This window comes from Polyodon spathula, chromosome 14 (genome assembly GCF_017654505.1).
Source record: "Polyodon spathula isolate WHYD16114869_AA chromosome 14, ASM1765450v1, whole genome shotgun sequence".
Lineage (NCBI taxonomy): Eukaryota > Metazoa > Chordata > Actinopteri > Acipenseriformes > Polyodontidae > Polyodon > Polyodon spathula.
Genome location: NC_054547.1, coordinates 35,150,729 through 35,222,817, shown reverse-complemented (window position 1 = coordinate 35,222,817; position 72,089 = coordinate 35,150,729). Strand labels below are relative to the sequence as shown.

At 34.9% G+C, this 72,089-nt stretch overlaps 1 protein-coding gene across 1 annotated transcript; it reads left to right on the top strand.

The window, feature by feature from the left end:
* Nucleotides 1-44,435: 44,435 nt before the first annotated feature.
* Nucleotides 44,436-50,748, top strand: LOC121326369 (cholinesterase-like). The gene is made up of 4 exons (XM_041269625.1): nucleotides 44,436-44,591; nucleotides 47,510-49,032; nucleotides 49,283-49,440; nucleotides 50,080-50,748. The coding sequence occupies exons 2-4, from the start codon at nucleotides 47,528-47,530 to the stop codon at nucleotides 50,193-50,195; spliced, it is 1,779 nt and encodes a 592-aa protein (XP_041125559.1). The 5' UTR covers nucleotides 44,436-44,591; nucleotides 47,510-47,527; the 3' UTR covers nucleotides 50,196-50,748.
* The last annotated feature ends 21,341 nt before the right edge of the window (nucleotides 50,749-72,089 follow it).

Below are 72,089 nucleotides of genomic sequence, written 5' to 3'. Positions count from 1 at the left end.
GTGTGATACCTTTAATAAGGGTAATATTCCACAACCTTGTTAGTGATGGTGCTGTTCCAATCCTCACAGGAGCATCCCATCCCAGTTTCATCAGTGGTGCCTGTGACAATTCCAAAAAGTCCAGCATAGTACTGACTGGTCATGTGTGACCTTTTCACACACTGAGTGTTTGTTCAATGACGTTTGTGAATACAAATATATATGGAACAAGAGCCTATGGGACCATCTGATAACCTTTGTGTGAGGAATAATCTTCTCATTGAGCATAGTGGAGAATTAGCTTTTAAGGAAACAGTTAATACAATGTTTGTTACCCAACTACCTGTCTTCAGTTTGCACCAAAGCAGATTAAGTTACCAGCGATGCATCAGTTACTAACTTAAAGCACCAAGAGAATTTAGCATGGTTATCCTCAAAAGCATGATAAATACAATATATGCCAGTAAAATTAATATGTACTGTAAGATAAAGCCATGCCTGTTATTACATTTGTATTACTCATACTCACTGTATGTGAACATTTTCTTGAATTCTATAGAAAAATGCGTTTTTTTTTACATATTTTCTCATGATCACTAAAGCAGTAAATGGCAATCTAGAACAGTTTCATGAAAATCAAACTGTATTTTTGTTTCATAAAACTGACTCTGGAAAACAAAACCTAATGAGTGGAAGCTTTGTAAAGACCGTAGACCCCTTATCAGGCCTTAAAATCAGGTTTTCTGTTGAAAAAGCATTTAAACCCCCATTCACACAGACCAAATTATATAATTGATGATAGTCTCTGTGACAAAAATAATGTTATCCCACACTTGGGAAATTAATTTCCTTAGTTGTCCCAAAAAATTTCCCATGACATTTAAATCTTGTTTTAGCAGGTCATAATCTGACATTGATTCTTTATTGCTTCTGAGTAAATGTACATTTATGGTTGAAACTAAATCATTTTACTGGTTGCATATGTTTAGACCAAATTGATACAGGTATAAAGTATACAGATGTAACAGATTGAGTCATAACATGCCATCACATCAGGCAGTTTTAATTCCAAGTTCTGGAAAAAGGATGAAAATAGCTAATAGTCTGCTCAATAACTTGGTCCATCAGTGGCGCTTCTGCTGGCTCATATTTGTCTAGAGGGGAAGATCTGATTTTTAATTTCTGAAGTATTAATTTATAGGCCCAGCAATCCCCCAAGGCCCACTTCACAGCCACTCAGAGAGAGGGAAAGCCCACACACCCTCTTCCCCACCTCTCTGTGTCACTGCCTTGACTGGCAGGGGGATCCCACGGGGCTGCCACCCTCTTCCTGCAGCACCTTGCATATCTCAGACGGTCAGTCCAGCTCTCCCCTGTTACAAATGCATTGAGCACAATTCCCAACACATCAGAAAAAGCGGACTGTTTAAAATATGTTTTTAAACATTCTTAACAAATTGATGCCATTATGTGTATGGCAGTTGCCTGCAGCTCTCGTACATCTCACTATAATATTGGAGAACCCTCATTTGCACTCTCTCTACCCCATTTTTGAGAATTTATGCAGGAACACTCATGATTACATATTCATCTACGCATGAACCACAAACATAAACTGTTGCCACAAAGCCTTCCTTAAAAAGATGCAAATAGCATTGTGCTTATTTAGTACATTCCACACAAGACTTCTGACTCATTTGCAACTGGTTTGCGATTATTGCGACAGGCATCTTTAGTACATCTACCTCACAGTGTATTACATTGTTTTAATTAATTTTTTTGTGTGTGTGTTTCTGTAATGTAGGCCTAAATGTAATTTTATGGTATCAACTTTGTTCTGAATGATATTCTCGAGAATCTCATTTTGGTTGCTTCATTTACTACAATTTACAATTAATTTTTAAATCCCATCTACTCCAGTTTTCATATTTCTTGTGTATCCCTCCGAGATGTGCCCTTTCTTGCATCTTCATTATAGCCATCTAATGATAAAGCATAATATTAACTTTCTGAACCGAGCTGGTAAGTTTTTCAAAAGAAACTAGCACAGTTATTTAAACCACTGTGATTCATTTTGGGAAACCTTGAGGGGGCTCTTCAGAATGTAGCTCAGAGTGAAAGTAATGAAGGAGACTATGACCTCATTTTGGCTTATTTTTTATACATTAAAACATGTGAAAAGCTAATAGAGGGAGTAAGAGAAGAAGTTTTAACGAAAGACAAAGTCAATTAACTGCCCCTGTGAAGGATATAAATGCTGCACTAAGCAGAACCAACAACAATGTGTGTGCTTTTCTACTGCAATTTTGAAAATCTCTTTAAAAATCATCACACACTGCCCAGGACAACTGACCAACACTTAGCAGACTTGTATTGTCACAGGCTTAGAAATTATAAACCAAATAGGTCTCACACCGAGATGCGCAGGATCCTTACAGCTCATGCTGTTGAAAATCCTAGTGTTTACAGCCAGATCACAACCGTTGTCTAATGGATAATGTTGTCACATGTTCTGGGACCTGTGACAAGAGTGTTAAGACATTGGAAGCAAGCAGCTAAAAACAGGTTAGTTGTCCTGATTGGTATTTGAATAGCTGAAAACCTGGATGAGGTGCTTTAATAGTAATTGCCAGTAATGTTCAAGTAAGACGGTTGATCCAAGATTTTGGTGGTCTGTTAGGACCCCACTGATTTTGCTGCTATGGTGCATACAGGTAACACATTCCTCCCTGAAACAGTGAGTTTGTTAAAGATTTGTTATCAGTTACAGGAGGAAATACATTAGTGGTGCACAACCCAGGTGGCCTCACTACAGAAATTTGACTTAGAAACATCAAGCGCTGAATAACTTTTTTATATTAAATAGTGAATCTCATTTTGGAACCAGTGTAACATATTTAAAAGTATAGTGAAGCTTGGTAAATGCAGGGCAAAGGAATTGCATGGCAAATGAGAAAATTATTGGGCAAAGAATTAACTTCAATCCTTTTTTTTTTTTTTTGCCCATGCCTTGCTTGAGAAAATGCCATCTCTGGAAAACTCTAAATCATATGTCTACAGCGCTTCTCTGTTACATTGTCCTGTACTTAGACAGGATAACTTGACTTGGACATTGGTAGTTTGGAAAAAGCTGCATACCTTTGTGGTGAAGTTTGTTGATGTCCTTCATAGATAATATCATTCTTAGTCAGAAATGTAATAAAGAGACTCCAAACCATTGTATTTCCATAGCCTTGGTATAACAAAGACTGGTGCAGTATTTTAAACTGTGCCTGTCTAAATGAACTGAATAGAAATCAGTGATTGATAATTATGCAAAATCTACAGTTACTTTTACTGCAATTAGTTATTGTACTGCATCTATAGAGTCGAATCATAAACATTTAAATAAATAATCATACCTGATTTAATTAGCTATTACATTTTTATAGCATTATATTAATTGCTTTTATGTGTTAAATCAATTTAAAGAATATTTCCCTGTGATGTGTAGTACAGTAGTAGATAACGTAATGTTAACTTGTCAAGAGTAAGTTGCCAAATTCATCATCTGATTAAATCTCACAGTGGTTGACCTTTTGCATGTAATGTTAATAATTCCAGACAAATATTAAACCTTCAACTGATGTTATAACGTGCTTAAAAAAAGGATGATTTATATGCTACAGTTATAATTTCCTAAGGTGAAATTAAAGGGACTGCATTTGCTTTAATTGCTGTCAGAGAGACATTTGGCACAGCAGGGAATATCAAAAACGAATGTGAAAAAAGATAAAAAGACAACCTCAATTTCTTTATCATCATGTGTTTCTTTTTCTGCACCATCTCATTTTACCTTTGGAACTGTCTCTAATCAAGGTGGAATTTGTTTAGTCAGATTATTAATGCATAAACACACATATTATGGGATAATAAATGGATAGCAAAAAAACTTCAGTTTAATTTATCAGTGTCTGATATTGAACAAACACGCCTTGCAAAATCTTTAAAGAATTGAGCTTTTTTTTTCTCCATCAAGGTTGTTTTTAATAATAATAATAATAATAATAATAATAATAATAATAATAATAATAATAATAATAATAATAATAATACAAATAAACTTAAAATACAACAATTTTTTAAAGAAAATAATTTTTTCTTCTAGTGTAATCTAGAGAATGATGGGCCTGAATCACTCTCACTGTCATAAATTCCATTAAAAGAGCAAATGCACCCCTCATGATGAATCACCTACTTCTGTAGCTTAAGGCTGATAGCAATATATGAGGGTTTTGACTTCATTGTACTCCACTAAAAGTTTGTGTTCAGATTAATCGAATTCTCTTGTACAAAAAAACCCTGCAACTTCTACCAGTAGTCTACGTTTCCTGAGAGATTGATGTTGATTCTCTCATTGAGACTCGTCTGTTGTGTGACATTACTATCTCTTTAAATACTCATACATTTCTTACCTGCTGTCATTCTCAGATCACCTAGTCCACCTTGCAGCACGTTCACCTGGGGTGAGGCAGCCACCAGCTTCACATGGTGTCCATCCTACAGGACCAAGTGTACTTATTTCACTTAATTTTGCCCTGTTGTAAACAAGTCAGCTTAAGAGGCAATACTAGGATTAGTGAACCAAAGGTTATGGCTATGGGCCAAGGATCTTGAATATAATAACGCTTCATTCCTACTAACAGCATTTTGCAATGCCCTGTCAATTAAAGCAGGATAAAGCCTTGTTCTGGTGAGAGTCACATGATGACCATGTTAAATTACTCGTAAGGATGAATTAAAAGCATTACAGATATTCTCAATAAGGCAAAACACTGGCAAGCTTGTGTTAACTTAAAAATAGGTACACGCAGTACATAATTCAAAACAATCTAAATTAAAAAAATATATATCTGGCTAGCCTTAAGGACTTGATTTTTGCTTTGATTTGCAATAAGAAAATTAATGGTTGACAGTTAAGAATGCTATGTAAACTGGCCCTGATAGTCCTTTTATAATGAATACATTTACATATTTTATGTCTAAAATACATTCTCTGCACTTTGAGTGCTTTAAGTAACACAATTATTTTGTAAATGCCTTTGTACAATATTAATCATAATAAAACAGTCATCTGAGACCTAAGACAAGATGCTCTTATACATGAGTTAGTTTACCTCTGAGAGGTTTGAGTACCATCTGTTGTTTATTTGAATAGTTGCTTTCATCATATTCACACTGAGCCACACTTTCATTGAGTGGCAACCAAGTTCCCAAGTAGGTCTTCTCAAACTAAAATACTCTAAGCATTATGAATAAGTAAGTGCTAAAAAAAACCAGCTGACACATATTCCTCAATAAGATAAATAGCTTAATATATTATTGCAATTCATGATTTAAAGCAATTTGTTGTTAATTATCTCTGTTTTCTATTTGTAAAGTTTTTTTTTTGTTGTTTTTTTTTCTGAAGTCTCTAGATTTTAGTTGTAGTTTACATGCAGCACCATTTCACAGAAACCAAGATGAGCCTGGCGAGTCTTAGAAGTGAAATATCTAAGGAAACCCAATTGCTTTGTGGAGAATCCTTGACAGGCAATTTGGAGTCAATGCGTCACTTCTACAGGACTTGGAAACTTTGATAATGGTGCTATGTGGACAGGCATTTTTTCATAGATGGCACATATAAGAGGCTTGCGGAGGCTAAGCCTCCCCAAAATAAATTGCCCAAACCAATACAAGAAATTGTTCTGACCAACACAAAACATATTTGTGAGAGAAGAAGATTGATTTGTTTCCCCGCAAATGCGCAAAGCAGGTCTAACAAACATATTTCTCGTTTTCCTACTGCACAACCACCAGGGCATCTGGGATATCAAAATCAACACTGTAGTACAGATAAAGGATTTAGTTGCATTTCAATATTATTGGAGGAGACAATGCTTGGCTGAGCCCCCGATATTGCTGCAGGAGGCAGTTGACAAAAACTCTGAATCCTTTTCGTTCATTCCTTGCCTGGAACATCCTCTTCACAATTTCTACATTTATTTGAATTGCTGTTATCTATACCAACAGCTTGATCTGAATATGAACTTTACAGAACTTGTGGCAAAATATTTTCGTAGCATACTGTCTGTTTTCACTCACCATTGTTTTGTGAGAATTTGATAACTGTGACACTACAGTCAGAATATACTTCATTCAACTGTTAGAACAAATGTCACCTTTCAGAACACTGTTTGTGGTGCCAGATTATGAATGTTTCTGAAGTTTTTTCTTTAGATCTTTCCAGTACTTCACTCAATTTTCAGTGAGAGAGGGGCATTTTGAACTTCTGAAAAAGTTTCAGCACAGAAAGCAGAAAACTGCATCTGCCTGCTTACTGTACTCTAAATATGAAAACGTATTTTAATATTCTGATGAAATGAATGGTTTTGCTTACCAAAGACAGTTTTCGGATATACAGGTAAACAAGGCAGTACAGTCCTGTTGCAGTATCACCAAGGTCCAAAATACAGGATTTAGTTACATTTCAATGTCATTCGAGGAGACTTGACTGCCCTAACCCCCCTTCTTCCTGCCAATATGAGTCCCATATAGATATTTGAAAGTTTACAGTGAGTATTGTTTTTGCAAATATACCTTGTGAAATATGTTGAATACCCCTTGATTATAAGTATGATAGTAAGTGCGTGTTAGAAGCTTAATAGTCAGTATTAATAAATGATTTGAACTGGTGTGAAGTGATGGAAATGGTGTTCGAAATTAGTGTAGGTACAGCAGGACTGCAGAACAGGTTAACGGATTTAAAGATTTTTAAAAAACTGTGCAGCTTGTTATCCTTATTGTTTCTCTTATTTGCTTAAATAGACATAACATGTTTTAAAGAAGCTAGTGCTATATTAAACTAACTTTATTTGGCAGTCCTATTAAAAATATATATATATATATATATATATATATATATATATATATATATATATATATATATATATATATATATATATAATATAGCAACCCTGAGGACTCCGAGGTCTGCTGCAGACATAAAGTACGAAATTAAAAATATGCAGGAGGAATGATTCCGGTTTAAACTTGCGTCCTTGTTACTCCGGCCAAATGTTGAAAATAACACAGGCAGTCAGGGGCGCTAAACATTGAGTGTGTAACTTACTTTGAATTATAAGTCTGAGTGATCACTAGTATCATTTTAAAATAAGTATCTATATATATTATATATATATAATATATATATATCGATATATATATATATATATATATATATATATATAATATAATATGTTATCTTATATATAATGTGTGTGTATCTTATTTGGTTAATAAATACACACAGCGCCTATTCTTTATTTACATTTTTGGAAGAATGAAGCCTGTCTATTTTTTTGTTATGAAGTATGAATGTTCTCTTTGTGTTTTTTTCAGACAAAAAGAATAAAGCTGTATTTTTTTTTTATTTGGTTTAAATTATAAGTTAACTGTGTTCAAATATACGGGGGTGCACCCCTTTCCCACCTTCAGTGTAAGCTCAATTACTTCAGCTGAGAAAGGGTTAACTATTAAAAGCATATGTTCTATATTTGAATTTGCTTCCCCACACCCTGATTTTCTAGTCTTAATTTCCAAAGATAAGTACAAGAGGCTTTTCAATTAATCAGTACTTAACACATACCATATCAATATTCATCATATAATTGTTTATCCAGCTCAGCCAGGTATATGTTGCATAATGGATAAATAGAACGCAGAACAATTATAAAATAAAGCACAATGCAATGGGGAAAAAAAAAAAAAAAAAAAGTTGCACAGAATGAGTCATTTAAACCGAGTCCAAAATGAAAACACATTCAGCACTGTTTAAAACGGCCTGTTCGCTTTTCAGGTTATTTATTTATTTTTTAACGTTTACCTTGTTAATTCAAAATGGATTTGATTATAAATCTTGCTGCAGGGAACCTACATGTTTCATGGTTCTTGATTCAAAAGATCAGGTTGTGCAGAAACATATATGGGACTTACCTATTCTTTTTACAGCTCTTTCACTATATATTATACAGTACTGTATACACATCCTGCTACTTGTTCCAGTAATTCTGTAACATGTATTTGGCAATTTCGTTAGTAACCAATGCACTCTATTGTGGCAGCAGAGGTGCCAGAGAGACAATATTACTTTTTAGCTCTTATGAAATTAGGGTGAAGGATGTGTTACCATAACATACAGTACAATAAATACAGAGACCCAGGGAGCAGTTTAGTTGATCTGCAATATTTATTTGAATTCTTAGTTGCAAGACAAATGTTTATTTAACCAGGCTTTTCTTCACAATTGTTTTCAATAAACTATAGACTCAATTAAGCCTTTTGAGAGTTGCTGGTTGTCTTTGGTAAATATCACAGCAGGCGTATTCAGAATCAATTACCATGCCTAATGACAGAAAATGGGTGTTGATTTCTGCTTGATTGAGAAAAGAATTCCCAATGGAAATTGTAGCCTCCTCAGAGATAATTGGAGCAAAAGGACTATATGTCATTAGTTAATTAAACCTTTAACAAACCACACCCCAATTTAAGGATATCCTTGTATTCTGGCATACTCACACAACTTTAATAATGATATAAGCATTAAATATACACAATTATAAAACTATTTTCATCAGAAAAAGCTGGCTTCTTGTTTTACAAGATGTAGGATGAGGTAGCTTGGCAGTGGCTTTTCCCCAATAATTCCACTCCAGTTTTAGTTATTCTATTGCTATTGTAGCTCAGGGAGGAGGTGCAGAGTAAAATGTATTGGTAATCATATGAGAGTAAAATGTATTGGTAATGTTAAACCAGTTTGCTGGAGGTTGTCACAAGTAACGTTGAATCAGCTAGGCTGGTCAGTAAAACATTGAATTCCTTTGTATGGAGAATCTCAGTAGCTAAGGCTCATGGTTCATCAACTGATTTAGATTCAGTTGTATTGTGTCTGCCAGCTGATGATGTGAGGCAGAACAGTAATTGGATACCAGAAAATATGAATAACAGTGAGTTTTGGCCTTCTTCAGTATTCTGAATGGAAGGCATACCTCGCAAAGTGACCTTGTGTGAGCAGAAAGAAATGTATAGTAACAATGTGTACAGATCTTCCAATGGAGACCAAAACTTATAAAAACTCATATCTTTTACAATGAGGTACCACAATCTTGGCAGAGTGAAGTGGTCCATCATTTGTAGATCTCCACAAGACAATTCTGATTCCTTTGTTCACGCTACTTTTCCTTATAATAGGAGGTAAGCATATTATCTACAATATTATATCTCACATGTATTGGTTGCATTGCTATAAGGTATTGAAACTATGTTTTAGTTTTTGAGAGACTGTTATGTTGAATGAACTGAAATATAGAAGTGGGTGCTTTTTTAGACTGCGTGTATAGCTGGCCCGGTGGCTGCACAAATACATATAAGTGTATTAGGTCATTGGCGTGTGTATAGCTGGCCCGGTGGCTGCACTGATGCACGAAGATGTATCATGCCAATTGAAGTGTTAATGCTGAATTTGCAACTAACTTAGAAATGCTAATTGTTATTGCATGTTTATGGATTTTGGTGGTATGCGCAAATTACCTTTCCAATATTAAAAGCATTTTAATAAAGCGAAGGAGCACTTCTCTGATTCGTAAAACTTCAGATGAATGAGTCTTGAGTGTTTTTCTTGATTAAATAGGGGTTATATGGACATACATACAAGCTCGTCCAGTGCTCGAACATAAACCACTAGGAGTTTATGACATCTCTGTCCTCCTAACGTCTCCCCTGAGTTAAGAGTGTATGCAGAGTGAATAAAAAAGAATACGTAAAAATCTGTGAACGCAGCAGACGTGACAAGGTGCTTTGGCATAAATACAGTTGCTAAGGCAACATAGGTTTAAAATGGTTGGATAGATAAATCACTGGACTGTGAATTACAAATTCTTGTGATATTAGACACCATGGGAGCAAAACAAGCCAAAAGGTAATTGAATCAAGGTCAAATCAGCAGGATGTGTTTCTTGAGTAATCGATCAGTTTCTTTCCTGAAATGGGTCCTTACCAGAAATATTGAATTACATGGGATTTTCTCCTGTTTTTCCCACATTATGCTTGGAACATATAGTCACCTACTTTACCTATACAAAAAACCTAAAAAAACATTAACGTCATCACAGTTTTTAAACCTATTAATTTCAAACAGACAAGCTTTTTGACATGAAGGAATATTCTGAGCAAAACTACATTCCATCTGTACGGAGGTCTCCCAGGGAAAAGGAATGATCTTTGGTTTTTCAATTATTCCCCAAAGATTCATTAACTCATTTATATAGCATTTAAAAAACAAAGATCCATCTTGTTAATAATAGAACCGCCGCGGTAAAGCCTTTCATGAATCTGGGCCTTTGTATCTGCAAGATCTGATTGTACCTTATACTCCCAGTCACACTCTACGGTCAGCAAGTGCTGATCTTTGGTCATCTCTCGTAGTCACTTAAAATCAGGAGGAGGACGAGCTTTTAGTTGTTGAGCGCCTCATCTCTGGACCGCTATTCCAAGTGATATTAGAGGTGCAGCTACAACTGAATCTTTTAAGTCAGGTTTAAAGACGTATCTGTTTTCACCTGCTTACTGTTAGGCTGGGCTGTTAGCCATTTGTTTTTGGGTCTTTTTGTAAAAGGCCCTGGGATGCTTTGCATGAAGAGCGGTATATAAAAGCAAATGGTATTGTATTGTACTGTTATACTCATACCTAAAGCTACTGTCGGCAGTCATTATGACGGTTACATTTTAAACAACATCAATATTAAAATGAAAGGCAAACTATCGGACACAACTCAAAAGTTTTTTTCAATTAATGAACAATTACACATAAAAGGGTTTATTTTCTAACTTACCGCATATAAAGCACTACTTAAAAAAATGAAAAACTATAATAAAATAAACATTTCAAAATAAACTAGCATGTAAACAGGTATATGTACATACAAAACTGTAAAAACTAAAGTACTTTTTAATTTAAAACTAAAGCAACATGTGTTAGCTCTTGAGTGTGTCACTCAGTGCAGCACAGAATCGAGGTTGAGCTGCTTTGCAGTTTTGTGATCGAAATGTTTCTGCCGAAGCGTTGTGGCTAACTTCAAGATTAAATCTCTCCGACTGATATTTTCTCTGGTGCATTCCTTGTACAAAACGAAGGATGATGGCTGCCAGGTCCGTTATAGATGACAACAGGCTTGTATATAAAAATAAAATAGAATACTGGAATATTGTAGGTTATATTCAGAATAAAAACACGTATTGTAAAAGACAAAATTACTGCTTTGGCAGTTCTAGGTGGTGGGATTATAACTTCCTTATTTTCGTGATACTGCCTTTCAAATGCTTTCAGGTATTTAATACATTTATTAGGAAAAGTCATATACGGACAACTGCATAACTTTCAGACATGCAGAGTAATTTAAATTGAGAACCTCAAACCGTCAAAATGACTGCCGTGGTGGGTCTACATCCCCTCATCTACTGACTTCCTGTGTTCAGGATCTGTGTCATCCTCTCTATACTCATAGATTCTCCATCAACCTTAATTAATTGAGCACATGTTTTGTAGGTCTTATGTTTCACAGAATAAATGCTATCCTTACTATCCATATCCCCCTTTGTTTAATGGGTTCCTAGTACCAAAACCAAGCCATGAGATGCCTTTATTAAATCTGCAAATACATATTATGTTTTCTTATAGACAGACTAAAGAACTCCCTTTTCTTTGGTGCATGTAATCATCTGCCCTAGGGAACCATTAGCCAAGACAGAAGTAATTAACAGAGCTTACACTTAGGGGAATGTGTACACCTGTTTTTTAGTAAATAGTGCCACACTTGGGCATAAATGGAGGTCTAGCCCAGAGCGAACAGTGACTTCTACAGGACAACCAGCACCACTGCATGCAGCACATGCTATTGGTTAGGGGTGTCCAAGCCAGACTCCACTGACCTTTTTCTACAGTACTTCCTGACAAAAAAGTATTTCTCTTTCTCTCCAGGCTCATCTAATGTTCTGATGTTTGAAGGAACTGGGGCATCAATGCGATACTATTTAGATTTTTTTTTTCTTTCACAAAATAGCCTGAAGTTAGTCAAATATATTATGTCTTTATCTGATGGAATTTCTTATCCCAGTTTGTACTACTAAATATTGGGCAAAAAGTCATTAAGCAGTCCACATGCCTACGCTATATCAAAGACAAATGAATGGGGAGCTATATAATAAGATCATGAGAGGGTTCATCTGCTGCTAGCATCCTGCTACTACCTTAAGTGATGACAGTGTTTATTCTCGTTTTGGCTTTTAAACATTACTAAGCATGTGACCTAAAGTTCTACACTCACATCCTTCACACACACACACACACACACACACACACACACACACACACACACACACACACACACACACACATCTAGGGTTTCTGTAGCGTCATAAATTACGAGATGGAATTGTTTTCTTGTAACTCACTGAAGAGGAACATCTATTATTTTTATAATATATAGATACTCTTGTGATGCTAATGTTAAAGAAGACGAGGTTCAGCAGTACAGTTGGGTTTTTTCAAACGTAGTGTTTCAGTGCTGTACAGACGTTGTATGTTGTTATGCGTTAGTGCTTCAGCTTTATTTGGATTGCCTTTACTTTGTTTTAATTTCCCGTTCTGCTCCAGTTTCGCTGAGATGTGGCAGAGTAGTGGGAGGAGATAGGAAGATATAGTCTGTGAGGTGTAGTACTGGTCTACATACCCGAGAATGCCTTGGGCTTTTGGCTCTGAAGTCAATAATGAGGGACACCTGCCTGTAATTTAGATGTATAAAAGCAGGTTGAAATGTTTGTCGTCTGTCTACGTGAAGGCTAAGATAGCAAAGAGAGACATGCATGGAGCCAGTCTATTTATAACCTGTGTGGGCAAAAGGAACTGTGTATTTAGAAGTCTTTTGTTTGAAACTTGTACTTGCTCCTGTGTTTGTTTGTTTGTTTTGTGATTTATTAAGTGTGCAAAAGTGCTTAAATGCAGTTCTGTGTCTGTGTCTACTGTTGAAAGAGAGAAAACCAGCCTTGACCTTGGGAATTTAACACAGATATACAAGTGTACTAATTAGAAATGAATTGCCATTGTCTCATGTTATTATCAAACTGCCTTTGATGAAATGTTTTGCTAAAGAATGATTACAAATTAAACTAAAAAGCACTTTGTAAATATGTTACTAAGCAACAAGGCAGACAATTCATTGATCTATTTTATGTATTAAAATGAAATGTGTCCTTCTGAAAGAAACTCTTTAAAAGGTACTTTTTAGTTACATCATTACCAAATGTCCTTTCAGTTCAGTCACCAAAACTCAACTGAATTTCCACACACAGGAAACAGCAGTGCCATGCCTCCTACCTCTTAACTATTGTAGTTATGAATTGCACAACTAACTCACTGACTTGATCAGTTTCATAGTGTGAAATTGGGGTTTCAGACAGTATCAGACTATATATTATTCATATCAGCCTTTCTGTTTAGTGAAGTGCTATTGCCCTAAGGCACTAAACGTTTGCAATTATTGTTGTCAGTGCTTATGATAGGTCATAACGCCTTATGGTTGAAAATAATTTTAAATAAAACTGTGCCGACTCTTTTTTCCAAACATCCCTACTATGAAATTGTATTAGTAGTGAGATTATGTCTAATGTGAATGAGAAACTGCTTATTATAGGGGGTTTAACTCACAGGCAGTGCATCCTCATAACGGTGACAGCACGTTGCTCTGAATTTTAATGATTAATACAGAGACTATAAAGGTACCAATGTACTGATAAGAAACAGAACCAGTTAATCCTGAATATGCTATTGATTTTCTAAGATTTTCTCCAAACCCTTTATTTTCACAGCAACAGCAAATATCTGGTCAGAGGTTAACTGGGCAAACAGATTATAAAGACACTACCACATTCAAGAATTCTCCAGGCTTTTCGAAAATAAGATTTTCTAAACCATGGGTCGGGCTTGGTAAATTGAAAACCGAGAAATAAATAAATAATAATGCACAACTTTCTTTTTTTTTTTTGTAAAACTATATTTTCAATAATATGTATCAGATTGTACTTTTGTAAACATGTTTCTGGTTTATACAACACAAAGAAAGCTTTTTATTGATTCATAAACTCAAAATTGCATAGTGGAATTGTTTTTTTTTTTTGGGGGGGGGGGGGGGGGGGGGGGGCTTTTGTGTAATTCCCATTAAAAAAACATCAGTGACAGAATTCCATTCTGACCAATTGTCTCTCAATAGAGTAAAAAACATTAATTTAAAAACAGTACCTTTAAAGTCAGTAAAAGGAATCCAAAATCAATAATAACAAACAAGCAATTTACATTTTGAAGGTCGGTAAGTTAGTGAACAAGATACACAACTCCACACTGGAATGAAACTATGAAGAATGTAACTGCAGTAGGATAGGCAGGTCCCTCTCCTCCCTCAGTATATTACAAGAATTGAAACTCACAACTATAATAGCCAGTGCTGGTACAGAAATACATCTGATTTGTCATCATTCTCATTTGGAGAGCATTCATTTTATGGACTATTATGTTCTTTCTAATAACACATTACTAAAACCTTGAACCTGATACAAGTATACAGATTGGATTAAGGCTATTTCTGTTTCCCTTACAGCAGAGACTATAATCTTTTCAGGTATTAAGATTTTAACCTGTAAGGAAAAATGAATAGAATGACTATAAATGTGATGTCTGGAATAAGACAGAGCTAGTATTGGAAATGCGATTTATGGTGTATAATTTATAAATGACAAAAAAAAAGCTGAATGCTTACAAAACGTAGATAAAATACATTGTTAGTTTATAGATAATTTTTTCTATACTATACTAAATTAAAAGTAAGCAAAATGATGAGGTTAAAAATAACATAGCTAAACTTGGTCATGAATTGGAAAGTGCTATAAGCAGTCAGAAACTGTGTGTGTGTGTGTGTGTATATATATATATATATATATATATATATATATATATATATATATATATATATATATAATTTTAATGTGGAAACAGATAAAAGCACTATATTAAAATAAAAATAAACACATTTTTAATCTGTCCGTACTCTGAGCTGTGGAAAAATATATACTGATACGGTAAGATGTAACAAAACCATTGACCTTAAATAGTACAGAAAAGAGTGTTTTCTTGAAAGATAACTGAACAAAGCTGCAAGGCTAAGCTTTTATACAAAGCGGAGTTTGAATCAGTGAAAGAAGCAAACTATTGCTCTGACTAAAGTGTATCCATTTTTGTTTGTGCATTTGCCCAAACAGCTCTCTCTACAAGAACAGCATTTTCCCAAACAGCTCTTTCTACAAGAACAGCATTTTCCCAAACACCTCTCTCTACAAGAACAGCATTTTCCCAAACAGCTCTCTCTACAAGAACAGCATTTTCCCAAACAGCACTCCGAAACAGGTACATTATTCTAGAATTCACTACCTTCAGAAATTAAGGTTTTAAGGGATTTTAAAATATGTTGTAATAAACTTAAGGCTTGGTTGAAACATAATCAGTTCTGCAATCATCATTAATTTATTCAGGGTGTATTTGAATTTGAATTGTGTATATTGGATATTTCTATTATATAAATTGAACTGTAACTTGATTATGTAAGCTACTGATTGTCATTCACTTTTAATAAGTAATGTATGTATTTATTTATTCTTGTTTTATTTTTGTCTTAAAATTTAGAATCTCTAATTATTTTACATTTTATCCCAATTATTTATTTATTTTTCTTCTTCTTCACCGCGGCGATGCCCCACACAGCTCAGGAACCCTAAGCACAGTGGAAGCCCTCCGATCCCACAAGCCAATCCTTTTTACACCCAGGCTCACCCAGCCCCCAAGCTCACTCGGTGCCTGGCCTGTAGGGGTCTCCATAGAGCGGTGAGGAGAAAACAGATTCTTCTAAAATGGTGCACCTCTAAACTAACATAAAAATATAAACCATGACGCATTAGCCTTAATATTTCAGCCAAATTCAATTAACCTAAATGTCACTGACTCTGTGTGCTAACCTTATATTTATGTATTAATATTAATATTATTAGTAGAGTAGTTGTACTACCATGCGCCTCCTTGTCATTGATAAACATACTTTGCTTCACAAACTGAATGGCATATCAAAATTACTTCCCGATTCTGGTGACATGAAGAAACAATTCAGGCTTTGCTCTAGTGTAACTACAATGTAAATACACATTAATTAGAGACACAATGTAAAGTGTTATTATTATTATTATTATTATTATTATTATTATTATTATTATTATTATTATTATTATTAGTAGTAGTAGTAGTAGTAGTCGTACATGTTGTAGTTTGCTATTCTTGTTATATTTAGAACACCCATATTTAGAACATACCTCTGTCATATACGTGTTGACAAGTTTCTTGATTTGTATGCGTTTGAAAGATTTTCTATTTAACATTTGGATGCTACTGTACCTCAACAACAAAAGCAGGAAAGAAATGATGGCAGCCTCCAAAGACCTCTTGTACAGCTCGGGTGAGCTACAAGATAGCAGGCATAGGTTTCTAAGAGATTTATTTCTGGCAGTAAAGGTTATAATGAAGAGTGATGATCAAATCTGAGGCTTTAAATGTCACCACAGCTGAAAGCGCCTTAATGTTTTGATGGAAGCAATCAATCAGTTGAGTGAAATATGTCAAATTTCAATCTCTGAATAATTACCTATGAGTGCTGCTAAACACTCGGCAGTCATTTCTATGAAATCTCAGAGTATTATGAAAGTCTCAGTGGCAAAGATAGAAGAGAGTCACGTAGAATTATGCAACCATTCTGAGCGTAGGAGAAAGCTAACAATAGCACTATGGCTTCTAAGCAACATGCCAATTATTGCACAGGTTTCTCTATACTGAAACATGAAAACAAGGTACACACAGATCAGATCTGGCACCAGCATTAACAATCAGACAGTCAATTAAAAAATACCAGAAAAATATAATTAATAACAAGTTACATTGTAAATGTCCTCACACATTAAGCACACATAACATACTGTACAGCTCTTTGTTGTTTTTAAGTGATTAATTCATTGCGTAGGAACTGGCAGCATGAAGAGATTCTCAGGTACAGTATCTGCAGAGTGTGTATGGTGCTAGCAGCCACTGTATGGGAAGGCTTGTCAGCACACCTCAATGATGACCTCTGGAAGTTTGACAGGACAGGCTACTCTTCCTCTACCTGAACAATGACCTACAAAGGTGCTTAGATCAGCTGCACTGGGTGAGCTAGATTTAAATAATGGATAATCATGCAGTTGTTATTATTATTATTATTATTATTATTATTATTATTATTATTATTATTATTATTATTATTATTCACTGTTACTGTAGGCAAGTCAATTGAAAAGTCTCACATCAAAATATTTTAATTTCATTTCCAGTTTACGCGTATTAATCTTGAACAGTAGAATCTAATTTAAAAGAGATTTACAAGGCTGGCATAAAGTCATTTTCTGCAGCTTATCTAGCTGGCATAGGGTGCAGAATTTCTGTACTGTCACTGAACAAGCCACAGGGAAGACAATGGTGTAATACCATACTCAGAGAGACTTCATGCCAGCCCTGTTTTCTACACCTGTAGAAAATGTTATAGAATGCCGTCTTAGAACGTGGAAATGCACGGTAATGCACGGTTCTGTATCTTTTTTATTTTTTATTTTTCTTTCACATCCCAAACATGTCACAAAGTCACAGGTGTTCACATCCTCTTCAGTACTGGATACATCACCACCACCACCGTCACCATGCTTCTTCTGTTAGTCAAATGTAGATGTGTTGCACGCCCCCACTCTCATATGCTCATACTCATCAACTGGGCAACATATTATTGAGCATCGCCATGCAGCATCCCTTTCTTCAGCACTGCTGGGTTACATTTGTTTGATCTATAAATAGCGGCATCCTTTAATGAAAGACTAGGCCAGTGGTTTGGGATTGTTTAGGGTACGAACGTCTCTGTCCTGAGCTGCCTGCGATGTGGACCCTTGCATAGATACAGTAAGATATACCAGTCGTTTTCTTTGAGCACATGTCCTTGTGTGTCATGTCATGTTTACAATACGTCCCCCAGGGCCTGTTTCACTTGACCAACTCCTGTGTATTAAATTAAAATAAAAATGTACAGGTCTGGCACCAACATTTATGATATTACTGAATGTAAACATGATCAATATGTTTACGCATACCGACTTTGTTGTTTGTCCACTTATCAACAGGTGTTTTCAAATCAAAGTATATTGTCCATGTACAAATGTAAATGTACACACGGGATAAAGCATGTGATATGTATTTTGTCAATTAACATGTACTTTGAATGTTAACAGCAAGACATGATTGCCATAGCATTTATAGTAAGAACTGGTTCAGCTCAATAAGCTGGCTCAAAAATGTATTGCTTTAGGATTTAAACACCATTTATCAAATAATTAATTCACAGGACAGCTGCAAAACTTGCAGTTTAGCTAAAGAAGGCATAAAACACTTTTGATTTTGAATGTGACAACAAGGAAACAGCAGGCTTGTTATGCCCCTTGCTTTTTTATTGATCTTGTATACTGATCTCTGAGAAATGTATACATGCAGTAATACATTAAATATATTTTGTAAAGCTTATGGTATAGCTAGAGTAAATGATTAGATTTAAAACTGAATTACACAGCTGGAACTTGCAGAGAAACAACAGAAAGAGCTGCCGTACAAAGCTGACGGCAGTTGAACTGAACACAGCTGCTGCAATCACGAATGGTCCTGCAGGTGATTAAATGCCAGATGGAATGTAGGTGGATGACAGTTCCATGGATGATTTCAGTGCTCCAATCTCAGGGCTCCGTGCACAGAAGGGAGTTGGTCCTTGTTGTGATGTGGCAAAGTGAGATGTTCATGGTACGGAAAGGTTGCTGAGAGGCAGTGAGCAATAATCATTCTGAAACTAAGACTTGTACCCTTGGACCCAATCTTGTCAAAATAATTGCATTCATCTGAGCGTTTTAAGCGACTGTTACTTGTTTGTTTTTTTTGTTTGTTTTTTTCTCCAAGTTAGGGCTTTACAAATCCACTATACTTTATCTGTTATAATTAATTTATTTGTAATGTTCATTGTAAATAAATTGTATCCACAAAAGTGTAATTGATGATTATTTCAACAGAATTCAAGCAAACTAATTTCTTCTTTCCCCTTGATAGACCCATTATTTCTGTTTCAGTACTATATCTTTCACTGTCATTCTTTGCCTATTTTCAATGCTACAAACAATGACTGTTTTCTGTGGGCTGTGATTGAAAAAGGCTCTTTATTTTTGTCCAATAAACAACACCATCTTTTCTTAATGGTGTTTTGGTTTAAAGTAAATTGTTTGCAGTAGAAAACACAAGTCTGCAAGATCCCTGTATCTTATTATGTGCTAAACTTCACGAGTTCTGTAGAAATATACATATACAGTATTCAAGTAGGGATGCTAGCAGGGAGCTCCTGTGAATAGATTAATCCATCCCATTATTTATTCAAACCTCTTCTTTTACAGCTCTAATTTAATTCTGCTCTCTATACATGCAGAATAATTATTTTAAAAGATTTGAAACCATTTTTCCTTGATATTTACTCACAAGTTAAATTAAGGGACTGGGTTTAATAAAAGAGTGCAGATAAAAGGGAAGACAGTCTATTTGCAAGATGCTAATATAGCTCAGGTAATTCAGGTAGTTTTCCAGTTTTAACAGCTTTATTTATGGAATTAATTATTATAACATTGAGTGTTATAAACATGCACTTATGTGAACTTGATATTTTATTTTTTTTTTTTCTTATAGCAGATTATCATGTTAAATTATATATATAGTGTTATGTTAACAAGATATAGTTATTGATCACCTTTGACATTTCCGGTAATGAAATGTATTTATGTTTTGCTCCAATTGCCAATCCCCCAGTTGCTATTTATGCTGCAACTGGAAGTAGACTACATGAACTTGAAAAAATTATGGATGTTTTCTGCAAAAACCGCATTAATCATACTGAGGTAAATGCTTAGCAACACAAACTAGTTCTTCATAAAATCAGGATAAAAACTATTTATTTTTTAATTTTTTAATGTAACCATATTCTAATAGCGCTCCTTCAGGTTCAAATGCTTGGAGAAGTTTAACATTTGAACTCAATTGTAATATTTAGGCTACATTTATGTCTCATGTTCATGTTACTGTATACGTGGTATGCTGTATGGAGTATTATATATGTTTCATTAAGAGGTGATAACTAGCATGTTTTTACAGTTCGAAAATGTTGCATACAAAAACAAAGCTGGTCTCATTACTGGATTGCTGTAGTGCATGATAAAGTCAAGTGGATAGGGTCAGATTTTTTCATAAAGACTGTAATAACCCAGTTGACACATTTTATTAGCTGATCTCACATTTTTATGTCCCTGACCCTGGGTGAAAACCTAAAAAATATGTTGGGATGCAGTGTTTTACTTCAATCTCTTAGAACAATCCTGTTTCACCTGCATTATACCAGGCTGGTTGCCTTTTTTTTGTGGTCTCCACTTCATGGGCTGCTATACAACATATTTCCTTCCACATGAGTAGGACTTTAGAAATGGACACTGTAGCACATTCAGGTAAATAAATAAATAAATAAATAAAAAACAGCTATGGGAATTCAGCAACAAAAACTTAAACTTTAACTGTTAAAATAGCGTTAAGGTTGCAGTTCAAAATCACAAAAGTCAGGAAATGGGACGTTAAGGTTGCACGGATTCTGTATGCCAATAAACACCCAAACCTAATGTCCTTCTGGGCAGTCTTGGTGGAGCATTTGTCATGTGATTAGTCATAGCTGATGTCATTACTGATGTCATGTATGACATCATATCTGATGTGATGTATAGGCATAATAGGGGTATTCAGCTCACACCCACTGAGCTTTGTGAGTGGATGTGTTTCTCTCCTGTTTGCATGAATGCATAGACACATAGACAGTACGTATCTGTCATTGTCGTATAAACTATATATATATATATAATATATATATTAGATATATATATTATATAATATATATATGTGTGTGACACACACACATATATATATATATATATATATATATATATATACATACACACACACACACACATATATATATATATATATATATATATATGTGTATGTGTGTGTGTGTGTGTGTGTGTGTGTGTGTGTGTGTATGTTGATATTTTTCCTGATATTTTTTACTTAATGTACACATATTGTGCACATGGAACAAATACATTATTATCATCAGTAGACCATTCTGCGTATGGCTGAAATATAATAAACCCCAAACACATTGCCAACTCGAGTATCTGTTTCAAGGCAAAACTATCATGTTATTAATCATATTACCTGCATAAAGATGCAATCAGCTCCAGAACTGCCAGGTGCTATTATGGAGACAGACAGTTCTAGGGTTAAGAGGTTACTGTATCTAATTCCCAGTGCTGTAAATTATCTGGAGTGAGCACAAGGTCCTACATTTGTAGCAGTAATAACTTTCAAGGTTAATTTGTAAGAGGCAAAAGAATTGTACTTCTAAATATGCATAGAGGGTATAGGATATTTTGTCTATGACCTTGCTGTCTTAAAAAGTCTTGATGTAGCCTAACTTTTATTCCTTTCAAATTTTGTTAAATTACTTAGATGGGGACCTTTAATGTTACCATTTTATTCCTAGTGGGTAATCTAAGGTTATCCATTCCATTATTCTTGCTAGGATTATCACAGTTCTGAAATGGCCTTGATTTTAGCCTTAATGGCTACCTCTCCCCTTAAAGTCCCAGAGGTCTTTATCTGAGACACAGGAACAGAGGCAACATTGAAGCTCTTCAGCAGTCGCCATTCTGGCAGCGGAAATGCTGGCAGCTGAAATGCTGACAGCGGTGCGAGGCCCTATTCCAGTGGCCATGCTTGGGCCGGAAATGCTGACAGCGGTACAAGGCCCTCCTCCAGTGGCCAGGCTTGCAGAGGAAAGGCTGGCAGCGGTGCAAGCCCTCCTTCAGTGGTCAGGCTGGCAACAGAAATGTTCACAGCGGTGTGAGGCCCTCCTGCAGTAGCAACGCTGGCTGTGGCAACAACAAATCCCTGGGGGTCAGCAGCAAAGAACTCCCAGGTGATGACAAACAGACAGCTGCAGGCAATGTGAGACAGACATCCCTGGGCGGTGATGAACAGACAACCCTGGGCGGTGATGAACAGTCATTCCCAGGTGGTGATGAACAGTCATCTCTGGGCAGTGATAAACAGGTATCCCTGGGTAGTGATGAACAGGCATCCTTGGGTAGTGATGAACAGGTATCCCCAGGTGGTGATGAACAGGTATCCCCAGGTGGTGATGAACAGGTATCCCCAGGTGGTGATGAACAGCTTTCCCCAGGCAATGTGGGACAGGCATCCCTCGGTGGTGATGAACAGGCATCCCTCGGTGGTGTTGAACAGGCATCCCTCGGTGGTGATGAACAGGCATCCCTCGGTGGTGATGAACAGGCATCCCTCGATGGTGACGACTAAGCAACCCCAGGCAGTGTAGGACAGGCATCTCCAGGCGGTGCGGGACTGGCAACCCTTGGTGGTGGAGGTAGAAGCAAACCAATCACCAGTAAACGCTTAGGGATTTGGTAGGGGCACTCCCAGATTAGAAAACAAGAAATACCCACAGTTGAGAATGGATAGCTCTGTGAAAAGCCAGATACTAGTGCCCGAAAAACAGAGATAACAGCGTGTCTCTATAGGAGCTACCCCCCAAGGCCAGTTACTAGAAATTAATTGAGCCTATTACTGTAGTCTATATAAATAATCTACCTCATCGATTCATCGAAATATGACCAATTTAACTCTAATAACCTTGCTGGTGTTTACACCCAGGGAGAATTTATTGACCATTAAAACAGACCTCAATATTTCAGAACAACATTCCCCATCGTTCTTAATTAAATATTGTTTAGAAAATACAGCCCCTTCTTCTGTTGGATCTTGGAATTGGATTGCAGCTATGGTAAATACAGGTTGTTTGTTTTATATAATATAATGGAGATCTATTGAAGTATGAAATATAATCATAGGCTTCCTTTTTTAAAAAGTGTATTTCATTAAAATCTTATTTGCACGCAAATAAAGCAGTATGGCAAAAGTTGATGAGGGAAAAATGTTTCATATGTAGAAGTAGTTCCACTGGAAAGTAAATTAATTTAAAACTGGGATTATCCAGTGGAAAATGGATATTGGGAACAGGTGTTAGCTCTCTATTTTTATACATATAACCTGTCAGAAGTTAAAGCTCCCTGGTGAACCAATAAATATCAGTAAAGCTATCCTAGAATTTTATATACAGTGTTTCCTCGTTATAAGGCTCTCGATTATGACGTGCCTTGGCTATAATGCTCCTACAGCATGTCCCCCAATTCCCTACACTAGTGATTCAAGCAATATTTCTACAGTAAATACAATATCGGTGTTGTTCAAACTGTAAAACTTCTCAGTCTAACTTCCGTTTCTGTCTCTCTCTTTTGATACAGTATCTGAACTGAAGAAAAGCTGCGCTGGCACTTTATAACACATACACCTTATTCAGCATTTGTTTTATAACTAAATATTAGGCCTATTACGTGGTTATCTATCATAATGTATTTACTTTTTTTTTTTTTGCTGTGAGAGGAGCTGCTGCTTTCTCCGGGAGACGAGTTGTTTCAGCTTCGCTTCAGCCCCGTTCCGGCAGCCGACCATGGGGCGAGCCCATTCCCTCTTCCCCTCGCCCGACCCACTTTCCTCTCACACTTGGTTTGCTTGTCTGTCCCTTTGAACTGAACTCCTGACCGCCTTTTAGCCAGGCTGTTTATAGTTTAAAAACTGCTAATTAAAATGACCCACGAGTGGGAATGTTACTTATTTATTATTTTTTTGTAAAAAAATATAGCTTTGACTACATGGTGCTTTATGCATGGTTAATTCACAGAAAGTTAAACTGTTGCTTCACTATATGTGTATTATATAGAGGGACTTATTTTATTTTGTATTTTAGTCAGATGTGTGTTGTTCTTCCCCCCCAACCCTTCCCCTGTTTATACCACTCTTCAGTTTTAATGCTCATTTTTGGTGTCCCTTGAGACCCACCTTATAGCGAGGGAGCACTGTACATACACTTAATTTATACGAAAAGACAACTTGTTAAAATGATGGGAGATATTTGCTATTTGTATAATACAAGCTAAGGCAACATCACACATGATAAATGACTTGCATGCATGGTGGGCAATTGATAATGCTTTTGTTAATTATGACATTCTTAAGTTGCCAGCATTGGTCAGTTATGTTGTCCATCTGTTTGTACAAATCTTGACTGCCATTGAAAGCACAAGATTAATAGAAAAGGTTATGTGAGCAAGAGGCAAAGTAGTTTTCTGTGCTATTTTTGGATAAACTGCCAGCTTGCAAAATGCTTACTCATTCACATTCTAAGATTCAACCACAAATCATGGTAGAAAATAGTTTGGTCCAAAATGAGGCCCCAGCATTGGGGGAGAATTTCCCTAACCTTCCCTTAAAACCTTGGGTCAGCCAGCTGAGGAAACTTGCAGTTTGAAAATACCCTTTAGAATCAGTGTCTGAATTTCTTTACCTCATACTCTTATCTCAGACTGAAAACTGTCTAATCTGGCTAAACTGTCAACCAAGTAAACCTCACATCTATTGTAAGTACACTGACAAGCTCTTCCAGGAACTCGTGCTATGGACCAAACCTGGAGGTGCAATATTTATGCAATAAGGCCCAACAGGGTGTCTGTATACGTCAAATATGCAGATGCAAGAGACGAAGGGACTTATTGCATTTATAATCCAGGTCAAACAGTGGATTTGAAAAAAAAAAAAAAAAAAGGAGTAATTTTTTATTAAATATCCTTACGCCAATAAAGGGACCACACAAGTAGTACCATTTATAACTTTGAACTACACACTAAATTAAGCTGAGTAAATGTATTTAATTGAAACATGCAAAAGTAAGTAAATATTTATTTTTGATGTGTTGAATTGAAAAGATCCACCAGGAGGCGGAGTTGAGACGGCACTGAATTTGTTTTTTGTCTTGTTTTTTTCCTGTGAGTGCAAGACGCTGTTGTTTCAGCAGTACGGGAGTTAAAAAAAAAAAAAAAAAAAAAAAAAAAAACAATGACAGCTTGGTTTTCAGTAATTTCTGCTTTGCTATCTTTCAGTTCGTTATAATTGTTCTTCATCTAAATTGGCATGTCTACTTACTACTTTTGGAATTTTTTTGCTGGTAGTTGGTGACTCAGTTTTCTAGTTACTGTGCACCTGTAACTATTAGCAAAATGGCTACCAGTACTTTAGATTCTGTGAGGCAGCGTAGTGATTTCCAATATGTGACAAGGTTCCAACTGTCCGAATCCATCCACTATACACACATCTGGAACCTTGCTCAATCAATCACATTTCTTGTTTCACATTCCATTGCCAGCCCTGGATTATAAGTTTTCACACTGTACTTGTGTGACTTTTTACGCCCCACTGAACCAGCACAAGCAGCATTACAATTCCCTACCATTTCAAGAACCAGCTGAAAGCTGAAAGAATTATGTGACTATAATAGATATGGAAATGAATCATAAGTAGTCCGGTTTCCATGCAAATCATTCAACCACTAAATTTATTATTTTATTTAAAAAAAATCTGGCCTGGAGTTCAAACAAGCTGGATAACATGGTCCAGGCTGAATCAATACTGGCAGCCTGACTGGAATCTGCTTATGATGAAAGCATTCCAGGGTTTATTTCCAGGGATCCCTGTTGTTCTCTGCTTTTGATAATGATTTGCCTGATGCCTGTAAACAGTGCAATGACCAACAATGAGGATGCTACAGTGTGGTATGGTGTTAGCAGTTCAATACAGACCCACAGAATGGTCTCTCATTGGCATAACTATGGTTTCTGGGAAATATTTTTAAGTCAGATACAAATATATACTATATAGCTTGAGCACACCCCTGGACCTGCTTTAACTTTGAATCACATACTGTATTGAGTGTCTGTTAAGCAGTTTTGAACAACTGCTGATATTCTGCTTTGGATTCTTAGCATCTCAATGGTTTCTAATAGCTTCTGGTCCTAACCAATGTATATTTTAACTTTCAGGTTGACCTCATTAAGAAATATGGCTTGTTAAAAAGGAAGGTTATATATTTTTTTTGGTGTATCTGAGTGGACGTCTTTGTAAATCCAAACCATCTGCTCAATTGCGTGAAAAAACAAAACCAAAAAAGGCTGTGTTTGGATAAACAAATGCTGTAGATTGGCTATCACAGTAATTCCTACAGATATGAAAAACATATTTTTTTCATGTATTTGGTTCAGATTTCTGTTTTAATTGTGTATTTATTTAGAGGTGCATTTTCTAATAATTGTTTATGCCAGAGAGATCTACAGAGGACAAAGAAAGATGTTGTGAATTGTGTTATTATATTTGCAGAGTAGGTGCAATGATTTGACAGACTCAGCAAAGAGACTGACCTTCACTTTGTGTGGAAATACTGATCATTAAAAAAATAGACCTAAAAAAAGCATTCCTGTTATTTTCTTGCTCATTTGTGTCTTTGGAGAGATAATACATCTTTGCACTGCCTTACGACACCCAACCTTACAGATGACAAGACTTTGGAAAGCACAGGAAAGAGAACAAAGGTAATTTCAAATCCCCATATGTTAATTCCTTATTTAGTATGGTGTTTAAATAAATAAACAATAACAACTTTTACCTAGACAGTGGGGTCTATTGAATTGATCTAAACACTAAGCAGATACTATTCAGAATTTGAGAACTAAGATTCTGGAAATCAGACACAGTCACAGTGCAGTGATTGAAAGGACAACAGTACTCTGATTTGCCCACATTTAGATTATTTTACATTTTAAGTCGTATGATTTACATAGGTCAAGCCTATGTTGATTAAGAATGATTACCGGTGACCTTTTAGCAGGACAGATGGATTTATCTGTTTGGGAAGGATCATTTAAGAATCCCAATTCTTGATCCCCTCAGAATGTCTTTTGCTGTCTATAACCTCTAATGCCCTGCCAGTCTATGTCACATCAGTGTAACTGACCTGTCTATCTGTCTGTTGCTGTAAAGCTGGTGCAGTAATGTTATCCATGGGGTTTCTATGGGCGGCACCAAAGACAGAGCACTAATTGTCTGTCAGATAATCTTGGTAATGCTGGTGGTTTCTCTACCATGTCTTCTGTGACTGACTTAAATTCCCTCCAAAATAAAAGGGCTTTTAAGTAGCATTGTTCTTGCTTTATTGATGCAGCATATGTTATAGAATTATACTCAGGCAGGCTCTACCACTCTAGAATTGTAACAACACTTTCTGCCTTAACGGATCATGAACTGCCTTCATCCATACCTATTATCCAACTGCAACTGTCAATAACAGATCTTTTAATTGTCGTCATTACTACTGTTTTGTATTTTAACTGATAGCAGATTGACTTCACTATAATCACATCTGAAATAAAAGCACTTGAATGAATGCTGCAGAAGTGTGATTCATTACATTGATCCAAAGAAAATCCTTCAGAGCATATACTGTAGCAGTGTTTTGTAATGCAACAAACTGCTTGTTACTATGCTACTGAGTATACGAATACTATGTTATATAAAGGGCAAACAAATAGTCATAATGCAGGTAGATCATTGTATGTTATACAGAGCTGTGGCTGGATGTTTGTCCCTGTGTTTTGTATGTTTCCAAAGTGCTTTACTAATGTTGAAGTTTCAGAAACGGTAATACAGTGAATTACCATTCAAACATTTACTTTGTCACACCTTATGATAACCATGGTTATTAGGTTGGTTGTAACTAATATAAAGTGTTACCACAAGTGTTTTATTTTTGTTCTTGTTTTAACTCTTAAGAGTTATTACACTGTATATCATTACGTGCAGTTCTGTATTTACACACCTATATGGACAGAAACTGAATTTCTATAGAAATATTCATATTTTAACAAACATAGATATCATAGCTCAATGGCACATTATTTCCTAGTATTTCCCATTTGTTGATATTTTCAACTTCATATAAAGATGGCTAATATGGTTTAAACTACAGTGTGCTGCTTTGAGTACAAAGAATAACAATACTCCCATCAAGATCTCTTTAATTAAATAGAGTAATTCTAATCATTGTATGGGGAACCTCAAGTCATCAGAACCCGTCCTACAAATGTGCTTCTCTCAGTCATGGGACACATCTGCTGGTTGCTTACCTCCTCATACATTAGTACCACTCTTTATATTAGCATTTCTGTATCGTTCCTCTGGGCCTTCTAGTGCCTACCCCATGATACAACACCCTCTGCACTCCTGGTTCCAATGCAGCTCAGCTCTGACATTGACATTCTTTATGGTTCACAGTTATTTCCAGAGGTCGCACTGCTAATATATTTTACTGTATATTACCATTCTTCAAATATTATACTCAAGCAACAAGGAAATCATTTGTAAAAGTGCTGCAATCACGAACTCTCTGGATTCTAATTATTAAGAAAAGCAGAAGTGCCTTATTACCAGTCTAGGGCTGGGACCAAATCAAAACTTGACAACCCTCTAATCACACTTAACAGAACTATTTAATAGTATTTTCTTTTTATGAGTAGAAGAAATAAGATACTTACAAAAAAGAAAAAAAAGAAAAAGCTATTTAATACAGCTTTGTTAAGTGTGATTAGCGGGTTGACAACGTTTTGATTTGGTCCCAGCCTAGGTTACTTACATCTTTCACACTGTTATTTTGATAGCAGTCTTGGGCCACTGCTGTGAGTAATAAAACCTACAAACTCTTGTTTAAGCATTAATACCTTAGTCTTTCAAATATTAGGATGAATGCATTGATAGACCAGTTGTGATGCTATAGTTTCTAACTCAATATTATCATTAGCAAATGAGTTTCTGCTTGAAGCATTACTGTAACAACAATATCATAAATGTTAGTTTTGGAATCTCTATAGCCTATTCAGGCTTGTTGAAGTGCATTACAAAGGTATACAGGGACTGGAAGAATAAAGGGATTATTTATTGGTGTGTAAATTTCAAGTGGTTCTCTGCATACAGTCAGTATATTATATAAAATCACCAGTACAATACATCTTCACTGATTTTTCTTCTTCCATTGTTATCATTTTAGAATTTAATGTACCATTGAATTAAGCTTGCAGAAGCTGAATGCATGACTTGACAAATGGATTGAAGCACTGAAGTAATTTTTCTGTGGATTGCCCAATGACTGGCTAACCTATAGTAATAGCTCTGTTTAAAAGTTTCTTGGATGACTTCTGTGTTATTATATTAATAACAAAACCCTATACAATAAATATTACTATCATGGTCAGAGTGCAGCAGCTCTTCATACTAACACACCTAGGACATTCAAGAAACGATGAGATGTTGCCCTGGAGCTAATGCAGTGCTACGAGGACATGCTTCAGTGAGTTTATTCCCAGTACTTATTATATTCTAATATGTATTAATAAATAACTAAATACTTTATTATACATCTTCAAGATTAAGTAGCTTCAACTCTCACCCTTGTTCTAATTGCCTGCCATAGATATATGTAATCTGGGCTAGATCAGCCAAAATTTATTTATAAAAGTAAGCTTCATCTAGTGATCTGCCACTTGCTAATACGTTTCCTTTAGGCTTCCTGCTATACACTGATGTCCACTAGATAGTGCAAGCACTTACTAATATAAAGACATTGATCAAGCTTATGTTACATACAGTAAATATGTCTATGGAAAGCAATTAAGAACTGAAGAGCAGGTACTGAACTCCTAGTCAAAGAACCTGAATAGAGACTTATCACAAACGACATACTACTTTAAATGTGTAATTAGTAACTAATTAATGCTAAGAAATGGTAGGAAAAAACAAAAGGATTTCAAAACCGTAGTGACTAAAACTGTGGAAAATGTAACAAAAAATGTAAAAAATGTCTTCACTAGATATCTCTCTGCATGTTTAATTTGTTTTAGATTGTCTCTATGAAGCTGCACTAATCAATCCATTGTAATCCCTTTCTCATGTTCATTTCATTTACACCAGGGATCACTGAGGGCACATATTTATTTAAATGTTCTTATCCTCATAAGACTTATTGTTTGCTGAATAACATCCAATAACTTCATTTTCGGGTTGGTTAAGTGTAGTACTACTGAAAAGAACAGTGCTACCACATTGTAGGTCAATGAAGTTATACGGTTTTCCGTCAACTGTAACTACCAAGGTAATTCCAGATAATCAGAGCTTCATTGCTTCACAGTGGATTAAACAATCACCAGACGATTAAATTAAACTGATTAGCTTCAGCAACCCATGCAACAATGTTGTTGCAAACAAATGCCAATACTACAGTATTATGAAGCCAGGCTAGATAGATAACGTGGAGTTGCATCACATCACATCATACTCATCAGAGAAATGACAGTCTCTGTTTATTTCACTGGCAGCGCCCATCAGTTTTATTTTGATACTCAGAAAGCTTCTCATGGCAGCAGCACAGTGGAAGAATCTGGACAGAACGCGCGTTCCGGGACTCATGCATTCAAGGTATTTTTAAATAATAGCTGGTGAGAATTTTTTTAATTTTTTTTTTAAAACACGCGCTCATTAACACCAGCAACGCCCTCAGGGTGGGCATTCCATTTCACTCACTACCTCTTGCGATATTCTATATGTAATGTCATTATTGGAGAGCATTGATACCAACCTACAAATGTGTTGCAGGCCAAGTCCTCTGCTTTGGTGTTTCTATAAAGGCTAGCTGCCTCAGGCAATGCTGATCTCAACAGTGGGACGGAACTCTTTTGTATAGTAGGGTGTCAGTTACATCATACATGGACTGCACTCTTCATTTTTTTACAGCACTTCCAGTTGACACTTTAAAAAAAAAAAGCTAATTCATATTCTGATATGTTCTCACCAGAGTTGATTTAATTTAATTAAGAAAAATAAATAAATAGAAAATGAATTGGCTGAGCGGTAAATACACACAACCCAAATAACTGTTATCGACTCTTCATGTCTGCACCCCCTGTATTCATTTGAAATGGACATTTGTCTAAGTCTTACGACCAACTACCATGATTGTGTTGTTGATTATAATGCATTAAATGCTATAATTTATATTTATTTGTTATGGTGCAATGGGAAGTGACAGCATTGGTGGGGTTTTTTGGGGGGGGTTTGAGGCTATTTCTTTACTGTAAATTGCTTTCAAATCAGCTGTATTTTTTTATTTCTTTATTTGAGTAATTCTTGCCAGATAGATACACAAGGTATTCTAATTCAGTGATTAATGCTTGCAATGGGCTCCCATAGCCCAAAGGGAGAGGAATTAAAGGAGGAGTCTTGTTATAAGTTATGGATGGTAAATAGGGGAGGTGGGTTCCCTTCAAGAGAGAATAACATGATCAAACAGAAGAATTAAATCAAAGGTTATCTCAAGGCTGATAAGCCCCCTCAGTCATCTCACTGAGAACTAAGAGACCATTGCTTTTAAATCAGTGATCTAAATTGACATGGCAGCTTTCAGCCCCTGTGGTGTCCGCTGTGTTTATATTTATATTTATTTATCTTATAAACAAGTTATCAAATCTGGGGAATCTGCCTTTCAACAAGCATTCTAGAAGTAATTACTGTGTATAGTAACCAGCCTGCTTCACTGCTTTACACTATATATAACAAGAATCATAGTTATTAAATACATTTTCTGTCAATGAGTTTAAACAGCACTCTGGTGATCATATTGGATGAGAGGGTTGTTTTCCCTTCAGGAAGTATTGTGTTTAATCAAAGTCTTCTAAGATTTGGTTGCCTTTAGGTTTTCATCAAAGCATTTTCTGTTTCAAACTGAGTATTACTGGTTCAAGACAAACAATGCATGTTTTCATAGGGTCGTTCAAAAGGTAATTGTGGAGTACCATATGCTTTAGACAAGCAATGTTTTATTTATGGGAAACATGAAAAACTATTCTGGAACTTCTTATTGTCAACCAGGCAGATAAAAATAACATATAAAAGTTTATGAAATTCTACATTTGCCCCACAGCAATAGCAATATATGATAATAAACTGAAAAACATTCAGGTTTAGGTTTGCAAAGTGATTCTAAAGTTTTGAACTTATTGGAATAATTTAAGCCTGCAGGTTTCAACTGTCTCTGGTCATGTTAATACATATGTAACACACAGTGTTCTGTGATGCACTGCTATTGCATATAGCAGCAATGTATGTATGTACAGTATGTATGAACAGGCTGGCAGTAAGGGTCACGTCAGGCCAGGAAATGAAACCTGACACTATATCATGTGCACTTGTACATCCACCAACAATAATACACTACATACAACAGATAAACATCAAATACACACAGGGGTGGGGCACTCTGCCACAGTATGTATGCATGTATGTATGTACTTATTCTGTATATTGTAAGGTCAAGTCTGTTTTATGTCTATAGTTTTTTTTTTTTTCCTTATAGTGAAGACATGAATAAAAAAAAATAAATCTAAAAATAATAACTAGCTTTTCAAATTACAAATCACAATACTATCTAATAAAATGTGTAATTAAATGTCAGCAATCCACCACAATTTACTTTACTTTTTAGTAATCTGTGTAATGGCACGTTGAATGAAATTATACATCATGTGTTCCCTTTTATTATGTGCTAATCTACTGAGAACAGGTGCATGATGAAAGTTGACCTGAATTCTCCTGTGAATGTTTCTTTTAAATGGCATTGGCTTAACTTAATGGTTGAAACTGTACCTTAATTGTAGCACATCCACAATAGCAGGCTAAAACATAAAGGACAAATGTAAAAGCAGTGGAGTGAATATGACTAGGGGCATCAATTAGTCCCAGTTCATACACAGTACAGTTCATTGCTGGGGGCTGAGTGACATTGTATTCATGGAAGTAATACAATCAACGTCATGACATCAGAACAGGTGCCAATTAGGAATGAATTATAGAAGTGGTATTTCAATATATTAATGACCTTCATCACACACATACAATTGAATGGGTTTCTTAAATGAAAATTAGTTTAAAACATACCCTGGGGTAAATGTTTTTCTTTCTGTAGAAATATAAAATATATGTAAAAATGTTAGAGCGATGTAATGACAAACATGAAAGACAGACTAGCTTTGCAAACAATCCTTACATCAGTTTCTGGGTAAAGGTGAACAAGGGAGGGCACTCTGTGTGGTATCTGCTTCCTGTACTAATTTTCAGTTCAGGTTGGTTATATAATAAAGGTGCAATTTTAAGTGCTAGCAATCCGCTTTAGTATTCTCTTGTGGCCCTTGGTGGATTGATTGCACTTGCTGTGTGTACAGTAGCAGGTATTGTTCAGTATTGTATTTCACTGTCCTCTTCGTTGTCTTGCTTGAGACAAATTATTCATTATTCTAACCCCTTATGTGTGATATATAAAATATTTGTATATTGAAAAACAAACCAGCTGTATAATTAAAAAAAAAAAAAAGATTTTATTTCCACACATCTACTCAGAGCTAATGGTGAGTGGTGAACATAAGAGAACTTAAGAGCTGATAATGATTCCACTTAAATATGATTTGTTTTCAATATATGCAATAACCTCATTAATAAATAAATACACACTACATATTGGTCATAAATTCTCCCCAGTCACAACCTACTCTAAAACATCATTTATGTTACAAGGTTTTAATAGCTTCCAAATCTCGTTCAGTTTGTTGACCTTTTTTCTTGCCTTCACATGCTGTTTACAATCAGTCTAAGTTCAGTTGCTTTGGTATCCTATTGCTCTTACTGTACATCATATTCCCTTAGCAAAGTTCCTCACTCAGGATGTGTGGAAAGTAAAAGACTGCCCAAGCACTACAGAGAAGAGACTGATTAAGCTGAAAGCAAAACTACAGGGTGGAATACAAACAAGGTCATGTATCACACCTACAAATGACAAAAATATACCATTGCAAGAAAAAAGAATACAGAGAGAGAGAGAGTGATGAACACTCCTAATGAGAATTGCATTTAAAAGGCTTACAATAATTTGCCATGGTAGAGAGGGACACGTTAAGCCAACTGGAATATGTTACTATAATTATACAATTGGGAGATAAGGGAGTCATCTACAGTGGGTCTATGAGCAGCAGATTGAGTGACAGTTCAGTAATAGTACTTTCTAAAGTCCACTCTATGAATCTCAAACAGGAAACAGACACTTTGGTTTTGAGGTGAAGTAAGGATCATGATTGTATGAAAGTAGGCTTCCTAGTCTGCCCCTGAATTATACTTCTACAGGCATAGAGTTCATGAGCTTTTCTGTACATATAATATTGTACTAATGATACAAACATGCTCCTTTATATAACAGAAAAAAAAATGTTGTCATTACAAATACTGACAGAAACTCAATGAGCAAGTTCCTATAAATTAGGAAGGTAGTGTAAAACAACAGCCCTGCTCTACAAACCTTTTAATTCATGAATGTTGACAATATACATGGATAGACAGGTTTGACGGGTTCACAGATAAGTAAGAGGCAAGGTGTGGTCTTGTTTGGAGGAGAGTTGAGCAAACCAACTTGTTCAAACATACCCCTTGGCTGAGCCAAAAAAAAAAAAAACAGATTCTTGAGATCTGTGAGTTTATGTTTAATATTGATAAACTTTTGGCATGTTGTTAAGACATTTGGGGATGTTGGTATTGCTGTACTTTATGTCTCCTCTCCTGGTGGTACCATTCTGGGTTAATTCTGTCCCTGCCAACAATCACAGGTGTGGCCATTCTCCAATTAGGTAATTGAGTGCTGACTGGAAAATGGCCAGCTGTATCAAAGAAGCAGAAATTCTTTGCGTGGTGAAGGGAGTGTGAGTGTGTTTACCTGTGTGTTAACCTGTCTTAACGACTATGTGTTTTTTTTTTCTATAACAAATATGTGTGTTTGTTTCTATAATAAATTCTGACACTGCAGCTTCCTTGTCTCTGAGTTTCATTCCTGCCAACAACATGTGATCTCACAGTGCTCTCCTGCCACAGTGCCATTGAAAACCTTACTCTTCGACTCTTAACTCATAACTTGGCTTCCAAAGCAGTTTAAAAAACAACACCATGTAAGAATAAAGACTAAAAATAAGGAAACAGTGTTATATTGTCACAAATTAGGAAATGTTTCTAAAATACTGCATAGTACCGAGGAAAATAATATTTATCATAGAGTAAAGAACAGACAGAAATGTTGTGAACGGAACAGTGGCATGCCTCAGCACTGTGCAGCTCTGACACTTCAAAAGCTGCTCTTATCCCCCAAGGTATGCAAATAAAACCTCTGCTGGAGTCTGTAGCAGTAGGCACCCTCAGGAATAATAAACTGCAGTGCATTGTATTGATACAGACATGTACTCTTCTGTATAAGAACCAGCTGGATAGTGGTGCTCAGAAATGTAAGCTAAACTCAGGATAGCCCTTGCTGTAAAAGTGCATCAGTCTTGCCAGTAAAATTGTATCGGCTGACTAATAAGCCAGCCTCTTAAACCCCTTGATTTGTTACAGTAGTATTAACATTTCCCTTAACCTTGTATTAGACTACATTTATGCATTAGTTGACCCAGTTCAGGTGTATTACATTGTTGTTAAAAGTTAGTTATTAGATTATACAGCTAAATTAAAATGTATTAATACTGTAATATGGTAAGCTATTGAGTTTCTCCTGTGTTTTAACACAATTGGCAAAGACTGTTTGCTTAATAAAATACAGGCGTGAAATCTTGCATATTTACATGCATCAGTGCTCAAGCAACACACTAAATCAGAATGTTTTCTTTTCAAAGACTGTGAGCTTTGCAATAATGCTTTAATTTAGCTAATTACCAACAAACCCACAGAGTTGTAGCTTTCATTCTACAGTACAGCACCATAGCAACCACCATAAAAGCTGCTCAAGTTTGTTTTATTTGCAGCTTCTTATTGCAAAGAACAAGTGGGGAACCCTATTCCTTAGGCAGAAACGATGATGTGTGTTACATTGTTTGGTGCTCATATCAACAGAATTGCTAGATAGTTAGGTTGGGTGAACAATACATGCGTGCGATGCAGAGGCACTGTACAATAGCAATGCAGTGGTTCTACGGATTTGCACAACAGTGCCACACTGCCATCACAATTACATAAACCGACTTTATCTGGGGAAGTAGAATGTAGCCATAGATCATTTTAGCACAGCGGGCAAGCTGGTTTATGTGTGTGTATAAATTGGGGGTCACACAAGCGCTCAGAGGGACACGCATCTAAGAGCTTCCATTCCCTCCCCGAACGTGTGCTGAGGTATGCCCAAAGCGACTTCCAATGGGAAGATAATATGGCCGACTACCTAACTATTGTTTAACCCTAATGAGCATTTTTACATGTCTAATGTTAATCTCTTCTTCTGCATGTGTGCTTTGAGACTTGGAATCAACACATGTAATACTGTTTAAGTTCAATCATGAGTCATAATAACAATAAGTAATCAACGTTATAAATGTAAGAAATGAAAGCCTCTACCTTACGTACTAAATCAAACACCTAAAGCTATCTGTACCGTATCAGAACCATTGTTAAGTACACTGTCTGCTTTGCCACTGCTGGTCTCATTATGATTGCTTGGGTTGCAGTGGTACCTTATTGGTAACCCAGTGGTTAATTTACTTTTTTTTAATGATTTCCCATTGCACTGTTTCTAAATGTACCTGTAATGTGTTCTTGCAAATGATTGCACCAGCAAAAAGTCTCATAATAGTGCTGTGTTAAATCCGACAGCCAGAAATCAAGCTGAAAGGTTGTGAACAGGTACTTTGCCATGAATGAATGAAATAGAGTTTTATAGTAACTGCTGGTTTGTTAATGGCCCCACAGAAAATGAACACTGGAAACATATTTTAGCCTGCTACTTAACTTTATCAAACATCTTTGGGTTTTTTGTTTTTTTTGATAACTGCTATTTGTGTTATTGCTTACTTAATCTTGATATTTTCAAATTTGGCATTGCAGCAAACGATAACAAAAATATTACACTGTTTATGTTTGCAATTTATGTTTGTCATTTCAAACTCCATATTATTATTATTATTATTATTTATTATTATTATTATTATTATTATTATTATTATTATTATGTTACTAATTCCTTACATTTGTATGATATTTGCAATTGTTCAGTCATTCAAAGTGGATCTTCAAATTACTGTGGCTCTTCTGTTCTAGTTGCCTGCCATAGAGATATGTAATGTAGACTAGAAGTGTCTTTAAATTAGTAAACACCAGCACCATCTAGTGCACAGCTGTGCATTGCTAGCAAAACAAAATTACATTTAAAACTATGTTCTCTTCCCCATAGCACTTTCCAAAAACATACCTGGATTTAATTTGTATAGTTTTTTTTTTTTTTTGTTTTGTTTTGTTTTTTTCGTACATTTACAAAATCATAGATTTAGTAAAATTGTGTTAAATATACTAATAGGTTATATAACTAATATGTTTTAGCCATATACCTATGTTTTCACAGGGGAAGACTTACATTTTTGGGCATATATTTAATATTGCAGCAATGTTTGCTCGGTAAATGCCTTTCTAATGAAATTTAGTAATTAATGTATGTTGCATAAAACTCTTTTCTATGTCATTTATAAAGGTGAACATTCTAACCCTTACACTAGAGCCCAAAGGCAATTTAAGAAACTAGGGCAATGTGAAATATTGCTATAATAAACTGGTGTTTGCTTCAAGTGCACACCACTAATAAAGTCTGTATTGGTACTTGTCAAAACTTTAAATTACATGTTTTACAACCAAATATATTAAGACAATATTGCTCAGTTTTCTAAATTTACACTCTGTTCTCAAATGCTGGCATTGGTACCTTCATTTGAGAATGTATATCCTTGATATAAAAGTACCCTACCCAGTTTAATATCCTCCAAGGAATTTTTTTTGCTACAGTCTCTTTAGACTTCTGTATGAGAGTGAAACAGTAGGGGCTGCGAAGAAGTGTTAGATGATTCACTTCTGTGAGCAATTTGAGCTTGGATCATCAAGAAGAAAATTGGGGTGTAAGAATAACTGCTAGCATTTAGGTCGTGCGGTTTTATAGATTACACAGATAATAACACTGCAGCTTATTTCAGTCTGAAATGTTATTTTATACAGAGAAAAAAAAATGTAACCGATAAGATACGTTAGGCAAAACTAGAAACAAAATGTTTATACAGTCACGTTGCAAAACAGTGCCATGTTTTTTATTTTGGGTTTAAAAGTATAGTGTTATTGAGGATGAATGATTGGCCAAAGTTAAAATCAATTTTGAATCTACTGTTTTGTGTATTGGTTAGGGATACCAACCTTGAGCCTGCTTAAAACATTTTAAAGGAGGCAAAATCCGTTAGTAGACAGTGATAGACAAAAGTTTCGGGTCGTTCCTTCATTGGTGTGCTTGAACTAATCAAGTATCTGCTTAACAATGATACGCAAATGCAGCGAGCATTGTAAACACGAGCTACTGTGCAGAGTAGTTGTTGTCTTTGCATGCTGCTTTACTATTGGAAGATGTTATGAGCCTGCAGTAAATTTGCACTGTAATTTTGCAGTTTTCCCATGCTGTTCCCATGGTTATACTATGCATTTACAATATCATAGTTTACCATGGTTTTCCATGCTCTGTAATAGGATTTACATCTCTGGGCTCTGTACTACTTATCTATGCTTGATCAGGCTTTCACTGTGCTTTATTGCACTTTGCTATGCTTTTACTATGCTTTATTACACTTTGCTATGCTTTTACTATGCTTTATTACACTTTGCTATGCTTTTACTATGGAAAAAATAGTTGTTCCACAGTGCTTAACCAATAATTTTACCTTGTAGCATATTGTCTCTAACTGCCAAAATAAATATTTCCCATTGACTCTACACACATTCTACAACAATGTACTGTGAATCGCATTGGAAATAACCTTAGGTATCACATGTACGTCATCATGTTAATGTTTTACAAACCACAAATGACCTAGCACTTTTCTAATGTATTATTAGCTAGTGGGTAGGTGTTTCAGTGTTTTGGGGCAACTCACAAAGAGAAGGCATACTAAAAACTTGGAATTGAATTCCCGTAGACCTAAGTCTTCTCTTGGAAATTAAACACGGTATTGCATGCTTGGATGCACCCACCAGGATGCTTTTTTTTATTATTCAATAAAAAACAAAAGTTAGGAACATAATGCAGAAATAAATATACCTTTGGCTGAGCTATTCTAGCTGTCTACCTGATTTAGAGGATGACACAATGTCAATTGCATTTGAGAACATGTTTATAGCAAAAATAAAATTGTATCTAATATTTCTTTCCAAGATTATAAAAAGTTTTATTTTATGTAAAAATGTAAAAAGGAGGAACTTGACCAGAACATTATTGATACAAGCTTTCTATGAAGCAATCATCATTAAAAAAAAATATAATATAAATATAATGCCAAGGAGTAGTTGCTCTGTGTATTAATGATTAATGCTCCCTCTGCAATAATGCCTATGTAATGTTGGAATATATTTTCTATTGTTTTGGCCAGGTTACAGTGTTTGCACTGTTCAGATTATTTTATTAATGTTATTAGTCATTAGAATTAATACATAAATAAACGATTAGTTGGTACCCGGGTTTGTAAATGCACATTCTTTATTCAGTTATGTCACTCACTTTTGCAAAGGTATAAAACTAAATGAGTTTTTGAGATTAAACCAGTAGCAAGTGTTTGCATGTTACGAGAAAATATATATATTTATATATATATATATATATATATATATATATATATATATATATATATATATATATATATATATATATATATATATATATATATATATGTGTAAACTGACAAGTGACATTTGCTTTGTGAGTCCATGACTGAATTCCATGGCTATCACTGCCAAGATAACAGTAGCACTGGCATCACTGCCAAGGTAAGAGACAACAAGATTGACAAGGGCATGTTAATAAATATATATCTGTGAAAACAGTACAATAAAACTAAAAGTAAAGTGAACTGCAGGGCGCATTGCGTGCATGAGGAGTTTCAAGACAGATCCAAGATGAAGTTAAGGGAGGCGGAGTGCTTTGGTCTTTCCCTTTTTAAGTCAGTTACAAGCTGCTTCAGCTCTATGTCTACCTTCAGCAGAATCAGTCATTCGTCTCTTTGACAGGCTGTGGATGCTATGAGTCCTTTGTGACGGTTGTTTATCCAAACTGTACAGTGTTGTGTTATTACAGGATAACAATCCCAAATAAAAGTGAATGGCAGAGAGAGACTCCACTTGTCATATAATGATCTGTATTTACTAAACGGAAATAAACTATAAACCTGTCCTAACACACATGTCTCTCTTCTAAATGGGATATGTTTCTAAATTATCAAATTACATCTAATGCACTTTGACGAGAAACAATCTGCTTGCATAGTGTTGCTGCCATTGGGATAACAATGTAAACAAGAAATAAAGCTATAATACTAGCCACAGAGGCTAAAGGATTTCATGGAAGCATATGCACAGTTAAATCATTTGGCAGTTAGTAGCTTCATTTACTGTCAAACACAATTCCGCAAAAGGACTGAGGTGAAAAGAATTGACAGGATAGTTGTAGATCGAAAGCTTTGAATGGATCTAAAATTAAACAGATGGCCAACACAGCTAGAAGCAGTAGTTATGCTTTTGAAATGTTTGTATGACAAAGACTTGGCCCTCTTATGCGTGTGAGGGATTAACAAACTGCATAATCCCAGTCAGTAAAATTGTAAAACAAATAATGCCTAAAAAAGGGATGATCTGCAGTGAGATAATGCATGAAGCGGACAGCCCATTGCCCTAGCGTCAACAACCTTGTGACGAAGAATTTTGGCTATCATTGACATTGCGTGCTTGTTTTATATTTTTTCTATTATCATTTCTCTGCAAAGGAAAACCTTTATCTGCTTCATACTGCATTTTTGTTTCACTGATGTCATAGTTTTATTAATGCAACACCCCATTGGTGTTGGCCTTGTAAAAAGAAATTATAGCACTACTTTTGTTTCATTGTTTTTGTATCATTGTTTTTTTATCATCATTATGATTTATCACTATGGAAAGAATATTCATAACATACACTACTGCGCAGCATAGTTAATTTTCCATGAAAAACAACAATGCAATATGGCATACAGCATACATTGCTGCTAACTGCTCTCTTATGCTGCTTACTATAGATATTTTTCAATACAACAACAATTTGCACTTATACCGATTTCGCATGTATTAAAACACCCTGACATCAACAAAAAAGCTATACAGATATTCTGAAGATTGCAAACCAAAGGGAATGGAGCAGTAACATTCACCATGAGAGGGTGTTACAAGGATAAGCACGAGGCTGTGCAGAATACACTGAACAGAATAAATACGATACAATAAAAGTACTGTAGACAGGTCCCTGTGGGTGTATGAGTTACATACTAACATACAGCCTTGACAGCATGAGCAGCGGCGGGCTATTCAGAATATATGGCAAGTCATTGATTATATATATATACATATAAAATCACTCATCAACACCCACAATTCGTGGTATTTAGGCACTTTTAACAAATCTGTCTATGTGAAGATTTACAATCATCCTCCACCAGACAAATAATCTTCGACTGTCAGCGACCATGAAAAAAAAAAAAAATCATACCCAACTAAAACACCTTTTTACTTAAAATGTGTTTATTTTTTGCAGTTCATTATCTACCCAGTCACCATTCCTGAATTATCAAAAAGAAAATTATATTTAAGATTGTTTAATGTTGACTTAATTTACATTATTATTATTCAATAAATTCACTTGCAGTTTGAACTAATATCCATGTATTATGAAATAAATAAATAAATAAATAATAGATGGGCTTTAGTGAGTTAAAGGAAAACAATACCATTTCGGGTTTCTGTGACAGTTTTTATAAATTACAGTCTTGTAGTTTAGGAAGTCACATAAACCCTACATGGAATTATTTTCCTGTAACTTACTTATGCCCATCTACTATTTTCTTTCTCTCTCTCTCTCTCTCTCTCTCTCTCTCTCTCTCTCTCTCTCTCTCTCTCTCTCTCTCTCTCTCTCTCGGTTTGCTTTGAAGTCTGCAAAAGGAGAGCTTTAGAATATCTAAGATTTTGTTTGGAAATCATTTGGAGATTTGAATACTTTTTTAGAAATAAAAACAACAAATCTAAAGCTATACCTGTACATGATCATGACTCCTGTTCTAGTGGGATAGGACAAGGCAATACGGACAGTCCTTATTTGGTGAAAGCAAATTGTCTAGGGCATATGGGACAAGTATATCAATAAAGCCAAGGAAATACCCAGCTCATCAAGGCCCCAATGTTCTCCACTAGTGACATCCTAATGACACAAGCTGTCTGCAGTAGAAGATCAATTGCAAAAAGAGGAAAGTACATTTTCTAGATAATGGAAAGTGCTGGTTCATATTTATTGCCATCTGCATTTCTGGCTGCTGATCAGGGGTTGGTATTAGTAGACTAGCCATAGGGGTCAGTTTATCATCATAAAGTAGAGCTTCTTGTGTACAAACAGAACAATACTGTTGTTTTGGGGCATAAAAACACATGGAACAAAGGTTTGTTGTTGTTGATGTTAATGAAAATCCAATACATTTAGTTGCGCTAGCTTACTGTGCAGCACAAAACCGTTTACTCTTTCTTAAAATAATTCGACTAGATCTTTATTGCTTGAAAGATCTTCCCATTTTTAGGATTTATTTCATAATTCTGGAACACTTGAGTCAACAGTGTAATGCAAGAAGCAGAACTGTTGACAAAGTTCAACCAGGTGGACCAATTTGTCATGTTCATAAGTAAAGGTCATCATATCACAGTGCACACATGTCTTGTTAGCTGTTATCATTATACTACCTTTGACACTGTAATTGCTGAGTGCGTCATAATGTAACAGACAAGCAAATAAATAAATAAATAAATAACAGCCCACTGTGCTTCACTGTATATTCTAAAGTACTTCTGTCCAATGATTTGTGATAGTGAAAGTGTCCATCATACAGTATTACTTCACTATAATATGATAGATGTAATAGTCATAGGGTAGTTAAAATGCCAAACAAACATTTCAACTTGATATAGCCTGCAATTAGATGAAATACCAAATCATGTTAATGCAATCACATCAGAAATAATGATAGACCTATAAGTTGGTCCGGAAACCTTTTGGTGTAATTATTATAATATGTTATTCACCTTTTGCTTTACCACCAGCTTGTTAAGTTATCAAACATCAGAGGCTTTGCCATCTTTTCTACTTTGTTCAGACCAGCTTATAAAAATTGACATCAGATTGCTTTCTGATCTTCGTTAGTTATTTATTTCTATATTTATTGTAATGCTGATTAAGGCTGTACATTCTTGTAATGAAGTACTTTAGAAAGTACTATTTTAAATAATAATAATAATAATAATAATAATAATAATAATAATAATAATAATAATGGAACATTTCTGTCTGTTTCCTATAAACAGTAATGCTTTATAACAATATAAGTACATATAGTTTAATTCCTAAAATGTTTATCTTTTAAAATCTTTTTTCTACTTCAATTTTTCAAAATGTCTTGAATATTATACTCATCAATTTACAAAGTGCGAAGAATAAACGTATATCTGCTTCATACTGTACTTTGTTTTCACTGATGTCAGTTTCATAAAAGAAGCAGACTCTAGGATAACCTTCTAGTTACTTCAAACATACGTTTTGTTTCTTTAGTTTTGTACCATCGTGTTTGTATCCATTAGATTGATTACAGAATAAAGATCATTTTGAAAATACATTAGCGTGCTGTATAGTTTTTTTTATTTTTATTATTGTATTTTATTTATTTATTTGCTTAAAGAACAACCGTGCGATATTGCCTACAGCATACTTCTCCAGAGCTGCTGACTGCTCTCATTTTGCTTAATACTGATGTGTTTAAAAAAACCAAAAATACGATTCCTGTTTTTTTTTTTTTTTTTTTTTTTTTTTTGCTTAGTTCTTTAGCAAATCAGTCACATTTGATTAACCTCACCGCTGGTTAACACGTTGCGTTTCTGTACATTGAGTTACCGCACTGCTGCTCCAATGCCGAACGCTCGCGAGGCTTGCTTTGAAGTCTGCAAAGTGGACTGCTGGTGGTGATATCGCTGCTTGGGAACCGAGACTTAGCAACTTGGATTTGGCCCAAAAGTAAATAAGGAAACAGCAGAAAAGCGCTCTTCACTGAGAAAATCCCCACTCCTCTCCAAAAGAAAAAAAAAAAAAAAACGGGTAAGGATATTCAGTATGTGTATTTGGCATTGTTTTTTGCATTGTGATTGAGAGATGTTATGTTTTTGCCGCTTGCATTTCGTTGGAACAACCAAACAATTACGTACAGTAGAGTGCATGGGGGGAAACCGATCGTGACAGTGACAGAAAGAAGCAACTGGGTGGACGCACTGACATAACTCACCTAGTTTAACTGTGTAGTTTTCAACACAATTAATAGGCAACTGACAATGTAAAACGTCTGAAGTCTATTAACAAGGCATTAAAGTTCTTGAAGCTAAAGTGCACGTCTACATGTAGCATTCTAATAACGCAGCATGTTAACTTAAAAATAAAGAAGCAAGCAGTTTCCACTCCAGTCACTTTTTATTTTCGTTATGTGTTAGTCATGCTTGTGATTGTCTCTTACTAGTTTTATATTTCCCTTTGTTTATTATCCTATGCGTTAAGTGACAGAGCTAAAAGTACATTTGTTTCCTTCAAAACTGCGTTTTTGAGAGACAGCTGTTAGAATGTAACGGGCTTTTGTGTGTGTGTGTGTGTGTGTGTGTGTGTGTGTGTGTGTGTGTGTGTGTGTGTTTTAAGTATTATAGGTTGCAGGGTGTCTCCAGCTCTTTACTAGCGCTTGCCATATATGTTGAATCTAGGTAGCAAGTGTAACGGTCAATGTTGTGTGATACCCTTTCGTTATAAACCCATGGCTGCGTTGTGGTTAAGACGCTCGTTTTGGGCGACCTTTGATAGAATTTTTAGATACCACAGTAAAGCTTGAAGAAGGTTAAATTGAGACTGACCTCTTCTGTAAACCTACTGCCATGCACCAGTATTTACACATGTCCTCTACACATCCATAACACACTAAAAGGGCAAACCCAAAGGGTCTAGGAATAAGAATATGAAGAATATGCTTAAAAGAAAGGACTATGCAAAACAAAGAAATTAATTTTAAAAAAGAGGATACAAAGAAGGAATTATAGGGACAGAGTTAAGAAAAGTGGATACACTAAAAAAATATAGATGATCTACTAGATTATAAAAAATAAAGATAATGATCATTAAAGATAATGATCAATAAAGATAAGGTCAAAAGAGTCCCAATAGTAATGATTTTCTTTAAACTGTTGCCTAATATTTCTAAGATAGTTTGGAAACACTTGTGGATTCTACATATTCACAGCACATTCACAAAAAAGTCACAGTTTTGCATTTATACTTTTAATTCCAAAAACATTTAAATAAATGTTTACTTTATTAAATATCTCTGCTAAAACAGTATCGTTTACAGTAAGTCGTTACAGCATCTACAGTGTAACTGCATGCAACTTGGAGAACAACAAAGAAGGCCTTCTAATCAGTTACAGTATTTATTGCCCTTAATTTTAACAACCAGTAAACTTTTATTATAAGAATTTGCTGTCAGTTTTAAAACTATGGTTCACAACATAACACAGCAGAACGATCACAGTACTGCCATGCAGTAATTGTAGTTTAGTATTGTCACATGTAAAATCTTTAACAGTGAAGCTGAAATGAAAATGCTTTTATTTGCTTTGAAATCTTTTCAAACTGGTTAATAGACTAGTAGTAATCACTGGCAAAACCAGCTCAGTTTTATACGGAGCAAAACATTTTAATTTTTGGTTTTGTTTCTGGACTTTGCATTACCTGTATGATGTCTGCATTAAAAGTCATATCTACAACGTCAATACAATCAATAACAATCAACCACTTTGTTACAGACCTTCAACAAGTCTGATAAACAATTTAGGGTGTTACTTAATTAAACCCTTCTAAAAAAAAGAACACAAAAATGCTTAACATAAAAAAAGAAAAACAGTCTTACAAGCAGCAGTTTGTACTGCCTCTGGTTTTTCAATGACATCATCAATTCCAGATTTTTTAAATGCATTGATGGAAATGTCTGGTCTACTTTTAATGTTTTCAAGAAAATTGGCTTCATCACTGCCATTCTCATATCCACTTTGATATCTGACACATTATTTCTCTATGGAAAACCATCTGGGACAAAAATGCGTTGTGTTGCTTCAGAGCGGTCAGAATCTGATGGGATAGAAAAAAGGTAAGCACGTTATTCTGAAAAGCCTCGCTTAAACACTACCCACCTTCCTGAAAATGTTGTGTAGTGATTTTTATATAGTATTATATATATTTTTTGTTGCAACTTTCTGTTATGTGGAATGTAATAAACGAGAACCAAACAGGTGTTTTTTTTTCCCCCTTTCACTTTACAATGCCATTTCCACATTTGTTTATTTGAAGTGTTTAAAGTTAAGTTTCAGTTTTCATTTGCTTGTTCAGCTAGAAAAAGCCACAAGTAAACCTCTTGTTATTACTTTGTGAAAACGTGTCGATGGCAAGTAATGGGAAAATAGAAAAATCAATAAAATGCAGTATCAGCGTTATATACTATTTATTTCGGGGAATAAACAAACATTTAACTTGAACTGCAGTTTGGCGTCCTTTGTTTTGCAGTTAATCCACTGGAGTAAAGTAAGGCCTACACAACTTATTCTTTACTCCTGGGATATTTTTCTATTTTAACATGTTACATATTGTAAGGTCTTGCTGTAAGTCTCCTCGTGACTTATAACACACCGGGGGAGTGTGGATATTAGAATATATCCCACAAACTGTCGTGCCTTATTGCTTTTATATATATATATATGTGTGTGTGTGTGTGTGTGTGTGTGTGTGTATATATATATATATATATATATATATATATATATATATATATATATATATATATATATATATATATATAATTTTTTTTTTATTTTTCATGGTCCTCATTCAAAAATTATGTGCTGATTGCGGTTGTCCGTTCATAGTAATTTCTACATTTTTAATGTTGTTTGGTGTTCTGAAGATCTTAATGTGTTTATTTCCTCTTCTAGGATTGTGCAGAAGACAATATGCCAGTCAATTTCACCTTTCTCATTACTTGCCTTGTGGCATTTGATCTGATCTGGGATTCACAAGGTCAAGATGAGACCATTATCTTGACTGGAAAGGGAAAAGTCAAAGGAAAACAATTGCCTGTTTTGTCAGGTTCTGTCACTGCATTTTTGGGAATCCCCTATGGGGAACCTCCCATTGGAAATCTGAGGTTCAAAAGTCCAGTGCCCCGCAAACCATGGACTGGAACCTGGGATGCAACAAAATATTCATCCAGTTGCTACCAATCTGTTGACAAGAGTTTTCCGGGATTTCCTGGAGCTGAAATGTGGAATCCCAACACCAAACTTAGCGAAGATTGTCTGTATCTAAATGTGTGGGTACCATCACCTAGACCCCAAAACACAGCTGTTATGGTTTGGATATATGGTGGAGGTTTTTCAGCTGGAACATCTTCCTTAGATGTTTATGATGGCAAGTATTTGGCTTTTGTTGAGAATATTATAGTAGTTTCAATGAATTACAGGGTTGGACCACTGGGCTTTTTTGCTTTGCCTCGGCTTTGCAAGGAAGCTCCTGGAAATGCAGGCTTGTTTGACCAGAGGCTGGCACTTCAGTGGGTCCATGATAATATAGCAGCTTTTGGAGGAAACCCAAAAAGTGTGACACTGTTTGGAGAGAGTGCAGGCGGAGCTTCTGTAAACTATCATGTACTCTCTCCTGGAAGCCACCCTTTTTTTACAAGAGCAATCATGGAAAGTGGTACCAGCAATGCTCCCTGGGCTGTAGCATCAGAAATTGTGTCAAGGAATAGATCTTTGACTTTGGCTTCACTCCTAGGATGTCTGACTAGTGATAACATAGAAGTAGTCAATTGTCTTCGCAGCAAGCATCCACAGGAGCTAGTTGACAAGCAGTTTAATGTAGTAAATAACCCTTCACTTTTAGGAACTTTGTTTGTGCCCACGGTAGATGGGGATTTCCTCACTGACTTGCCAGAAGTTCTAATTCAATTGGGACAATCAAAAAAAACTGGGATTTTACTTGGAGTGAACAAGAATGAAGGAACATATTTTCTACAGTACGGGTTTCCAGGCTTTGGCAAAGACAATGCAAGTCTTATTACCAGACAAGAGTTTTTGTCAATCTTGACAATGTGTCTTCCGCAAGCAAATGAAATAGGACACGAAGCGGTAGCTTTCCAGTACACAGATTGGATGGATGAGTATAACCCAAAGAAGAACCGCGATGCCTTGGATGATGTTGTTGGGGATTATAATTTCAAATGTCCATTATTGAGGGTTGTGCAAAAATGGGTGGACAATGGAAACAATGCTTTTTTATACTTGTTTGATCACCGCTCTTCCAGAAATCCTTGGCCAGAATGGATGGGAGTAATGCATGGGTATGAAATAGAATTTGTGTTTGGATTGCCCTTGAACAAAAGTTTAGGTTACACGGAGAAAGAAGAAGCTCTAAGCAGAAAAGTCATGCACTACTGGGCAAACTTTGCTAAAACTGGGTAAGGAATTTATTAAGTTAGTCATTCCTCATGTAAATGTAAGTCCTACCCTCAGACTAAAATATCTGCCATACAGTATTACGCCACTAATATGACAGATTTAGTAGTCATAGGGTATAGTTAAAAAGCCAAACAAACATTTCAGCTTTATTGCCTGGAATTAGAAGATGGAGTTCCAGTTCACGTTAATCGCATCAGAAATTGCTGCTCTATAGCTAAATCATGTAACTATTGCATTGTGTGTTGACAGGAATCCTAACACACAGGGAAAAAAATGGCCAGCGTTTACCAAAAAAGATCAAGAATACATAACTTTAAATACAGAAGCACCAAGAATCTACAGAAAGATGCTTGCCCAACAGTGCCAGTTTTGGAACAGTTTTCTACCTAAACTTCTTCATGTTACAGGTAATTATATACACTAGAAAACACATAATAGGCCTATAATTTGTCTGGAACCTTTTGATGTGATTATTGTAATACATTATGCACAGATTGACATAATGTTTTTGTTTGCGTTGTTTAAAAGTTAAGCTCATTTGATTGTAAAACTAAGCAAAAGGGATCTGCGTGCTTGGCAGTAATTAAGAATTTGGGATTTTAAATGCATAGACAAATAAAATACTTCTTAATACTTTGACTGTAATCGTTATCCAAATTGGGTCAGCTCTCTGATCTTTGTTTGTTATTGATTTCCATATTTATTTTCTTATCTACTGCAGTTTGCTTCTTGCAACCTTCAGTCTCACAAACAAAGTCATGCTATCAAGCATATTTTGAGGGCAAAGTTCTTACTGCATCGGAAAGCTAATCTACCCTGTCCTGTCTCGCAACCTGCTCATGTTAACAATTGCCTTTAAATTGTATCAGGTTCATAGAAAGTCTCGTTTTTTAGGCCCTTTTCATCAAGTTGCTGATATTATTAATTATAATAATAAAAAAACAAGACAAGAAAGAATGGGATTAAAGCAACTGGAAAACTTTTGTAACTCAGAACTTACTAACGTACTAAATGATTTAACTTTTCATGTTGTTCTATTTTTACAGAGAACATCGATGCAGTAGAACAGCAGTGGAAGTTAGAATTCCACCAGTGGCTCTCCTATATGCTGCACTGGAAGGATCAATTTAATAAAAAAAAAGAAATGTGTGCAGCTCCCTAACTCCTAACTACCAAATACAGGGATGGAAATAAGACTCCCATTGCACAGCAGTTTCACCCAGTCAAGGTTTTGGTTAGCCACCTTGAATAGGTAAAAGGCTCAGGTGTGTTTTATTAAACTCATCGTAAAACTAGGAGTGGATCAAACTGTTACGCAATGGCAGTCTTATTACCATCCCTGCAAATACACTTAACAAAGAGAAAATTAATGTAAGGCACATAAGTATTTTAAAGTACGAAATGTGTAATAATTTGTATTACCATAAAACTGAATTAAAATAATGACACATCAGAACACTAATGTGAAAGTTTAATAACAAATATATAAATATACTGCATAATTATTTTTTATATTTCAGGTTTACCGTTGTGCCTTTAAAACCAATATTTTAATTGTGTATGTTTGTATATATTTTCCAAAATAAATAATAATGCTTAATTAATGAAACTTGACATCAAATGAAGTCAATATCAAGACTATACATTTTTGTAACAGTCTTTTTTAAATACCACTTTGTGTAACTATAGAGAGAGAGAGAGAGAGAGAGAGAGAGAGAGAGAGAGAGACACACACACACACAGTACCAGTCAAAAGTTTGAGTACACTTGCTGGAAACTAGGTTTTCTTCATAATTGACAATGTTTTACGTCATATATGTAGGAATATTAATTTAACCAATATTGAAGAACAAGCTATGACTGAGTGTTACAGAGACTGAATGATTTTTGCCAATAAATCTCCCTCCCTCCCTGTGAGTGCCCTGAAGTGGCTGGCCAGACAATTAATTCCCAGGGTTAGGCGGAAGTCAGCGATCTAGAAAGGAGGCGGAGCTAAGGTACACAAAATCATCGACCCGGAAGGGAAACGACGTGGCAACCATGAATTGGAGGAGTGGCTGCAATCGTTAAATAACGGTATATAAGGGGACATAGCGAGGTGATCTGTTCCTTGTCTTGTTATCGTTAAACGCTAACCCGGAAGGAGAACATATTGTGAATCGTGAGTGTTTAGTTTGTTTGTCACTGCTAATTATACTTGTTTGTTGTTATTAGACAGCTAACATGATCCGGAGATGTTGTCAGGGGCCAGCACAAAACCCGGACATCACTGCACTTATTCACAGATATACATTGTATTTCACTACGTGCACTAAAAACCACTCACTAGGGATTTATGAACGTGTGTGTATCTGTGGGTGACAATAAACTGTGTCATTATTTGGGACTGTAAACCTGTGCTTTATGTAATACTGTGTATTGCCTGGGAATATTATTTGTGGCCACCAGACCAGGATTAAAATAAACACCATTGTACCTGGATTACCGTGTCTGGCTTTTCTTTGCTCACTGCTTCACTCCTGCATCAGCACCAGTATTTACACATTTCCTCTCCACATCGAATACACACTAAAAGTGCAATCCCAAAGGGTCTAGGAATAAATATGAAGAATATGCTCAAAAGAAAGTGACTATGTAAAACACAGAAACATAAAGAAAAGTGCATAAACTAAAAAGAGATGATCTACTAGGTCATAAAAATAGAGATAACAAGGTCAAAACAGCCCCATTAGTAATGACTTACTCTAAACTTTTGCCTACTATTTCTAAGATAGTTTGGAAACACTTGCGGACTCTAGATAATTCCGAAGAAATGAAAAAAAGTATTTCTTAAGGCCCCAGTTGTAGCATTCAACAGAGAAGCTAATTTAGGTGATATTTTAGTTCACAGTAAACATACAAGAATAATTGACAGAGTAGGTTATACAAATACTTTCAGTAGTACATGTAACGTGTGTAAATACATGGACAAAACTAAAAATATAATTAAACACAAGAACACCACATACCCACTAAAAACTAATACCTACTGTAAAAATAGCAATGCCATTTATGGAATAGCCTGTGAAAAATGTGATGAAATAAAATATGTTGGAGAGACTGGAACAACATTATATAAAAGAATTCAGAAAAACTTTTCATTAATTAGAAATAACTAAATTAGTGAACCAATAGTACAGCACTTCACCAGTCAAGAACATGACATAAATGATGTAGTGTTTGTAGTATTAGAACAGCTGAAATTAGACAATGCGACATATAGAAGAATAAAAGAAAGTAAATGGATAAATAGACTGAACACGATTATGCCAGCGGGACTCAACAGAAAAGAATGAACTAATTAACTCCAACAGATATATAACATTTAAATAACTAAATAAATAAACAAAATTAATTCAAAAGTTGTGCATGCTGATGTGCTGGGGAGGCCAAATCAAGGTTGATCTTCAGAGCCAGCATTGCATGATAATATAAATACAAGTTTATATAAAATAATTAGAATAAATACAGATTTAAATATGGAAGTAAAAATGATGTCACAATATATAGAACACCATTACGTCATGTAAGAATAAATCATGAATTTGAATATAAACAGTAACAAGACATTGTCATATCTTCAAAAACCTATAAATACCTCCAATGTTTTGATTCAAACACATGCTCCCTTGAGAAAGATATCGATACGTTAGGCAGCTGGACTCTTTGAGCTAAAATATAGATCTGCGAAAAGTCTTTTAGTTTCCCCAATGTATAATTGGTTGCAACAAAGGATTTCCTCTTTTTCTGGGGACAAAGCCAGTTTTCAAAATTCCACAAAGCCTCCTGTCAACCGAATACCTTCATGATAACTGCTAAATATAGCATTGCTGTCTACATATACCCCCTACATGCTGCATATTCTGAATGCATTGTAGTAGTATGGTTGCATTGCACAGGTGGAGGGGAGTTAAATTCACTGTTATGTATCATTAGGGAAAAGCATACTGTATTTTATAATTACTTGGCTAAGCCTTCCACACAATAGATAAATAAATACCATGAGTAACACTGTTTTGCAAGGGCACTTTTGCCTTTATGAAATGTTTTTACACATACTTTATTTTTTAGCATGTAGGCTAATTTAAACAATGATATGAGTAGATAAACTGGTGCTTGTTTTGTTTGAGAAACATTCATATCATGTTGTATTATTGGTCTACTAATCTACAGCTTGGTTGCTATGAGGATTTATAGGGTATATGGTAAAAGTATAGAATGAAAAGATACAACACACTTTCTTGTGGATCGTAATGTCTGGTTACAGAACAGTATGTACAGTAAGAGGACAATCTCAGTGATAAACAACCCATCACTGGCAGCCCAATGGCAATGCAACTGGCCTGATCTTACAGGAACAGAATAATATATACACTGAGTTAAAAACAAATCCTAATTCTGCCTCTATGTTTGTGACAATTGCAGAGCAATGGCAGCTTGTTAATCTAGTCTTGCGTAATTTGCTAAGAAAAGAAAACAGCTCATTAATAATGTCTGGTGAAGGCTCTACAGTGCCTACTACATTGTGCCATTTCCATCTGTTGTCATGAATGAATGGAAAGTGATTTGAAATTAGATGTTTTTTTTCATCAGTAGCAGAACAAAATTAGGATGGCAGGTTGGCAAAATGCAATATTAAATTGCTCTGACATACATGTAGTGATTGCCCATGTGCTGTCACCACATAGGAAGGTTTGAGTGTAAATTATAAATAAGCGTACCCTTGCAGACAGTAGATGGGAAGTTTGCCTTATTTTAAGATCTGAACAGTACAAGATGGATCAATGTAGCCTTGCCTCTTATAAATTGCAATAATGAGCTGTTTTGTCTTCATATTCATTCTTATATATCAGGACAAAAATAAATACATATCTAGCATTTATATTACAGGCACTACATTCTGTTATGCTTGGTTTTTTTGGGTATATTTTTTCATATTTTTGTTTTCAGACTGAAAACATGATGTTTTAGATTTGGAATACAAAGGTAAGAACTTAAACATTTATCAAAGGTTTTCACTTTTTTTTTTTTTTTTTTTTATAAATGCTATTTCATAATAACCCACTATATAAACTGATTAGTCTGAAAGGCAATTGACAAGTAGACTCTTATGGGTTTCCACTGCAAAATCTATTAATGATATCTTCAGGGCTATCTGACTATTGAAAAGAAACTTGGTGCATGCATGTATTTTCTGAATTTATTTAATTATTTAATTGCAGGTTATAGACAATCAAGGAATGTATAATTAAAAGTATGTACACAATGTGTTAATGCTCCAATATTTGAATACTATATAAATACTAGACCACTCATTCTGAAAAAAAAAGTAGTCTAGTATTTATATAATATTCAGATAGTAAAGCATGTATTCCTTAATAATGCTTTATTTGTATACTAATAAAAAACAATAATCATTTCAATGTACTTCTGCTGGATGATACAGTTTGATCAATCCTGCCATGACTCACTGAATTAAATTGCCTTGAGGTGTAACTATCTGAAAGGAGTGGCTCATGCAAAGAAATTCAAAATTACATCACAATCATAGATTTTTTTTTTTCTTTTGTAACAGATTTATACAAATAAAACAATTTTAAAAAAGTGAATTGGACATAGCAGTCTAGTAATAGAAATATGCTTCACCCACTTCAAAAGTGTTCAGATTCAGGGTCCCAGGTGTCATTCAGTAGAGTGGCTTTATTTCACTCTGAGTTTAATAATGGCACAATCAACCTTTTTTTTTTTTTTTTTTTATCAAATGATGTAGTACAATGAAACACTGTTTGATGTAGTCTGTTTGAAGTTTTGAAAAAAAAGCACTTTTAATACTGTTTATATATATATATATATATATATATATATATATATATATATATATATATATATATATATATATTTTTTTTTTTTTTTTTTTAAGCAACTAATGTTGCATTAAATCATTTCAGTGGAGGGCACTCATTTTTAATTCACTAGCATCATGTGCCTCCTTTAGCTAACAGTCATGATTAAGTACTTTGTAGATTTAGTTCTTTAATAAATGTATGAAAATAAATCTGATGATTCTGTAGTGAAAGGAGCTGTGATAAAAAAAAATGCTGTAAATTGAAATTACAGTAATCAGAAATTGAACAAATAATATATATTGCTAAAAGGTTGCTACAACATCTTCTGTTCTTTCAGTACTATGCAAATCCACTTTCTTGGATATACTGATTTTGCATTGCAAAAAAACATGCTGACTATTTCATAAAAAAGAAGAAAAACAAGAGGGAAAACAAGCCCATGAATTCTCAAACATATCTCATTTAAAAATATAGATCTACATGATTTGCAGTAAAAAAAAAAAAAAAAAAAAGCCGATATTCAGACACTAAAGCCTGTGGTCAATATTGTTTGAAATGTTTCTTTGTTTATTCATGTTTATGCATGTGCCTTACAAATTAATAAAAAAAAAAAAAAAAAAAAAAAAAATGCAAGAAAAACTGGGTGTGTATCATGCAGTCACAAACCAATCCTTAATCTCAGCCTTTAATTTGAATGTACTGGCTTTTTCAGCAAGTGTGATGTTTACATTCCATATCTACACTGCTTAGCTTTAGGAAAGTAATTCCTTCGAAGCTCTCTTTTTGCCAAGAAGCCCTTCAGATAGATGGATAATCCATGACATCAGCAGAAAGAAATATGTTGTCAATAATATCCTATTATTATGAGTTGCTATCATTTCTGATGTTTATTAACAAACACAGTTTCTGGTGCTGTGGAGTGGCTAACTGCATTCCATTTCCTAGGCCAGCTTTGCAAGAACCAAAACTTAATCAGCTTAAATGTGTTGCTGCATCAAAAATGTAATCACCAATATTCAATAGAGCTGTTTATACTAATATATTTTGAGATATAATGGTTGAAAATGTTATTCAAGGTCTATTTTAATATCATAGGACGAATTCAAAAGGCTGTATCCTAAGGCTGAAGGCACTGTAGACCCAGACAACTCAGTAACACTGAGCCAAGCAAAATAACACCAGACATTCAGGAAATTCTTTTGTTATGATGTGACAGAATTTTAAGTATTATCTTATTGATTTCCACTGACTCTAAACCTATAATTTAATTCAAAAGCAGTCAGCTCAAATAAATCTATTTTAATTTTATTTTTAGTTGTTTCAATCAAATTACATATCACTAGGAAGGTCATGTTATATGTACTCTGTTGTACACTGGGGGAAAAAAACAGCTCCTACATCTGCATCAGTGACCTTTAAGAACACTTAAATAATAAAATGTGCTCTTCTTAAATCTTTTAAGTATCCTAGTATGAATCATAACTCCATTAACATGCATCTACTGGAACATCTAAATATGAAAGGAAAACATTAAGGCGATTTTATTTATTTATTTTACTTGCAAATGATTTAATCTGCCATTGAAGGTCAAAGTTAAAAAGATTCTAGGATTTCCAAGATAGATTATACCGTGTAACAATTTTTTTTTTTTTGTTCCTGGGTAGTAAGTGTTATTTCCTAATTGCTTATGCCTCATAAGTATAGAAAATGGCTATTATTCCCCACAAACTTTGCTTTTGTGACCAGGACAGTGATATTTCAAAATATCACTATTTCCAATGGGAAAAAGTGGCAAATGTGTGTCTTTTCGTTCACATAAAGTCAGAAAAAAACAACATATATGTATTTACAGTATAATCGTAAATCTCGAAAAATTACTCACTTCTAAATCTTTTGTAGTCATTTTTGTATTACTTTAGTATAAATACATGTTAATTTGGATTCATATGTTGTTTTTTTCTGACTTTATGTGAACAGAATTGACAGAATTGACAGAATTTCCACAAATTATGGAAAGAAAAGTTAAGTGAGTTACCAAGTAAACATTTAAAAAAATGCTTCTTGTTAAAATGAGACGTTTTCTATAAGTACAGTAGTTGAGCCAGGTGTGAGCAAGGTTACAATGGCTGTGTGACTGCATTGTGAATCCAACAACTAGAGCAGCTAGCAGTGTGCTCCTGCTGTTTAGTACAATAAATCAGAGAGCCTAGTCTTGAGAAATTAATAGAGACCCACCTTCTTGAACTAGCACACTGATGCATTTGCTGTTGCAGACAACTTACTGAAGACAGGTGACAGAATATGCATTGTAATGAAGCAATAATGTCAAGGTTTAATTCTTGCCTGACACTTTTAAATCGTTACCAATTTCCGGTATTAAAGGGAGCAGTCTATATATCTTCACCACAAGAGGACTTGCTTATGTCATGGATCTGATACAGAGTTAGGCACACATCAGTGGCCAATGTGTTTGTTTTCACAGAGCATTGGTGAATGGGAATTAATTCTACTACTGCAGAATGATAGCAACCTCAGAAATCAAGGGCTGCAGAAACCTGAAGTCTGTCTAAAGAAATGATGCATCTGTGACCTTATTATGTTCTAGACCAGGAGTCCCAGATTCCTGTCTCAAAGCCAAAGACACAGTTGTTTACATGAAATGACAAGTCTTACATTTGTATCCTAAAAGAAACTAGAAAAAATGTATGAAAATGTTACAGCCTTTTTCACCAGGTATAACTCAGCACTCTGTGCACAGTAATTATTACCTTTCAGTAAGATAAAAAGCACCTGTTCTAGACACTGTTACCTGTTACTGTAGACCTGCTCTGGACTCTATTCTTGAGAGATGTACATCACTGTTTTCAGTGTATTTTGAATACTTAGTTTTTATTATGACTGGGCCACCTAATGTGGGTCCACCTAATGTTGCCTTAGATCAGGTCATCCAAGAAACAGCGGTTAGTGTCCGAAGGCCCCATTCAGTTAACCGTTAGCTTGGAAAAGACATTTTAGGAGGAACAAATATCAGTACAATAATGATCCAAATCTGCTTTGAAATGTGGTTTTTGAAAGGTGTAACATTATTTTGTATTTACTCCTCTGTTGAATAAAGCCAACCTTAATTAGAAACCTGAGGTTTACTGTTTACCTCGTGTGAGGTTATCGGAAACACAAATGTATATTTTGCTGCCAACTAAAATGTTTATTTTAAACTCCTTGGGTTAAGAGTCCCACTTTCTTCTTAAGCTCTAAAAGGGATGCTTTCCTGTTAAGTGTTTGCGTTGACGAATGACTCTTTCTCTTGATCCCCAGTACATCACTGGGATTTGTGCTCTGCACAGACCTAAAGATGAATGCAGATTTAAAACTGAGAATGGCAGGCCTATTGTTTTTATTGGCTGGAAACAAAAAGCTGCAGCCCCTGGCTTTGGTTATATCTTATTTTAAAAGCCACAATTCTGTTTTAAAAAAAGAGGCAGCATCAGGCCCACTGGCACTTTGTAATGAGGGGTGCTTAAATTGAGCCACAGGTCTGAATCTCTACTAAAACACACAATTCAGGGAAAAGGATAATGACAGTGAAAGCCAGATGACAGTTAACAATATCTAGAATGATTGAAAGAAAAAAACATTAACATCACCCAAAATTGCACAGATGATTGATTGTCAGGCATTTGCTATTGTAAGAGAACATACTTCACATTACAGATGGAACGCCTGGAGCAGCATTCTAATTTATTTATTTATTTATTTATTTATTTTATTATTTTTAGCTGCAGTGTTCAGGGTCTTTTTTATGGTTTCCATTCAGCTTAAAACTTTTGAATTGAGGCAAACGTTGTGAAACTAAGGCCCAGAAAGGTATACATGATCATAACATACTGTCATAATTTAAAGATTTGTTACAAACAAGCAATTATAATCTAGAAATGTGTTATAAAGGGTGGTTTACACAATATTAGATTGTTAAGTAATACAGGGTGACATGTAAGGTATTAATAATGAATTGTTTGCAAAACCACATAGCAGAATTTAAAAAAAATACCTAAAAAGAAAGTTGATATATATATAGGATATGTTTTAAAAATAGAAAATAATCTGGGGGCCTTTAAGCATTAATTCTGTAAACTAAAATGCTCTGAATCAGGCCTGCTTTACATCAACACATCCCAACTTTTGCCACCGGAGACTTCAGGTCACTACTGAGGTCAGACTTGGTTCAGATTTAAAATGTGACCTGGCCCAGAGTCTTTGTTTACTGAGGCTGATATATTTCACTTGATGTTAACAGCTTATGTAAACTACACAGTTCTGCCAAGGGGGTGTTTCTTAGCTGTTGCAGCTGTTGTTCCCAATGTGTATGTGTGTACAGTATATATTATACTGTTATATTTATATTTAATTGGGCACAATTTAATCCTGGCTATGCCTGTTTCCCATTCCTCCAATAGAACATGCTTGCACATGCATGTTATATTTTTATTCAAATTGGTATACAAAACATATATATATATATATATATAGAGAGAGAGAGAGAGAGAGAGAGAGAGAGAGAGAGAGAGAGAGAGAGAGAGAGAGAGAGAGAGAGAGAGAGAGAGAGGGGGGGGGTTTAGTTACAAAATAGTTTCCATTTAAAAAATCTCTGAACGTTATATTTCAAATAAATAGAAAATAACATTTCTATTTTTATTTTATTTTAGCCCATATATTTATTAATGCGATTAGCCTAGAGGTTACTGCTTTCACGTCAGACTTGATATTCTCAGTGGTAGAAAACATAATTCCTTGTGTGCTGGCTGTGATTGATGAAAATTGACGACACACAGAGCAGTTTCTGTAGGATTGTTTCCCACGGTGCATTCATGCTTCTGGGAAATGTAGGGCTGTTTCCCAGCTTTATGAAGATTTGTCTGCTGATAGCCGCTGATGTGTTTGTAACATTAAATGCTTACTTGTTGGTTTGCTGAGCTGTATGTTTGTAACAATGTTATAAACTCTTGTCCAAGGAGTATACTGGAAATGAGACATCAGCCTCAGTGAGTAATCATTCCTTGTTCAAATGGCCCACAGCAAAGAATGATGTCTTAACAGGCAACTAAAAAGCTATCTTGGTGTCAAATGCAGCAGATATATGCAAAAAGACAATCTTTGATAGCAGCCCCTTATCTGCATTCAGCAGGATGTCATTAACAACAAGAACATATTTAAATTCTACAGCCATAGTGGGAGGAGAGTCTATATATATATATATATATATATATATATATATATGTGTGTGTGTGTGTGTGTGTGTGTGTGTGTATTGAAATCACCACAAATGAGAAGTTTCTTAGAATCAATAAACAACACAGAAAATAATTACTTTATCTCAGAAATTAATGAAGAATTGTACTTAGGTGACCATAGACGGTACACAAAGTTAACGACAATGGTGCAGGAAATCTAACTGCAAGGTGTTCAAATGAAGAGAAGTCTTTCAGGGGTAGAACCTAGCATTAAAGTGAGATTTATAGATAACAGCTATGCATCCTCCTTTACCAATCATACGTGATTTCTGTCAAAATGTATACCCTGCAGGTGTAGACTGAGGCAGAAAATCTAAATTGACGGATTTGTGCCATGTTTCAGTGCGACACATGAAGTCAGTTTTATTACTGACATCTAATTAATTTAAAAACAGTGACTTATTTGACAGGGACCTAACATTAAGCTGTGCCACAGCACATTCTGATAAATTAGTCGGAATCTTTTCATTTGAGTTTTGAAGTGGAATGTTTACCAGGTACCTATTAGATGCAGATTCTTTTTTTCACATTTTGGGGTTAAGTAACGCTTTGTCCACGGGATAAAAACATTTGGAACTCCACTCGATAGAAGACCATATTGCAAGCACATTTGTCGAAAGCAGCTAAGGGAATATTAACAACAAAAACAAACGACAAACAACAAAAGTCCTTTCCTCATTGTACTTATCTCCTGCATTTGATACTGCTTGCACCAACAAAAAAGGATACAAAAGCAGCAATATAGAATAATTACAATATTACTAAAAACTATAACGCACTTTAAAACAGAATTAGTAATCAAAATTGTAATAATCCTGTAAGACTAAATACAGCTGCCGAGGGGTGCCAGTCACTCATGCGCACTCACTGCCAGGGCGCAGGTGCTCAGCACACCCTTTACTGGAAGTCCCGGCCCCTGGCTAGCAGACAGTCAATGCTTGTTGAAGGCAGCTAGAAGCAGTTCAAGTTAAATGCTAGCAGTTTGAAAGTTGAAAATTAAAACATTAAACTAAAGGAGGCAATGCAGCACTTGCAGCTGAAGGAAAGTGGTGCATGTTTAATGGGTACACCTTAAATGATGGTTAAGGTTCCATTGAAAATCATTAAATACATGGGCTGTTAATATTACATTGCTACTCTGTTCACAGACACAGGATACCTTTATCTAATTAACCTTTGTTCCTTTTTATAGTAGAGAATATACAGAAGTAATATCGGATACTGTTTCATATGATAGGAGGTGGAATGGAGTTGTTTAATGTACAGCATATTAAACATATTTTGTATATTTATTATATATTATTATATTGGGTGTTGAAAACTATGCATAGGTTAATATTTGTCTTTTTTAGACACTGGCTATGCTGGCAGAGCTGCAGAATGAAGTGTATGCGCTAGAGAGGAGCTTTCTTTGCTTTTACTGGAATTCATTTATAAGCCACTGCAATGCCTCCCACCCTCTGTCCCTTGGTACTGAAATGATACGTTCATCCGATATGAAATTGAAGTAGGGTCAGGAATACAGTTATCTAAGTGAATTATGAGCAGCAGGATGTTCCCTCCTCCCACAACTGCAGGCTGTCCCCAACACCTTTATTAGACCTTCAGTACTTTACCAAAATGGGAATGCCAGCTGTGCTAACATGAAGCATTAGATACTGTGCTGATAATAACATTGGTAGGTCTAAGAATGAAACCCTTATGAGGCCAACAAAGATATTTGTCTTTCTTCACTGCCACCAAGCAGATTTGTGTTTTTTTGTTTTCTTTTTTTTCACAGATTGTAAAAGACGTAAGATCACTGTGGGACAGAGTAAATTGTAAATGTAAATGGTCTGGTCTTCTGTAAATTACTTGAAATTAAAGAGTGTGAACCTGACAATGTTTATAAAGATGCCAGACTTTTGCACATGCAGCAACAATGGAGTATGCCTATGCTCTGAAGGTAAATGATTCACATTTAGCGATTCCACCAAAAACAATTGATTCAGCTGGAGATGACTAGCATGACAAAATATATTGGGCCAGTGTTTCCAGATACTATGGATACAGTGATTATGGATACATTAACTACATGTACTGCAGTTACTAATATGTGTAAATATTTGCTACCATACATGCCCTTAACACAATTCTGGGAGAGCAACACGTATTTAACACATTAAAAACTTGTAATCTTGTAATAATTTTGTTGTGTGAGTACATATATTAAACGTTGTAACAAAAGTATGTCAATGTAGCTGTAATGACAATTACCTGCAGTTTAACCCTTTACTACCCTGGGTATGTTCCCATAGGGTTGAAGTGAATCCATGTTTACCACATCCTGTAATATATATTTTCTATGAAAAACACCTGTTGATTTTACAGATAGAACCATACAAAGCACTTTCCAGCTGTGGGTTGCTCATATTATACAATTCCTATGGATTACAGATTGGAGTAGAAAAATTGACAATGGCCAAATCACCTCCACCATAAAGGAGCAGAATTTATTGAAACAATATATTCTGCCTTGCAGCCTATTCCTTGGGTACTGAAGTCCATGAATTTTATTGAAAGCAAGCAACTTCATAACCATTCACTGTTGTAAATAGATTTATCAAGTACAGGATAGCATAGCTGAACATGTCTGGACAACTTTCATCTTCATTCTTTAAAATGCTCATTTAACGAGTAAATTCTCTGTAAATTTATATATATTATATATATATATATATATATCTATATTGATATATATATATATATATATATATATATATATATATATATATATATATATATAAGTTTGATATTTGATAACCACTTAGGAAAGTTTTCAATTTTCCATTAATGGAACTGCATATAACAATCCATTACAATCACCCAGTTTCCAAAAAAAACCCCATAAAAAAGCCATTACAATTATGCATTTAATTACGGTATAACAAATGTATTGTTTTCTTAAATCTCAACACTTTCACAATAGCCCATAACAATATTCTAGCAATATTGTTGGTTGACTGTGTAAAAAAAAAAAAAAATCTTGAAAGTCTGTCAAGCAGTTAGTATTTTAAATGGGTCTTTAAAAATTAATCATCCTATTCCGATAACTGCACATAGTAAAACTGTTCGGAGAAAGGCAGGCTTAAGTATGCTTACATTACGTTTCCGAAAAGGAAGTTCTGATGTCCTGTGGGCTGCCAAGGTTGCTGTAATTGCTCCTCTAAAACTCAAAACAATGTCAAGAAATCTATTCAGCTTATGGAGAACTTGACAATGTTTTGGAATGGTTTTAGATCATATCTCAATGGTTTATGATGCTTTATAAACTATTCATCCTGAATATTTACTTTTAGGTTTAAGTACTCCACTCTCAAGCCATGATCTAAACATTAACGTCTGCTACTCTTAAAAATACAGTTCCACAAGCGTTACAAACTTGAATACATTGAAATGACGTATTCCTTACCTTAAAAAATAACACTTTTTGTAAATCTTCTTTCATATTTTCTGAATAATATTTACAGTACATAAAACTACTACTATTAATAATAAAATAAAGTATGTAAAACTAATTGGGCCTTCAGTTACATTCATACCCCAAATACAACTTCAGACTATGCACTGCAGAAGAGCTCCCTGCTGATACAGTCCTAAACAAAGAGATTACTTTGAAATAGTGTATAGACTTAAGACAGGTATGGTATCTCATGGCAAGAACTAGCACCCCACAGGACAACGCAATGCCTCCTGGGGTTTTAGGAAATTGTCTTTTGTCTGAATTTGCAATTCCAATTGGATGATATTAAAACAAAAGCATACATTTCAGAGTAAAACCAGCACAATTAACAAATGAGACACTGTCAATTTTGTTTTTATTGGCAGAACCCTAATGAATACAAAACCATTTAGTGCCTGCAGTAATAGTGCCTACATCGGTTTTAATCAAACAAAAGCTCAAAACTCTTTGTTTAGGAACTGGTTTGACGTACACTAAGATAGTTCAATTTAGTTTTATTTGTCACAGTTTAACTTAAAACTCAAATAAGCATAAAATAATAATATTAATAATAATAATAATAATAATAATAATAATATAATAATAATAATAATAATAATAATAATAATAATAATCTCAGAATCAGCATTTCTTCATTAAAAAAGATAGAAACAATCTGTAATTTGAAACGGTAATTGTGAAATAGTTGTGTTAAGAACCCTTAAGAATATCTTCAAAGGCAAGATAGGCAGACTTTAATTGTACTCTGAGGAGTGTAAGTGTTTAATTACAGGCATCAAGCATACTGCCAGCACTCTCAGACCTCTCTTTAATTCTCTTCTGCTTTTGCAGTGGCTGGTGTGATACAAGAACTGGAGATTGAGGCTGTACAAGGAAAAATACCCTTGGTCATTTTCCTCCTACATTCCCTTTGCTGTAAATCATTATGGGACATCCTGCCTTACTCAAAAAAGTAGTTTCTATTTAAAGCATTTGCTGCAGGAAATCTGTCTGCCCTGCTGTTTGATGTTAAACTCCTGTCTCTATTCTTTCAGCAATCAGAAAGTAAAACCAAGTGTACAAAAAATATTCATTAAGAACTTTTTATTAATTGATTTTCTATCGGAGCACAATCATGAGTGTGAAATAATTGAACATCTATATATATATATCTATCTATATATATATATCTATATATATATATATATATATATATATATATATATATATATATATATATATATATATATATATATATATATATTAGTATGCAGGAAGATTTTAATTAGCTGAGCATGTCGACATGATTCAATTAACTGTAAACAGCAACAGCAGGTGCGACAACAGCAATGAAATGTCCTGCTAGATAAGAATTTGAATGAGTGCGTTTTGACATTTGCCATCTCCTTTGATAAAACAGTATTTGTCAAAGTTTTACGCAGGAGTCTGAGACAAGCTCATCACATGCGATTGCTCTACATAAACGTGAATGACATAATAGTCAAAGGCATTACGGCCCTTTGCCAAGCTTCAAAAGATAAAGGGGTTCTTTGTGATTCTAGTGATACAGATTCACTTGTTAGATTTTATCATCAAGAACATTCTTGACAACAGCAATATCCTTGGGTAAGTAAATAGACACGCTGTCAGATTCACAATTTGAAATCTTTATTACAGATATCTAGTCGTTAGTGAAATTCAAAAAAACAACCTGCTAAGCGATTCAAATACATACAGTTTGTAGCTCATTTATTCCTATGATCTTTAAATGATACACTCTGAATTTTCACTACACCATTCACATAGAGTAGATACAAAACCTGAAACGCAAAGATGCTATTAGTAAATAGCATCTAAAAGCAAATCTGTGTATTAACAACACTGAACAGAAGGCAGAACACCACTGAGTATAGCCCTCTTCCAAATCCCCAAACACCTAATTAGGCCCATTGTGTAAGGGGGAAAGTGTAAAGTATAACAAGCTCTGGGGTTAGTTTAAGGCTGGCATGTGATTACAGCTGGAGCAATCCCACTTCATCTTGAATCAGCAGGTAACTAGCATCCTCATGAATCTCCTGTAAAGTGGCAAACAATGAAAACGTTGAGCTGAGAAAATCAGCTGGATCCTTGTTCCTGGCACCATCACACTCAGTTATTTTACTATTACGGTGAATATACAGTATACTGAATACATTATGCTTTGTGGTAGATGTATCTTTAACTTTTTTTCTTGGAGGGGATGGGGGGATGGGGGCAGGAAATGTTAAAATTTTATAGTCCCAAGAAGACACAATATAGCTTTAAAACCCAGCTATACCTAGCCCTGGTTTCTGATTCATGGTGATTCAAAAAGTAGTAGGATACTTTATTTGTCAGTATAGATGTGCAGAGCAGCACACCCCAGTAATAAATTAGTGACACCCTCTGCACTCGTGAAATGCTTTCTCCACCCACACATGCCTGGCTATGGGAGCAGGTGACAATGGAAAGGAATTGAATTTTTTTTAAATTTTTTTTACAGAAAATGACAACAATTAAATACTTCTTAGTAATAGCTAAACTAGAAGTAAGACAGGACTAACTTAATTTAAAGTTTTATAGCCTACAGTAATTATTCGCCATAACTGAGGGTTATAATGGGCAAAGAGCTGAAAACTATTGGTTTAGAAAAGTTACAACCTACTCAAATCCCTTTCCCATTTAAATATTAAATTAGGACCACATTTGTAATTAAACACCTAAGAGACATACATGGAAAGTTAGAGATACTGGTTCTCAAACCTAATGAGGGTGATATTTAGATCTGTCATTGTAGGAATCAATTATAAACCCATAGTTTTAGTCTCATTCGATTTTATCTTAACATTGCTTTAGGTAAACCTAGAATTGATTGTCCTTTGCTGTATTGTATTCACCTGAACACAGGCTTTATCATGAAATCGTGTTGCTTTAAAATGCTGTGAAAGTATGTAACCGTTAACACACTTTTCAGAGAAGCAACTGACAAAAAAAAGCATAAAGAAAACAACATCACCCAGAATACACATTAAACTTCTGGAATCATAAAAAAAAAAATCTATAGTTTCAGAATAATAAGGTCTTCATACCTAACAGAAAATTGTAAGAAATCGCTATGCTTGCTATTTTGAGAGCTGGTACCAAAATAAAATGTATGATTCATTTCTCAAAAAGAAACAAAACTGAAGGGAGGATAGATATCACCACAGTATACCACTAAACATGCTTTGATTGACAATATAAATCAAACTCAATCATTTACTGGCGTCTAGTTGTCTTCTTAATGTTACTATTGATATTATTATTTTTTGTTATGAAACTGTAATTGACAGTGGATGTTAATCGCTCTCTCTCTCTATATAAACCATACACAGCATACCATATACTGCATTTCACAAAGTAATGAGTTATTGAAATTTTAAAAAAGCAATATCTGTACTGGAGTTATTTGAGACTTATAAAGCTAATTTTATCAACAAACCCAACAGAGCTCTGTGCAGGCAAAATGCACTCCATCAGTTCAACAGACAAAGTGCATAACTCAGGTACCAGTTGTTTCCTACTTGATGCAAAGGTATTAAGAGGCCAGTATCAACCAATCTCAGGACTGAGGCTGGATAATATGATCAATGGGCTACTAAAATACTGTGTGAGAATATCGGTACCTTAAACACAATTCTTGTGACAGCAAGAATCCAGCTAATTGAACAGAGAATCTCAAAGGTACTGCTGTTTGTGTGCCGTTAATAGAACATTTTTTACATATTTCAAGCTTTAAATTGATAAGTCAGATACCGACTGCTGAAACTTGAAAATACTGTACAATAGCTGAAACAGGAAATAATGAAGCTGTGAACTAGGATCTCTAACCATAGTAAACTAGCCGAGTCTCTGTGACACTACTAAGGCCGGAAAATATATGACTGACAGATTGAAAGGATCTTGATCCTGTGAGAATTTATAAGAGCGATCTTGGTCTTGACTAGAAATGACTTAAAAAAAAAAGAAAAAAAAAGTATGTCTCACTTAATCTTGGTACAGTATCTTTGAGACGGGGCGGTGGGGAGGGGTGGGGTGGGGTAGTATAGCACGGTATTAAAATGTTAACAGTGAAAATCTATATGATTTGGGGAATAATCTATGTTACAGTGAAAATCCATGGGATAGTTCATAGGAGCAAAAGTCAGGAATCTGCTCTTTCGCACATAGAGTCAGGAATTGGCTAGGTTTAAGGTGATACAGCATGATTATCGAGATTCCTCCATACACCCCCTGACACTGCAGCTTATGACATTTCTAATTACCATGAAAGATCCCCTAAAGTGACTGAATGTCATGTTTACCTGTTAGACAATGGCAAAGGGTACTCGTTACTGGATGCTCAGATTGACGGGGTAACTTGTGGGGGTGGGGGGGGTGGGGGGGGGGGGGGGTGAATAGGGGGTATTTATAGTCGAATGTAGTTTGTCAAACGTGTCTAAATTTAGAACGACTGTTTATTTAGAAACGCTGTTTAATAGGTAAAACCTACCTGCCTGAATTACATACAAGAAGCACCAGTAGGACCATTTCTATTGAAAGTTAAGATGCAACTCTATTTACATAGCTATTGGTTAAATGTTAATTAGCCTGTTCAATCCTATCCACTATCCACTAGATGTGAGTTAACTGTCTATAGCCTCAACACCACAGGAAAGCAGCTAAACAGATCAAATACATATGAAAGCAAACATAGTCTTAATTCTTCCTCATTACTTCTTTGGATGTGCCAGCACAGTTTAAGGAGATTCATGGTGAATAAAGCAACACCTGGTCAATCCCAAGTAGTCTTTTTTGGTTATTTATAATTTATTTAGTAATTTGTTTTTACTTTGATGCGATTATAGGTTCCTGTCATACAGATGAAGTTCCAGAAATGAAATGAAAGCCTTGGAGATTAAATATTACTTTCAGGAACTACTTGGTATCATTAAGCAATATTGATGAATCCATTGTATGATAATGCATTATGCTGTTACTGTAGTGTTTTCAATTTTGCCATTAGTGAAATATAGAGATCCATAAGAGATCTTAATTTCCAAAACTATTCTAAATTGAAAAAGTTCTGTTAAATATGCACATGTGGGTTATGAACAGTGTTGATTAAGCATATTTGAGATATATATATATATATATATATATATATATATATATATATTATATATATATATATATATATATATATATAATAAAATAGCATTTTGAATTTCTTCAATATGTGATGTAAGAACTTATTGACTACTCATGTATTTAATTGACAATGCATTTGTGTATATGTATATATATATATGCATTGCAATGTTATGTTGAACCTGAACAGTATAGTTTATTTATAAAGATGTTTGCAGGACACAAAACCAACATTTATTTTGACCTTTAAAAATAAATAAATGCGTTATTATTAGAGAGAACTTCTCTGAAAAGTTTATTTTTGAGTGAGTTCATGCAAGGAAAAAAGTAAAAGCAAATGCACCTAGGTACAAATAAGTTACTTTAGATTTAATTAATTTGACTGCTAAGTAATCTTTCAACTCTTTAATCAATAAGATGTGAATTTCTCATTGTGACAGTTGACCTTAAAAAGTGTAATTGTTTATTTCGGCAATGCTATGAAACTCTGTCAAAAAATAAAGGTGATACTAATAATTTACACAGTCTATCCTGAAGAATAGAGACTTCACTTTGAAATGATCAGTAACTGCTAGTGCCCACATTTGTAAATTAATACAGTTGTTGCTGTGCCTAAAATTATTTATGGTAATCTCATGAGCTAAAAATGGTGATTCAAAGTACATGTTTGCATGACAAAGTCAAATGTTAAGTAGGCTTCATAAATCACAAGACATTACCAAAATAGCAAACTTTTAATTTTCAAATATCTAAACACTTAATTACAGATGCCATTTTTTTATACATCAACTTTAAACAAGCATGCTCACACATTTAGATCCTTACAGTAGTTCAAAAAAATGTTTATAACAATTGATAAGGGTTCACACTTGACCACCACATGTATGTAATAGATATTGGCCATTATTTTTATTCTCTAAATGAATCTGGATTTAAATAAAAACTACAATTTAAATGATTTAAAAAAAAAAAAAAACACTCCCTGGCATTTTGCACACAGTAGCATTATTTTCAGACAAGGAATATAAAATATGTACACAAATGGTATTGGTTTTCACAAAAGTTGTAACAAAAATAGGGTCTATCATGAATTATTTTTGTATTCAATTTAGCTTGGTGTTCCACCTGAAATGTTGAAGTATTGCAGAATAGTGTTTGTTGAAATAATGTAATGCTCTGAACCATTACTCAGTGCTGGCACAGATCCCAAACTAATTTGAATGGGTTCTGATCGATGCTAAGCCAAACTGTCTGGTGGAAGTACTTGACACAGTTGTGCCTATTGCCCTGCCCTGTGTGGTAAAGTGAGAGCTTTAGGAGCCAAGAGGATGTAGAGCCGCCACGGGTAGTCAGGATGACACTGCAAAGTGTTTAGATTCTTCTGGAAGGATATGTGACCATCACATGTTAACCACAGGAAGTTGCTTTTTAAAATTGTATGCTATGTGTTGCAATGCGTAAGATAGTCCTGAATCCTCGTTGGTAAAGAAAACCTCATAAAAAGTTAAAGGGAAAGTGACAACTGGGCCTTTTACAAGGGAAACTGATAGGGAAAATAATAATTCCTGTTCAATCAAAGACTGCTGAAGGTTATGATAGGCTATGCCAAACCATAGACGGGTCTTAAGCTCAGTAAAAACATCACAAGCCAATTATATCCTATGGATTTGCATTGGCTTTATTTAGATTAACAAAAAGCCCACAGCCTACAGATACTTTTTTTTTTCTAGCAAAGAACCAAAAAGAAAAGACAGTTTTGAAGCTAATAATATGATTTCTAGCTAACTCTCAAGTATGCATTTATGTTTGTTAGACTCGCAGAATGTAATGTAATTCATTGCAGTGCAAGGAACCCAAACTGTAGTTAAAAATATGAATCCTTATCTGCCCTGTGTGACAGAATCATTTTTAATCCTCCACTTTGTTTTAGGGGTGAAACAATGATCTGCAATCATAAATCATCATTTTAAATGCATGCTGACATCTCACAGTTAAACTGACCGTCCAACCTGCAGTATACACCTAAATGGAATCAGTGTTACTTACAGGTTATTGATTTTCTCAATATCTGTCTGCGGCTGCATTTTACAGCAATGACAAGCTTAAGGACAATACACTGTCCCACAACCCTGACAGGTTCAATGTACTGTATGTGTGACATGGCTTGTACTCAGCTATGGAGGTGTAAAGACTAGTATCTTTATACCAATGCACATTATGAAAGTGTTGCTAAAAAGATGAACAGGGCTATTATAGAACTAACAAGTCATAACAAATGTAGACGATGCAGGCGGTATTGACTATGCTCCAAGGGATATTCAAGGCCTTTGGTATTTTTTTATACCCATCCCCTGATCTGTGCCGTTCAACAACTTTGACCCAGAGTTCTTTAGAAAGCACTTTGCTTTGAAATGCACTACCCAGTAGAGGGAACCTACATGAAGTGCTGACTTTATCCTGAAATCACGTGATTCACTACAATTTAACATAGGTGGAGGCCACTTAACTTAGTGTATGATTTTGAAGGGGACTGGTTATACCTGAGCTAATTTAGGATTTCTCTTACAAGGGGGGTGGACAAATATCCAACCAAACTATTTCAGTTTTTAACACTATCTTCTTAACTTCATTAATGCATAAAGAAAGAAAAATAAAAACTAATGCACATTTCCACAATGTTAAAATAAGTTATTGTATAACTATATTGAAAAACTATGACAATGGGCAAACTATTAAGTGGAACTAGAAAATAATGAGTCTCAAAGTGCTATTCCTAATGAAGTGTTCAGTTTTGCACATTTGGCTTTCCTAAAGCAACACAGTGGGAATTGTACTGCACAGCTGTTGTTTATGAAATTACCATCTAGTGTAAGAAAAGGCCTTCTCTAGTTGTCACATTGGTTTAAATGAATGATTTAAATGTTTTAGTGTGTTTGGTCACTGTAACTCTTTGTGCAATTTGTTAATTGTTTAACGATTGTTTCTCTGGGGAATTGCCTTAACAATGGGATAGCGTAACAATTAGAACAGCTGACTTTTTAGGTAATGCCTCCAATCATTCCAAACGTTAAATCGGCTTCAGAGTCACCTATCCTCTTGTTATAATCCAGCTAGAGAACATGTTTGTTAGAAAATAGATTTTTGTGATCTTATTGTCAACTAAGTCAAGCTGTGCAAGAAGCAATTACATTATTTCTTGAAAAATAGTTAAAGCC

What these genes read in the sequence shown, in the direction of transcription:
- LOC121326369 (XM_041269625.1), top strand. Translation starts at nt 47,528, where the DNA reads ATGCCAGTCAATTTCACCTTTCTCATTACTTGCCTTGTGGCATTTGAT. An exon ending in GCAAACTTTGCTAAAACTGG is followed by an intron (nt 49,033 to 49,282) that starts GTAAGGAATTTA and finishes GTGTGTTGACAG; the next exon opens with GAATCCTAACACACAGGGAA. An exon ending in TAAACTTCTTCATGTTACAG is followed by an intron (nt 49,441 to 50,079) that starts GTAATTATATAC and finishes CTATTTTTACAG; the next exon opens with AGAACATCGATGCAGTAGAA.